The following is a 72,089-nucleotide window of genomic DNA, read 5'->3' as shown; positions in this document are numbered from 1 at the left end:
TAGCTTCAGAATACAAGTTTGTGACATATTCATTGCTGTGTATCAGGATTAAGAGTAGGAACTATGGGCTGTATACATGAAATTCCTTTTAAACATAATCATGAAATTGATTACATGGTTGGGGGGAAAAGTAGGAGGTATGTTATTTTGAATAAATTGGTAAATATTCCAATTGCTGGATTATATGATAAAAAGATTTAATTTTGTAAGATACTGCCAAACTGGGCTCTAATGAGGCTATATCATTGTATATCCCTACCAGCAGTGAAGAAGGGATCCTGTTATTTCATGTACTCTTCCTCATTTGATATTGTCTTTTTTGAATTTTAGCCATTTTAATAGGTCTATAGTGCATTCTGTCATGGCATTAACTTGTAATTCCACAATATACATGATGTTAAGCATCTTTTGTGTGTTTATTTTTAGGAATTAATATAATTTCTTCATTAATAAGAATTCACCAGTAAGCCCATTTGGAAGTATTGTTTTCTGGTTTGGAAGATTAATAATTATTGTTTTAACATCTTTCATAGGGGTAGATGTATTCAGATGCTGTACCTCTCCATGGTAAGCAACTGTGCATGCAATGATGTATGAAGTGAAAAGTATTCATATTTTAGACTGCAAATACTCAGTTTGATGTTCTGTAAAATTTTCTATTCATTCTTGGATTTACCTAATTTATTAAAGAATTGAAGAGAGATTAGACCTTAATAAATTATATATCATGGATACTTTAAACAACATAAATTTGTTTAGCACAGTTTTGGAGTCTAAGGAGCCTGAGATCAAGGCACCAGTACATGTGGCATATATTGAACATATCTAGTATCTGGTGAGGGTGCTATCTGGTTTGTAGATGGCTCCCTTTCCATGTTATCCTCATATGTCAGCAGAAAGAGAGGAAAAAAGCTCTTTGTTTTTTGTAGGGCATTAATTCCATTCATGTAAACTCTGCCCTCATGCTTAAATTCCCAAAGCCTCACTTGTTAATATCATCACATTGTATGTTAGGATTTCAACGTGAATCTGGGGGGACACAAACATTCAGTCTATAGAAATGGTCACTGGTTCATTTATTTTCTAAGCAGTAATTGAATACTGGATTTAAAAACAACCCAACATGACACTTGGAGATGTCAGGATTTCTATGATAGACCAACTGGAAGCTGATAGGGGATCATGGTAGCACAGAAGGATACTTTTAAGGATGAAGTGATAAGGTATGAACAATTAAGTGAGACAAGTATATGGAAATTCAGAAGCTTCAGTTCTTCAATGGTTCTGATGTTTAAGTTTAGCCCTGCAGTTGTTGAGGTAAAGTTGTGGGAGTGGTAAACTGCTGCCAGAGCCTCAAATTATGTGTCTCAGAGTTGAGAGACATAAAGCCTAGAATGCAACATGGCTCTTGCCAGTTATTAAATCCCATATAAACTAGAGCAAAACTTTCTACTGGGGGAGATAAGGCAGGCGATGCCAGTACTTGACTCAGTGAATTAGATCACTGTTTGATAATAATTGTTTTATATATTCAACTGCAAGCACACACTGTTTTCCATTAAAAAGGGAGGACAAGAAAGAGGATGAGATCAAAATCCAAAAGAATAGAGGCACCAGGCAAAATATCCTTTTCTAGTCTTTGAAATCTAATCAAGGAATTGACTACCTGTGGGGAGTAGTAATGAGAATGAAGGTGTCGGATTACCTTGTGGTGCATTTACACTGGGATTTCCCTGTATAAGAGTATAGGATTAACATTTCCCAGTGCTAAAGTATAGGTAACATTCCCCAGTTGCTGTGGCATGCCAGCCCTTGGTCTCTCTGGGAAAATGTCCAGAGATGTCAGTTTTAAATCTGAATCACAGACACTGTCTCCTAACAATAGAAGATTTTGAACATAGCAAGATAACCATAAAGTCTCACCTGTGCTGTGATCTTCAAGTCTACCTGCTTTCCAGAAACTTTCTCACAAATAACCTTTTGATGATAAAGCCTATATAATAAATGGGTGGAGCCAGCTCTGGGTCACTGTTCCTCCCTATGTGGGATCAGTACCCATCTGATCCCACCTTTCTCTCTAAGTGTTTCTGTGCCTATTCTTAATCCCCCATCACCCCTTGTCAGTTTCTGAATTAATGACCATGCAGCTCACGGCAACTACCTTTGGTCATTGGTTTTATAGAACTATTATTGTCTAGTTACTCAGTTATAACTCCAATTATACTTGTGTTTATATAGAATGTCCATAGCTATCATCCTATGCCTACCTCATCAAGGTACACTGAGTGTGTGGGACAGATGGCTTGCTTTAGTTTCACAGATCCACACATAAAGGCATAGGTTGTCCAATTTATATACTTAACACCTATATCTCAAGAGCCTCATCATTAAGTGAACTTGATTTAGATGATGAAATTTGAATTTTGAGCTGAAGTTGTGGTGGGATCAGAGTTTTGTGGATATTTGGAATGGGTAAATGTATCTTGTATAAGATAGGGGCATGAAACAATGGGCCCTGATGAATTTAATATTACATAAAAGATTTTAAAGATCTCCAAATATCTCTATATTTTGGTGATCATGATTTGTGACTCCTACCTTAAATGACATCAGGGCCACTGACTTGATTCTAAGGAGTATAAGGAATAGATATGACACAATGGGTAGGATGACATGGTGGTAATTACATTATATTATATGCCAAAGATAAGACAATATTCTCCTGATAATTCACTATGTAAGACACTTTTTTTTTGCTATCCCACTTGTCTTGAAGAAGAAAGCTGCCATGTTCTGAATGGCCTATGGAGAGGGAAATATGGCATGAAATTGCAGGCTGTGTTTAAGAACTGAGGTTGGTCTCTAAGCAACAGCCATAAAAATTAATAAAAGCTCTTAGTCCTATAGACAAAAAGAAATGAGTTTTGCCAATAAATTCAGTGATCTTAGAAGTAGATTATTTTCTTGGTCACTTCTAGTTTCTAGTCCAACATGTAAAAAGCTTGAATGTTGTTACCCTCATGCTTCTAAAAGAAAAGAGTTTAATAAACTGAAAATCAACACTTTTTTCATAGCTCAATCAGAGAAATGAGGAAACAGAGAAAACTGTTGATTCCAAAAATAAAAAAAAAACCCTGTCTAGTAGATACAATCACAGCTCACTAAAGCAGAAGCCCAGAAGCAGATGCCACTGCTGAATGAAGTATCAGCATAAGAAAAGTTAAACTGTGTTTTTGACAAATTGCTGAATCTTTAATACAGAATAGCTTGAGAGTTTACAAACTTCAATGGTGCCCAGTATAATAGCCCAACCCCCAACTCTTGTGAGTTTTACCTCCTGGGTCCCTAATAGGTTCTTATATTCAGACTGAAGATTGGATTAAAAATGCCATTGTACTCTAGTAGAAGCAGAGGAAAGGCTATCTTGATGTATGTCCAGAGCAATCAGATCTTCATAATAAACTCTGCCTAAAGACAACCTATTTATCACAGCTTAACTGGAAAAAAAATTTTATTAGAGCTTATACAAACTTAAAGGAAGTAAAATATTCAACTCCAGACTCCTATAGCTTCCTAAGTGGGGGATGTGTAATGACAAATCGCAGGCCCTCTTAACTTTCTGTTTCACCTAAGGGGTTAAAAACTTGGAGAATAACTTTTGAAGTAGCCAAGTGTCAAGGGTTCCTTTAACTGGAGGGGGGAGTGAGACTGGGAAAAGGACAAGTAGCTGATTATCCAAAAAAAAAAAAAAAGAAAAAGAAAAAGAAATGGGTAGATAGTACTCCCAATCACCTAGTTGCTAACAGCCTCTGGGGGAGCAGAAAGATCCCATTTTCCAACACAAGCAATTACCCCTTGAGGCTGTCTTCCTATGCTTTTGGTCATGTAGGCAGGATGGGAGGAGGGGGCATGAGAAGAAAGGAAATCTGAAATCTTTAAAAGAAAGAAGACACTACTACTTCCTTTGGCACCAGCTTTGGACTCCTTCCTTTCCACAGGAGTGTCTCTGTGTATCTCTCTCTCTCTCTCTTCTATTATTTAAATAAAACTTTTTTCTCTTGCCTCCGCATTTCTCAGGTGTTCAAACTCAACACCAGGGGAATAGGACAAGATCCTGATTTTTAAGAACCGGTATCATCTCTGCAGGGAGGCTCACTAATAGACTGAGACCTAGTAATAGGATTATAGAATGCTTCCCTTTACTCCATACCTTACCACTACATCAACAGAGTCCCCATATAACAGGATTACAACTAAAAGAATTGTACAATTAAGACCTTGTTTAAGAACAGAGGAAACAAAGCAAGCACAGAAGAAGATGTGGCCTCTAAGCCTATAGCTGTGGCAAACATTAAACACACCTAACTCATAGCTAGAAAAACATAAAGCTTCAAACTAAAGATCAACTTATATTAGGTCTGTTTATCTAAGCATTATATTTACCTTTCAAAAAAAATTACAAGGCATATTAAAAGACAAAAAATAGTTTGAACAGAGAGAGCAAGAATTAGAAAGAGTCATATATGGAATTATCAGATGATGAATTTAAAATAAATATTGTTATTATGCTAAATGCCTTAATGAAAAAACTGAACAATAGGCAAATTGGTAGGTAATGTAAGCAGAGAGATAAAAAAAAGAATAAAATTACTATAAAGATGTAAAATGTTAGATCCCTGCCCCAGCTCAGTCCAAGCCCAAATCCACCTGGCTGACCTGTGCGGGATCCAGGGATCAGGGTAGGCCTCAGTGCATCCTGCTATCTGCAGACACCCCCTCCCCCCACAGAGCTCAGGCCCCTCTGACAACCTGCATAAAAGTCCAGGCCCAAGGTAAGCCTGAGTCCACCCCCCCACCACCACCACCTGGGAGCCCAAGTCTAAAAATCTTCCTTCTTGAGACACTGCAGCCATCCCCCATAGCCTTCCCCACATAATAACCTCCACTTTGGGACAACAGACAGGGTCTAGAAGTAGCTGTATCTTGGGGCAGGAATCCCCAAACCAGTGTAAGGTATGGGGACAATTTCATAGAGTACTGCATACATGGAATATGTTAAGGGCATCTGAGTGGCAAACCACTCCCATATGCTAGGCATGTGAGTGGCAAACCGCTTACCCCGCAGGCACAGCCCTGGGTGTGAGGCCACGTGTTGCTTCCTCTACTGCCCACAACTCAATTGGTTATTGCAAGAACAGTTAGCAGAAATTGCATTGGTGGCGGCCTGTAATCTGCTTAGCTACTGCCTGAGTATATATATACATGGTAACTGCATGATAAAATAAAACTTACTTCCTGCTTGGTCTCTGGAGATCTTGATTAGCAACAGCCACACTCTCCTCTACGCTGTTCGGTGGACCTCCTCACTGGAAGAGAGAGAGAGAGAGAGAGAGAGAGAGAGAGAGAGAGAGAGAGAGAGAGAAGAAGAAGAAGAAGAAGAAGAAGGAGGAGGAGGAGGAGGAGGAGGAGGAGGAGAGAAGAGAAGAGAAGAGAAGAGAAGAGAAGAGAAGAGAAGAGAAGAGAAGAGAAGAGAAGAGAAGAGAAGAGAAGAGAAGAGAAAAGAGAAGAGAGCATGCCCACACAGCTGGTGCCTGAACAGGGACCTGAGATAAGTCTATAAGACAGGGTGTGGCCCCTCACAGAGTGGTGAGGAAGGGGAAATGGGGAACCTACCGAGTTCTACCACAGACTCTCAGCTACAAGTGCTGCACCCTCTCTTAGATACTGAATAAGAGAAAAGCCCAGAAGTTCTGGGATATAAACACTAACCCATGGATCCATGCTACTGATGTTTCTGATCCTAGGATATGGGACAAGATAATGGCAAATGCACAGCAAGCTAAAGTGAAACAGGAATATACTTTATCACTACATTTTTTTTTCTATTGTGATAACCATTCAGCAAAGTTTAGAAGGCCCTGCAACAGACCCTTGTCATATAATGATGGCCCTGAGGGAAGATGAAGCTGTGAAAGACAGACTGGGGAAAATGGCAGGGACAACAATCTACCTCAAAGCAAGCAAATGCAGCAGGCCCAAGAGGGAGACAGACAGGAAACAATACCTCTAGCCTTCACGGTGCAGGAACAGGTGACCACAAATGGTGCAGGTGCACCTTCTACTGACTGGAAAAGATTATATCCTTCCCTGAGTCAATGGCAACTGCCTCCTTATGAGGCAACGCCAAAGCCATAAAGGGACTATGATAGCTTAGAAATGACCAGGCCACCAGACAGGCCCAAGCCATGGTATCGCAGAAACCTATTCCAGGAGGCCAGAGTGCCTTTTGAAGATCTATGTAAGATAAGAGATGAAAAGTGGGGTGAGGGAATACGATCTTTCCCAGTCAACACGGCCCCCACACCACAGCACCATGCCACTTGGTATCCACATGAATTGGGTACCCTGAAGGAGTTAAAGAAGGAAGCAAAAGAGGATGGGCCCAGGGGGCCATTTGCAGAGCAAATGCTTAAATCATTCAGTCTTGAACTTAATTGCCCTCAAGACTGGAAAGACCTAGCCAGAGCATCACTTGAGCCTGCAACATTTTTTCAGTAGAAGACATTTTTCTATGATGAATGTGAAGAACAGGGGAATTGTGACCACACCACAAATGTTAACCTCACAGCTGAATGCTTGCAGGGAGAGGGAATCTACAGTTCCTTTGCAGTACAGGCTACAAGTCCACCAATTATTTCAACCAGGTGTGGCTCTGTGCTCTGAGAGCCTGGAGGAAGTTACCAGCTGAAGAAGGTATAGTTTCTATACAGGGCTTAAGGCAGAAAGCCACTGAGGACTTGCCACAGTTTATTGACAGACTGAACAAGGTGGTAGAAAGAAAGGTGTCACATGAAGGAGCTAGGGCAGCCTTAGCCAAGGAATTGATCTGGGACAGACTAAAAAGGAACATAAAGCAGCAGTGGTGCCAGTACAAAATGGCACACTGGATGACTAGATTTTGACCACCCAGGATAAAGGGACACAAACGGCTAAAGCTTCTCTGCTGGCCTCAGCCATGGCAGCTGCATAAAAGCAGGACTAAGGAGGCTTACAGACAGTTAGTCAGAGACTTCAAAAAATGTGTACATTTTCTACCCATTGGCCCTTTAAAACCTGCTGTAGTGAATCCCTGAGAGTTAAAATCTACTGCTTTATGGCAAATGATGTCACTAATTTTGCTCCTTTTGGAAATTTAACATCTATTCATGTAATTTTCGATGTCTATTCAGACTGTGTAATGGCCACAGCCTTCCTAGGAGAAATCACAAAAAATATCATCTCCCATCTACTTAAATGTTTCAGAATTATTTATGTTCCCATGTCTCTTAAAACTGAAATGGGCCACCCAATACTAGCAAGACATTTCAAGCAGTTTGCAATGATTGGCATACACAGCACTTAACTTGTATCCCCTACAACTCTTAGACTCAAGGCATTATAGAAAGAACACACAAGGAATTAAAGACCATGCCGCAAACAGAGAGGGAAAACAATACCAAGTCCCCTCATGATGCCTTTAGAAGAATATTATTTACTTTACATTTTCTTTCAATTTCAAATTTTCTACAGAAATAGCAGCCCATAAGCATTGCCCCCCCACAGGGTCCTCGCATCTACCTATGGTCTTATAAAAGGATTCCAGAACAAATGCATGGAATGGTCCAGGGCCTCTCCTAACCATGGGTGGAGGGTTTTCATATGTTAACAGGAGTCTCACCCCATCTGGGTGCCTCCCAGAAAGCCAAGCCCTGGACACCCAGAACCACAAACCAAGAAGATGAAGGAAAAAAACTCTGGAGGAGAAACCTCAAAATCAAAGGACTCAACAATGCAAATTGTAAAGTAATCTGGGGTAATATTAAAGATCTAGTTGACCAAGCCACCAGATTGGCTTCTTTGCCTGGTGGCAACCCTATCCCTGGGCCTATGATGATGGTCCTATTGTATGCAGTGCTCACTGCTAACAGTGAAGCCTCCAATCAGGTAAATTGAGTTTTGGTCACTAGGCCACCACCTTTAGCAGTTGCTAATTGGGAAGGGGCATTACCTAAGATCTTTTCCAATAATCCCAACCTTATTGATCCTGAGTTATCCATCCAGGAGGTGACTGTACCCTGGAATACCAGCATTTCCATACCTACTCTGCCCATTTGTTTCTCTAGAGTAGATAAAGAAACCTATAATCCAAGCAGTCCTCTCTGTTTTGCTCTTGGCAATGAAACTACTATAGATAACTATAATAAGTCATATGTTGTGCTGTCTCTCACTAACCTTAGAGTTATAATTAATGCTACCTATAGCTATACACTTACACTCCCCCATGGCAAATGCAAGAAACCCTTGCTGCCAACATGCTGAACAATGCTTTTAGGAAAGCCCACCTCAGATAATAATAGCATACCATGGAATCAATGAGTAACTGTCATACCTTACCTCCTTGGTAAGAGGAATTTCTCTGGGGAAGAACAACGTCTATGCACCTGGGTGGATGCAGCCCCCTGGAATGTAACTGATGTGCCCCCAAACCATATGGGCTACTACAGTAACTGCTACATGGGACAAACCATTACCAACCAGTATGCAAGAAATCAGTATGGCATAATGGATATCACACCAGTATTCTAGCTGCTAGACCCATCAAATGGGCAGCAGCCAGCTGGATGAATGGGTCCAGACCCTGACCATGGATTTGCCTTTGTGCCAAATTATACCCACATCCACTATGCACAAGCTTGTGTTCCGCCACCCTTTGCCTATACTGATGGCATAAATATCACTCATACAGAGATCCCTTATGCAGTCAATACATCCTGCAGGCTCACAAATTGTCTAACCCCCACTATGAAAACTAAATGTCTATTTATCCTCAGAGTATCCCCAGCAATATGTCTTCCAGTGAACCTGTCCAGAGAGTGGAGGAATCCATGGGACATGGAGATGAAGAATCTTCTGAATACGATCCTACACTGGATGAGGCATGCAATTAGCCACATCATTGCTGGAATTATTGACCTGGCAACTGTCATCACCACCATGGCCGCTGCCGCTCCTTCACTTACTCAGAGTATCCAGACTGCTCAGACTGTAAACAATTTGTGTACTGCCATGGCAGACGCCTTTGCAGTTCAAAATGACTTAAATAAACTGTCCTAAGCCACTATTTTAGTCATTCCACAGGAACTAGACCTTCACCAAGAACAATTAGATATTCTGTTTATATTACAAAGGCTCATTTGTGACCCTGAATTTCATAGTATTTGTTTCACCCAGTATGCTGTGTCTGAGAATGTAACCTTACATTTCTCCAATTTTTCTCAGTATATTAAGGGTGCTTGGGATGCTAACTATGTTATGACTATGCATAACCTTACCAAGGCAATTGTCAAAATCAATAGCCTAAGGTTCTATCTTGACAACCTCTTCCTTTTTCCAGGGGTTGACTGAACATTGGAAAAACCTGATAGTCAAATTAACTAATCTTTATAATGCTATTACCCTGACCTTACTGTTTATAATAGTAATAATTTTTTCTTGTGTTATAAGATGCTTATGTAACCATGTAAAGGCCACCAAATGAAAAACAGCAAGGCTGGCTGAAGTTCTTGCAGCATAGTTGGCGGGGGTAGATGTGGGGGAAAGTGCATGGAGTACTGCATATGTTAAGAGCATCTGAGTGGCAAACCACTCCCCCATGTTAGGTGTGTGAGTGGCAAACCACTTACCCCGTAGGCACAGCCCTGGGCATGAGGCCATATGTTGCAGTCCCTGTGCTTGCTCCAAAGCCCACACCTCGATTGGTCGCTTCAAGGACAGTTAGCAGAAATTGCATTGGTAGCTACCTGTAATCTGCTTAGCTACTGCCTGAGTATATGTACATGGTAACTGCACAATAAAATCAGACCTGCTTCCTGCTTGGTCTTGGTCTCTGGAGATCTTGATTATCAACTCTGCAGCCACACTCTCCTCTACCCTGTTTCATGGACCTCCTCACTGGATAAGAGACAGCCATGCATTAAGGTCCACCCTTTTAGCCCCATCTCTGAAAAATGTTGCACCCATCTTCGGGCATCTACAATGCTATCTCAAGTTACTTTCTGCTATTGCTGCTACCACCTTTAGTTGCAGTAGCATGAATCTTTGGACACCAGCAGAGTCTGCAAGTCCAACACCAAGGTGAGGTACAGACAATCTGCATAGACACTACAAGATTATAGAGTAGAAACTATAATACCTCAGATCCACATTTCAAGAAAGGAAATCACATAGACAACATGAAAAAAAAAAGGGAAGAAAGTGCTCCAAGCAAACCAGGATACTACAATAACAGATCCCATGGACAGTGCAGGTGATGAAATTTCAGAGAAGGAGTTTAGAATGTTTATAATTAAAATCTGTAAATTAAAGAATGACCTAAATGAGAAAATACAGGCAAAAACTTGATCACTCTAAGAGATAAGACAGCAAATATAGGCACTATTTATGCACCAATAAACAGATAAGGGAGCAAATACAGGCATCCATTGATCACACCAACAAAGAGATAAGGGAGCAAATACAGGTAGTAAAAGATTACTTTAAGACAGAGATAAAGATTCTGAAAAAAAATCAGAAATTCTTGAAATGAAGAAAACAATATTCCCCCCAAAAAAGCTCAATAGAAAGCATCACCAAGAGAACAGATCACTTTGAAGACAGAATGTCAGATAATGAAGAAAAAGTATACAATCCGGAAAATAAAGTTGACCACACAGTGAAGATGGTAAGAAACCATGAACAGAACATCCAAGAATTATGGGGCATCATAAAAAGACCAAATGTAAGAGTTACTGGGATAGAGGAAGGCACAGAGGTTCAAACCAAAGGAATGTAACACTCTTCAATGAGATAATATCCAAATATGTCCAAATATGAAGAATAAATTTAAAAAAACAAAATACGAGGCTTACAGGACACCAAATGTAAAAATTACTACAAATCTACACCAAGGCACATTATAATGATAATGCCTAGTATACAGAATAAGGATAAAATATGAAAGGCCACAAGAAAGAGGAACAGGATCACATATAGAGGAAGACCAATTCATATCACAACAGATTTTTCAAACCAGACCCTCAAAGCCAGGAGATCCTGGAAAAATATATACCAAGCTATGAAAGAAAATGGATGTCAACCAAGAATCATATTAAAATTAAGCTTTCAATTAGATGATGAAATAAAAACCTTCCATGATAAACAAAAGTTAAAATGATTTATAACTAAACTACAGAACATCCTTGGCAAAATATTCCATGAAGGAGAAATGAAAAACAACAATGAAAACCAGCAAGGGGAGGTATTACACTAAAGGAAAAGCTAAACAAAGGAGAAAAAAAGTCAAGTTAAATACCAAAAATAAACAAAAATGACTGGGAATACAAACCATGTCTCAATAATAACCCTGAATGTTAATGCCCTAAACTCACCAATCAAAAGACATAGATTGGCAGACTAGATTAAAAAAAAGACCCAAGAATATGGTGCCTCCAAAGACTCATCTCATAGAAAAAGAAATCCACAGACTGAAGATAAAATGATGGGAAAAATTATAAAATTCACATGGATTGCAGAAGCAAGCAGGGGTTTCCAGCCTCATATCAAATAAAGTAGACTTAAGCCAGTTAATCAAAAGGGATAAAGAAGGATAGTTCATACTGATTAAGGGAACCATTCAGCAAAAGACATAATAATAAATTTATATACCCCAAACAATGGAACATCTGCATTCATCAAATAAATTCCTGTCAGATTCAAGAGTCAAATAGGCCACAACACAATAATTCTGGGTGACTTTAAAACACCTCTTTCACCACTGGATAGATCTTCCAAACAAAAGCTGAACAAAAAAAAAAAAACTATAGAACTCAAGAATACAATCAATAACTTAGACTGGACTGACATATATAGAATATTTCACCTTCAATGAGCAAATACACTTTCTTCTCAATAAAACATGGATCCTTCTCTAAAATAGACCATATATTGTGACAAAAAGCAACTCTTAGCAAATACAAAAAAGTAGAGACACTACCCTACATTCAATCAGATAATGATGGATGGAAATTAGAAAGCAATCATAAAATAAAAAATAAAAGCTACACCAACACCTGGAGACTAACTAATATGCTACTGAATGAAAAAAGGTTGCAAAAAACATAAAGGAGGAGATTAAAAATTCTTAGAGGTAAATGAGAACACAGATACAACATAACAAAATCTCTGGGACACTATGAAGGCAGTGCTAAGAGAAAATTCATTGCATGGAGTTCATTACTTAAAAGAAGAAAAAGTCAACAAATAAATGACCTAAAATTACATCTCAAAGATCTAGAAAATAGAAGAACAAATCCACAACAAAAGCAGTAGACCCTCATCATTATACAAAATACATGTATGAAGATGTGAATTTGGTGTCAACATACCTTATATATAATCAGAGATATGATAAATTATGGTATAATGGTGTATTCAGAATTGTAATGCAAAAATAAATAAATAAATAGCAGAATACAGAAAATAATTAAAATCAGAGATGAAAGTGAAACAAAAGAAACAATTGAAAAAATTGACAAAACAAAAAGTTGGTTCTTTGAAAAAATAAATAAAATTGACAAACACTTAGCCATGTAACAAAGAGAAGGAGAGGAAAAAACTCAGATCTCTAACATAAATATGTGATGAAAAAGGAAATATCACAACAGACACTAAAGAAATACAGAAGATAATTAGAAATTATTTTTAAAACTTTTACTCCAATGAAATGAAAAATATTGAAACCATTGACAAATTTCTAGAGTCATATGATTTGCCCAAATTGAATCAGAATAATATACACAATTTAAACAGATGAATTTCAAGTGATGAAGTAGAAATTGCCATTTGAATCCTACTAACCAAGAAAAGCCCAGGACCAGATAGATATACAGCCAAGTTCTACAAGACTTTTGAAGAAGAACTAATACCAATACTCTTCAATTTATTTCAGGAAATAGAAAAAGAGGGAGCACTTCCACACTCATTCTATGAGGCCAATATCACCCCAATTCCAAAACCAGGCAAAGATACATGAAAGAAAGAAAACTTCACACCAATATCTCTAATGAACATAGATGTAAAAAATCTCAATAAAATTCTGGCATATTGAGTACAAAAATATATCATAAAGATAATGCACCATAATCAAGTGGAGTTGATTATATGGAAATTAATAAATATAATTCATCACATCAATAGACCTAAAGATAAGAATCATATGATCATCTCATTACATGCAGAAAAAGCATTTGACAAAATAGAGCACGGCTTCACATTCAAAACACTAGAAAAACAGGAAGATATCTCAGCATCGTAAAAGCTTGCCGCAGTCTAGCTGGGCACAAATAACCCAGCTGCCAAAAAGCCTTGTAGGTTTAAACAGCAACTCTTTATTCCCAAACTCTCACCGGCACTCTACACACACTTCCCAGGAACACACTCCCTCCACCAGGCTCCGAGTGCCAATTCTTCCCCTTTTCAATCATTCCCTCTAGCAAAATGCCAGGCGTCATTCCAACTAAACTGTGGCTCTCAACATCTCCCCCCTTCTGTTTAATTAAACAACAAGCATGTGGCTTAGGGACCATGCCTGTCTTAGGTTGTCCAATACTACATATGGTTCTAACCCGTCACTGGATGAGCTGACCTCAAGACGTCAGCCTCCTGTCTTAAGTTGGTATCATTGTAATTGGATCTTACCTGTCATTGGCTACTGGTCCAGCATACAGCCATACTTGTGGATAGGCCTTTGCACCAGTGGGGGGGTGAGGTTCTTTGCCTCACCTCTGTTGGCCCCCAAATTTGGCCTTGGTGCCAGTGGGGGAGTGAGGTTCTTTGCCTCACCTCTGTTGGCCCTCAAATTTTAGACCATCACAAGCAGAAAGGGAGGAGGGTGCAAAATGTCATGGCACCAAGCCAAATGACGGCTCTTTTGGGAAAAATTGTACCACCGATGAAACCATCAGCAATGATACCCCAGCAATACCACAATTCACTGCACCAACAGATAGTTCACAATACATGCAAGTGATACATAGTCCAGGGAAGTTCTGCAAGCAGTTCAAAGCAGAGGAATCCATTAATATGTCCATTTCCTCCCAAAGTAAATCGACTTTTTGATTGAGTATCACTTGTTATTATTCATTGATGCATCAGTTTATACAGTTTACTGTGATAGCTATCAAAGAAGCTGTAGTTTAGTTTTATCTTTGTCTTCACCGGCACTAGGATGAAGATAGGAATTCTGGCAATACCATAGTCTAGCTGGGCACAAAATAACCGAGCCGCCAAAAAGCCTTGTAGGTTCAAACAGCAACTCTTTATTCCCAAACTGAACTCTCACCGGCACTCTACACACACTTCCCGGGAATACACTCCCTCCACCGGGCTCTGTGCGCCAATTTTCTCCCTTTTCAACCATTCCCTCTAGCAAAATACCAGGCGTCATTCCGACTAAACTGTGGCTCTCAACAAAAGCTATCTATTCTAAGCCCCAGGCCAATGCCATTCTAAATGGAGAAACTGGAACAAGACAGGGATGCTCTCTTTCACCACTTCAATTAACATGGTTCTTGAAACATTGGCCAGAGCAATTAGACTGACAAAATAAATTAAAGGGATGTGGAGAGGAAAAAAAATAACTCACTATTTACCGATGATATGATTCTATACTTAGAAGACCCAAAAAATTCCACCAGAAAACTTCTAGAACTAGTAAATGAATTCAGCAAAGAGCAGGATACAAAATCAACACCCATAAAACAAAGGCATTTCTGTATATCAGTGACAAATCCTCTGAAATGGAAATAAAGAAAACTACCCCATTTACAATAGCCTTAAAAAAGAATAAAATATTTGGGAATGAACTTAGACCTCTGCAATGAAAACTATAGAATGCTAAAGAAAGAATTAAAGAATACTTTACAAGATGGAAAGATCTACCTTGCTCTTAGATAGGCAGAATTAATAATGTCAAAATGACCACACTACCAAGAGCACTAGGCAGATTTAATGCATTTCCAAACAAAATTCTAATGACATTCCTCATATAAATATAAAAATCAGCCATAAAATTCATTTGGAAAAATAAGAAACCCAGAATAGCTAAAGCAATCCTTATCAAGAAGAATGAAGTAGGTGGAATCACTATACCAGACATTAAACTACACTACAAAGCAATAGTGACAAAAACAGCATGCCATTGGCACCAAAACTGACTTGTAGACCAATGGCAGACAATAGAGAAAACAGAGACTAAGCCACAAAATTACACTTATCTTATATTAGACAAAGGTGCCAAAAACTTACATTGGAGAAAAGATACCATCTTCAACAAATGGTGCTGAAAAAACTGGAAATTCATATGCAACAAAATGAAGTTAAACCCCTATCTCTCACCATGCACAAAACTCAACTCAAAATGCATCAAGGACATAGTAATCAAACCAGAGACACTGAGTCTATTAGAAGAAAAATTCCATCATGTGAGACTATGACCCAACTTCCTTAATAAGACTCTATGGTGCAAGAATTAATATCAAGAATGAATAAATGGGGTGGATTCAAACTAAAATGCTTCTTTGCAACAAAAGAAATAATCAGTGAAGTGAATATAGCCTAAATTTGGGAAAAAAAATTTTTACTGCAAGACTCATATAGTGCAAGAATTAATATCAAGAATGAATAAAAAGAGTGGATTCAAACTAAAAAGCTTCTTTGCAGCAAAAGAAACAATCAGTGAAGTGAAATGAACCTATAATTTGGGAAAAATTTTTTACCACATGCACATCAGACAGGGCACTAATCTCTAGGATATATAAAGAACTCAAAAATCTTAACACCAAAAAGACAAATAACCCAATCAATAAATGGGCCAAGGAAGTGAACAGACACTTCTCAGAAGAAGATAAACAATCAATCAACAAATACATGAAAAATGTACAACATCTCTAGCAATTACAGAAATGCAAATCAAAACTAAGATTTCATCTCACCCCAGTTAGAATGGCAGCTATTAAGAATACAAACAACAATAAGTGTTGGTATGTATGTGGGGAAAAAGGCACACTCATACATTGCTAGTGGGACTGCAAATTGGTGCAATCAATATGGAAAACAGTATGGAGATTGCTTGGAAAACTGGGAATGGAACCACTATTTGACCCAGCTATCTTATTTCTTGGTCTATATCCAAAGGACTTAAAAATAGCCTACTACAGGGACCCACGGCCACATCAATGTTTATAGCAGCATAATTCACAATAGCTAAACTGGAACCAACCTAGATGTCCTTCAGTAGATGAATGGATAATGAAAATGTGGTGTACATATACACAATGGAATATTATCCAGCATTAAAAGAAAATAAAATCATGGTATTTTCAGGTAAATGGATGGAGTTGGAGAATATAATGCTAAGTAAAGTTAGCCAATCCCCCAACACTAAATGTTGTATGTTTTCACTGATTTAAGACTGATGATTCATAATGTGGTGGTGGGGGATGGCATGAGAGAATTAGATGAACTCTAGATAGGGCAAAGGGGAAGGAGGGGTAGTGAGGGGGCATGGGGGTAGGAATGACAGTGGAATAAGATGGACATCATTACCCTAAGTACATGTATGAAGACACATATGGTGTGACTCTACTTTTTGTACAACCAAAGATATGAAAAATTATTCTCTATATGTGTAATATGAATTGTAATGCATTCTGCTGTCATATATAACAAATTAAAATTTTAAAAATGTAGAATATTTTTTAAAAAACAACATATAATTATATCCATCAAAGTTATCTTTCAAAGCAAAGAAGAAAATGCTTTCTCAGATAAACAAACTCTGAGAGAATTTGTCAAAAGTAGATTTTGTCATGCAAGCAATGTTAAAAGAAGGTCTTCAGAGATTAGGAAAATGGTGTACGTCAGAAACTCAAATCTATATAAAGATATTAACAGTGTTACAGAATAAATGTAAAATAAAAACTTTTATTTTGTATACTTACTTGATCTAACAGATGACAGTTGGTTCAACATAATAATAGCAAAAATTCACTCAGTGATTACATGTATGAATAAGTAAAATGCATGCAAACAATGTCATAAGAAACAAAAGGAAGAACTGAGAATACTCTGCTATAAATATTATTTGAAATTGGACTTAGATTAATTTCAAACTCTAGGGCAACCACTAAAAGAAGTTAAAAAGAAGTAAAACTGATTTCATAAGGAAGAAGAAAAAATTAAATCATACAGAATTATCAATTAATATCAAAGAAATCTTAAAAGAATAAAAAAGTGGAATACAGAAACAATGACAACAAGTAGATAGCAATAAACAAATATGGTAGATATTATTTTAAATATTCCAACAATTGGTTTAAAAATCAGTGATCTAAATAAACCAGCTAAAATATGGAAACCATCAAAGAAGATTTAAAAAATAAAAACATGACCAAACTACATACTATCTATAAGAATTCCATTTTAATAAAATAAAACATAAATAGATTAAAAGTAAAGGTATGGGAAAAGATACTCCATTCTAACAAAAATGAAAAGAAAGCTTATATAGCCATATTTTTATGACAAAAAAATCAAACAGGGAACATTAATAATGAGTCCCTGGATATTGAAAAATAATTAAGGAATCTTATAAGCAGCTCTAGGGCCCCAAAGTGGTAACACAGATGAAATGTAAACCAATTCCTCGAAAGACACCTAGATGGCTTCATATATCATTGCATGCACAGCTGCTTACAATGGAAAGGTATAGCATCTGAATATATCTACACCTATAAGAGATGTTAAAACAATAATTAATAATCTTCCAAAACAGAAAACAACAGTTCTAAATGGGCTCACTAGTATTCTTATAAATTTTTATGAAGAAATGATATAAATTCCTACAAGTAAACACAAAAAAGATGCTTAACATAATGTATATTATGGAATTACAAATTAAAGCCATGACAGAGAGCACTGTAAACCTATTAAAATGGCTAAAATTCCAAAAAAGACAAGATCAAATGAGGGAGAATATATGAAACAGCAGGATTTCTTCTTCACTGCTGGTCGGGATATAAAATGATATAGCCTCTCCAGAGCCCAGTTTGACAGTATATTACAAAATCACACATATTTTTATCATACAATCCATCAACTGTATTCCTTGGTGTTTGCCCAAATGAGCTGAAAACTATATCCACACAAAAACCTGCCACAAATGTTCATATCAGCTTTATTGAAAACAATGAAGAAACCAAGATGCTCTTCAACAGACAAACATATAAACAAAGTGTTATATATCTATACAACAAATGTTAACTAATTAAAAAGAAATGTTATTAAACCATGAAAAATATGGAGGAACCCTAAATACATATTGTTAAGTGAAAGTTGTCTGCTTGAAAAAGGCTTTGTACTGTGTGACTACATGATGTTCTGGAAAAGGCAAAAATATGGAAACAATAAAAAAGGGGTTTAGTTGGATAGAGAGATATATGGATAAATGGAAAATAATGTATATTTATTGTAATGAAATTATTTTTATGATAATATAATGCTAGATAATGTCATGCTTTTTTAAAACCCTGTAGAATATACAACAGAAGAGTAAAGCTTAATGTGAACTATGGATTTCACTTAACACTAATGCATCATCATTGGTTCATTTATTGTACCAAATATACAACATAAATGCAAACTATTAATATTAAGAGAAGGTGTGTGGGGGAAGGGATTTGAGAGTTTATGGGAACTCTCTATTCTTTCCATCTAAATTTTCTGTAAGCCTGAAACTTCTCTAAAAATAAAGTCAATGAATTAAAAAAAGAAACCCTCTGAGTTACATATTTAGAGTAACTCCCGTTTTCCTGGATAATCCATAAGTATTTGCATTTAGCCAATTATTTTTATTGATTTTCTTATGTGAAACACTTTTCTTCCAAAAAACAACAAAAAAGCCATTCTATCAGTTGTAGTAAAATTTGTTCAATTGTCATCTATCATTAATAAATATAACAAAGCCAAACACCCCATGGATCCTGAAACTTCTTTTAAATAATTTTTTCTGGCATAAAAAGTAATTGTTACAGGCTCTAGGGTTTCTGTGCATAAATACACACACACACACACACACACACACACACACACACGAGCATTACACATAAAATTCTACTAGAAATAGTCCAAGTGGCATCACAGAAGAATTTATTTCATTAAACATATTTAAAGAAATAATATTCAAAGTATCCAAACAACTCATGAAAGAGAGAATAAATAGCATATTAAACATGAAGAAGAAAAAGTGTTAAGTGAAATCCATAAATGTAAAGATAAATGTAAAATTGATGAATTAGAAAATAGTAGAGCCAACCAGTGAAATCTAGTTCTTGGAAGAATTTATATAAATGAATTTTGTAAATATTATATAATTATATAAATGAATTTTGTAAATATTATCAATTAAAAGAAGAAGCAGAAATAAATGATATTAGATACACAAAATTGTATAAAACTTGGATGCAGAAGGGATTTAACACAAATTTTAAAAAAACACTATCAATACACCAGGAATAAATGGTGGGAGGAAAAGGTTCTACCTCAAAATTAAATAAACTTGAAGGAATTTTAGAATCAAGGAAATTACCATCCTGCAATCCCTAAAAGATTGATGGATAAAGAGGATGACTTCCAACATCACAACAAAGGGGAAAAAAGTCATTTTGTATCTACTAAAGGAAGTGCACCACTTAAGCTAAGGAGTGCAACTGTCAATAGATAAGTAACCTTTAATATACACAAGATGTTCCTACAAAAATTCCTATCATAAGTTGAGGATTTTTGATTACTAATGTCCGGTAATTGATTTTATTATTATATTCTCTATACCATTGTATATATCTGTTGTTTTTGTAATAAAATGATTTTAAAATAAATATCATGACTGTAAGTATGAAAACCAAAGAAAAATGGATAAATTTTTACTAAAATATAAATGACTAAACAAGTCCATAAAGAAATAGAAATCTTTGGGGCTGGGGATGTGGCTCAAGCTGTAGCGCACTCGCCTGCCATGCATGCGGCCTGGGTTCCATCCTCAGCACCACATACAAACAAAGATGTTGTGTCCACCGAAAACTAAAAAATAAATATTAAGATTCTCTATCTCTCTCTTTCTCTCTCTCTCTCTCTTTAAAAAAAAAAAAGAAATAGAAATCTTCAACTGTACAATAGAAACCCAAACTACAGTCCAAACCTAAGCCACCAACCATCAAACTGTTAAAGGACAGCTATGTTAGGAGGCCCACCCCAGTGTATCAAATGTGAAGAAAAACTAATCACCATTTCATGCAAAATCTTCCAAATCCTACCAAAAAAAAAAAAAGTGGAAATTCCTTGGCCATTTTAATGGGCTAGCTTTCCTTGTTACGGAGATGAGATGAGCGTGCCCAAATAATATTAGAGACAAGCTCACTCACATAGAGACAATCTCACTCACATAGAGACAAACTATCTTAAGGAAATTCATAGCATATCCAATGAGAAGTGAATTAATGAAAACGAGGCTGGGTCCAAGAAATACAGTGATTATATCACATTTTAAAATACCATTAATCGGAAATCACTATTACCAAAAAAGGTGAAAAGCCACGGGATCATGTACAGAGGAAAATAAAATTCTTTAAAAAAAATCTTTCAAAAGCAGTGCATGATAACTTTAAGCAAACTTTCATTAGGAGAAATTTTCCGTTTTGTAAAATCTACAATGAACACACTAAAGGTACAATGTTACAAGCATCCCCACTGAGTCAAAAAAATTCACAGATATATGGCATTAATTGTACTACAGACAACTGGATGAAACACATAGCCAGTACACAAATATGACAGGAATATCAAAGTAAATAAGAAATAAAAAAATTAAAAGAGATGAGAGTAGTAACAATATGATCTCCTAATTTTTTATAAAAGTAATTGAAGCAGAAAGTATTTAGGTGTATAAGGAATTTTTTAAAAAAAACTGGTATACAAAACATCACTACAGGAAAATCAGAGATTAATCAAATGAAATGAGTAACCAATTAGAAGACATAATGGAAAATATACCTTTAAAAACAGCAGCAACATGTGAAATATACCTAATATAGAAATAAAACAAAAAAAACATAAGATTTCCTTATAAATACAGCTATAAAGTTATTTATAAGGCTAAGGAAGAGGTTGGGGTTGTGGCTCAGTGGTAGAGCAATTGCCTAGCATGTGTGAGGCACTGGGTTCAATTCTCATCACCACATATAAATAAATAAATAAATAAACAAATAAATAAAGGTCTATCAACAACTAAAAAATATTTTTTTTAAAAAGACTAAGGTAAAGTAAGTCTCCAATAGAGGTGTGTACTATGTTCTTTCATCAGAGAAGAAAATATTTTAAAGATGTCAATTATCCTTAAATTCTTTACAGATCTATTGCCTTACACATAATTATGAATATGACAACAAAACTCAAGATGTTGTTTCCTCGGACTGAAATCACCATGGAAAATTAAAGGAAGAATAAAGAAACAATTCTAAGAATAACAGCAAGGGACACTAAGTCCTTGTAGAACTAGAACCTCTATATTAGACATGACCTAAAGTGGAGACAGGTCTACAACCTGCAACAGTTAGATGACATAATTGTCAAGAGAAAAAATTTATAGTTTGGCTATTGTTTTTTCAATATACTTTTGGACAATGCATATTTACTGCTTCATTTAAGGAATATGAGGTAACAATTGCACTGGTCACTGTGGGGGTTAGGGGGCGGTTTTAGGACAACACAAACATTTGAGTTAGTTGAAAAAGTATAACTTTAGAAATTGCTCTAAAACAACCTGAAACCTCTTTAATGAATGACAACTGGCAGTTAATTTATTGCAGTATTGTGCACTATAAGGAATGGATGACTTTGGAATAGCAGGTATCACAGTGAGGAATACATAGTAGGAATAGAAGTTCAACCTGAAATTTTTGAATATAGATACTGAAGTCAGCAACAGAGGCCTCAGATATTGCTGAGACACTAAGAAGCCCTATTATTTTCTTTTTGAGATTTTGTGGAACATGCTTGAAGGAATGGGGTGGCTTCACATCAGAAAAGGTTTGAATCCCAGGCGGCGCCAGAACTCAGTATGAGAAACTAAAGACAGAGATAGTACACACCTCAAAAGAAACAGGACCTTTCAATTTACTTCATAAACCCGACTCCATGCACCATAACTTAACAGCAGTAAACAAATTAAGGAGGCACTGGGCAGTATTGGCCATTATGTCACATCGGGAGTCTCAAAAACTTGAGTTCTTTGCTTTGAGGGGCTGGACTCAAGCCTTTGGAAGGACAGTAGCTAAACACCTAAGTAATCAAGATAAGACAGAGAACTGAGGGCACCATCCCCCCCAGGAAACAGACCACACAGATCAACCCACACTACCAGTCTTTGGAGGTCCCATGCTGGGCTCAGGCTCCACCTTACTCCCTACTGGGGACTCTCTGGGAAATGAGCTCCTTATTCCAAGCCCCTTTGCCTCACCTCAGTAGAGGGCGTCGCCCCAGCACCGGTGCAGAGTCAATGAGCTGAGTGTGTGAGCTCTCAAGGAACTCCTCTCCTCCAGAACAAAGGCCGGCTGTCCCAGCACCGCCCGGCAGTTATAGCCTGAGACCACGTGGGCCGGACCACAGGACCGGAAGTACCAAACCCGACTTCCTTTTCACGAGGCTGTGGTGAGTGAGGCCTTGGACTGAACGCATAGCCTCAGGCCTACTGAGATAGACTAGCAGGTGTTGACAGGTGTCTTGGTAGGTACCTAAGTTCAACCGCCACCCCCCCAAAAAATGTGAGTCCCCACAAACACGCCCGCCCTTCCCTTCCCCTGAAAAGGAGGCCCCACAGGGCCCGCCCGCTCCCAGAAGCCCTCAGACATGGCAGTTAGGCCCAAAGATCTGGCGTCTCCCCCCAGGACTTGAGGAACAAAGGCTGTCTGGGGCGGGCGGGCTTAGGTCAGCAGAGTGGGGCATCTCAGGCCCTGCGGGTTAAGGAGAGAAACTTGGTGAAGATTGAGGGGACTCCATGCCCCCGAGCCCAGAGCGCCCCCCAGGGGTGGGCTTACAGAACTCGGTCCCTGATGTCTACAGACCTACTAAAGGTGGGGGCGGGGGTCGCGGTGGCGGGTGGCGTGCAGTGTGTGTGTGTGTGTGTGTGTGTGTGTGCGTGCGCGCGCCCGTGTGTGTGTGTGCGTGTGTGTGCGTGTGTGTGTGTGTGTGTGTGTGTATGTGTGTGTGTGTGTTTTCTCAGTCTCTTTGTCCTCCGGAGATTCAGCGAGCTGGGAGCTTTGCTCCAAAGGGCTGGCAGCCTGTCAGAAGAGGGCGAGAGATTCCCCAGCCATAGGAAGGGTCCAGAGGAGGACTCTGATCACTGTGGAAACCACACTCATCTTAACGCTTGGGACTCAGGTGTCTCCTGGTGTCCTGGGTGCCTCTGAATGAAGTAGTGAGTGAGCCCACCACTGCTCTAGAGCACTCCCCTCCAGGAAAGCGGCAGAGGGGGCCAGGGTGCTCTCTCTCTGATGACCTTGCTCACTTGTCGCCATTCTCCCCAATCCAGGTCCCAGCCTTTCCATCCCTTGTGCCAACACTCCTTGCCTGCTGTCCCTGACAACAGTCATGCCTAGGGGTCAGAAGAGTAAGCTGCGTTCCCGAGCCAAGCGCCAGCAGGCCCGCGATGAGACCCAGGGCCTCAGGGGTGCTCAGGCCACTGCAGAGGAGGAAGTGGGGTCTCCCTGCTCCTCTCCTCTTGATGAGGGTGCACTTCCAAGCTCCCCTGCTGCTGGCATTAGCCAGGTGTCTCAGAGAGCCCCACCCTCTAGCTCTCTTGGTGCAGGTGATTCCTGCAAAAGCTCTGAAGCAGGTGCCCAGGAGAGAATGCCAGGCAGCTCCCAGGCAGCAGCCTCTCCTGAGAGCTCACGCAGAGATCCTCTCACCAGGAAGGCCAGTCTGTTGGTGCAGTACTTGCTGGAGAAGTATAAAACAAAAGAGCCCATTACACAGGCAGATATGCTGAAGGTGGTCAACAAGAAGTACAAGGAGTACTTCCCTGAGATCCTCAGGAGAACCTCCGAACGTGTGGAGCTGGTCTTTGGCCTAGAGTTGAAGGAAGTGGATCCCAACAGTCACTCCTACGTCCTTATCAGCAAGCTGGGGCTCTCCAGTGAAGGAAGTCTGAGTGGCAGTAGGGGCTTGCCCAAGACCGGTCTCCTGATGACCCTCCTGGGTGTGATCTTCATGAAGGGCAACCGTGCCACTGAGGCAGAGATCTGGGAATTCCTGAATGTGTTGGGGATCTATGCTGGGAGGAGGCACTTGATCTTTGGGGAGCCCCGGAAGCTCATCACCAAAGATTTAGTGCAGGAAAAGTACCTGGAGTACCGCCAGGTGCCTGGTAGTGACCCTCCCAGCTTTGAATTCCTCTGGGGTCCCAGAGCCCATGCAGAAACCAGCAAAATGAAGGTCCTGGAGGTTTTGGCCAAGATTAATGATACCAACCCTAATGCCTTCCCTAATCTGTATGAGGAGGCTTTGAAAGATGAGGAGGAGAAAGCAGGAGAGAAAGCTGTGGGTAGAGTGGGTGCACCTACCAGGCCTAGGGCTGTTTCCAAGGTCCTGCCCCACAGACCGTCTCACATCTAGTTGTGTCTGAGGTCGGGTGTTCACTGTATATTTGAAGAGGAGTTAGCTTTTTGTGGGATGGAGAGCAGTGGGCTGGAGGAAGCAAAATGTTGGTGTCTTCTTTTCCTATTATGCATAAGTAGAAATCTATCTTATTTGGGTTTTTATTTTGCAATGTTGTTCCTTTTAATTGAAGATTTATTGTGCTTCTGTTTATAACCTTGTCAGTGAACTGGCTCTCACATTCACTACAGTGTAATGGGTCTGGAAGGTAGTTCTAAAAAAAAAAAAAATTAACAGACCATGTTTTCTTCATGATCCAGAACTAGTCAACATGTTACCAGCATCAGGGTTTTCAAGGAAATGTAAAAGAACCCTACATTAAAAATTGTGAATGACATTATGGAGAAAAAAATGTAAAAAGATAAATGTAAAGGATGCTTAATTCTTGATTTGGTTTATTCCTTGTAATAGTTATTTTAGTATAAGTTAAAAAGACCTGGATTTATTTTTTTTTCAAAAAGGTTTTTTTCCTATTACACTGGAAAATTGTTGGCATCACAAAATTGTGTGACAAAACAAAAATGGTTAATTTATAGTTGCCTATAATCTTTTTTGTCTTTTGCTTGCAATATTAAGTGACATCTTGGATTTGCTTACTTTATTCTAATTTATGTGAAATTAAATGATAATAAAGTTGTAACTCACTCTTTTGATTGTTTTTAATTATTTTTCCCTAGCATTAGTTGAGCATCTTCTCTTTGGAAGTCCCCCTTAGCCCTGAATATGGTAAGATAAAGAAGATATAGCTAGGCACAGTGGCACACACCTAAAATCCCAGCAGCTCAGGAGGCTGAGGCAGGAGGATCATGAGTTCAAAGCTAATCTCAGCAAATTATCGAGGCCATAAGCAACTCAGTGAAACCCTGTCTGTAAATAAAATACAAAATAGGGCTGGGGATGTGGCTCAGTGATTAAGCAGCCCTGGGTTCAATTCCCAGAACCAAAAAAACGAAGATACAACCACTTCCCAGAAGTTTCTAGAGTATAGCAACAGCTGTTTTATAAGCAATATGGTTAGTTACTAAGTGATAAAGAACAAGTAGAAATAAGTGATCAGGAAGATGAGATTTCAGATGAAAACCAATTATAAATTTTTTCATCAATATAATTTTGAACATTAGGGAATTGCAAGTGTCTTCATGCAAGTTAATTTAAGTGAGGCTTCATTGTGGGCTGGGAGAAGATGTGCTATTAGTGAGCAAGGGTCAGACCATTAGATGTGGCATCTCAGAGTTGAGAAACTAAGTCTAGAATGGGAAACAAATCTTAATAGTTACTTTGGAATTGTAAGTTAACCAGAAGATATCCAGCCAGTACAGGAACGGAAGGAATCTGTGCTTTCCCTAGTGCAGGTATATATAAAGCACTCACATATGATACTCAGGGAGTTTCTAAGAAATATGGGTGATACCCCCTTGAAAAGCCAAGAAGACACTGAACTATGCTCTTATCATGGGCTGATAGAACCAGATTCTGCTCCAGTTAAGAGAATTTTTGTTATGTTACTTAGACTGTAATTTGTCAAACTCTGAGGGCTCAATTTTTGGAATGAAAGGGATGAAAAAAGGTTATTTGGATGGAAAACACCTCTTAAGAAAGTTGTTGGTCCTTAACACAAATTAGGAACTTTAAATTGCCTACAGCAGAATATGACAACAAAATTAAGTAACAGATGATCTAATGGGAAAACACTGGTTTTAGTTGCCCAACAGCCTTTCAGCTGATGTGCATGTCTATGTCATTTGAACTTGCATATTCTCAAACATATTCTAATATATATATGTACACACACACACACACACACACACACACACACACATATTTCATATTCCTGAACCCTACATGTTAGAGTTTATCAGGTTAACTTTGCAGAGAAAGAACTTGGAATTTTCTCAGGTTCACATGATTGGTAGTGACAGAGCTGGACTCAGACTCTGTATTCCTCTAGGGTCCACACTGATGTACTCCTCCAAGCCTGAGGCAGACCTTGTACTGGTTATTCATTTTCTGCTCATCACTTCAAAATCTATTTCAGGTGATAAAAAAAACAAGACTTCAAACTCAAAATACTGCTTTGGAACACATAGCCCAAGCAATAAGCACTGAAAATACCAATATAAATGCAAGGTATGAATAAAGAAAGAGATTGGTTAACAATATAATTATACACAAAGTCAATGTCAATAAACCTCAAAATATTTTGGTTGACAATATAATTATACACAAGGTCAATGTCAATAGACCACAAAATTTTCTGGCTCAGGCCTTCCCTGAGAATGTGTGTATATTTGAAAGAAGTTACGTAAGAAACTAAGTCTAGCTGATGATAAAGTATAGATCAGCATGTTTTGTGTCTGACAGCAAAACACCTGCCCTTGGCTCTCTGCTTTGTGCTTCTCCATCTCACATCACTCCTGGGAAACAACCTATTCTCTGCAAGGTTTGCAGAGGGGAAATAATCAGGAGTTTATACTGATGTGGCATTTTTCTGGTAGCCTCCCATAAAGTTAATAGAATTGATATGAAAACTCTAAGGAATAAAAACTGATGATACAAATACCCCATAAAAATGAGTCACAGAAAAACTAGTCTACCTATTCTCAGTATCCTATCAATGTTTAGGGTTCTCAGGGATATGAGAGCCTTGTTTGACTTGGATGACCTGAATCAAAAGAGTCTATGCCTGGCTTCTTTCACTTATGTATCACATGATCTCACTCCTAGGTTTAATCTAAAAGAGCTGATCTCACAAAGCTGAAAGTAGAATGGTATTTACTAGAAGCTGGAAAGAGGGGTTTGGGGTGGGAGAAGGTTGATCCATGTGTACTAAGTTACAGTTAAGAGAGGAGCAAGATGTTCTGATGTGCTATTGCCCAGGAAGGTAACTATAGATAACAATTATGCACTATACATTTCAAAAAGAAGAAAGGATTTTTAATGTTTTCACCATAAATAAATGGTAAGTGAGGGGGCTACGACTGTGACTCAGTGGTAGAGCACTTGCCAGCATGTGTGAGGTACTGGGTTCAATACTCAGCACCATATATAAATAAGTAAATAAAATAAAGGTATCCATCTACAACTAAAAAAAATCTTTTTTAAAGTTTAAAAAAAGAAATGGTGAGGAGACATGTATGTTTAACTTAATCTAAACATTATACAAAGTATGCATGTATCAAAATATCATATTGAAGATTATTAATGTATGTATATATATATGTATATTATTTTCTGTATCAGTTAAAATCAATTAATAAAAAAGAAAGGGGAAACTGAGGTCCTTCAAAATGTCAAAGTTATAACCCTGCCCCAAACAGAGCCACAAGAATCCTAAATTTTTATATCATCCCTGGAAGGACACAAACAGGGCCCTATGTGGCATTCCTCAACTTCTCTCACTGAGGCCTTAGGGAATAAGAATCTTGGTCTGAGGGTTTGCAACCTAGGACAGTGGAGAGGAGTGTCCTGTGCCCTTCTAGGAATCAAGTGCAGAAGCATGATAGTGATGGTATCACAGATTCTAAAAGTCAGAGATGGCACAGAGCCTGCCCCTGCCATTACTCCCAGAAGCTTTGGGTAGGGCTATCAGGTTGGCTTCTAAGAGAAGAGATTCAGGTCCTTGGTCAGAGGGAGGGCCCTTATATAAGCAAAAGAAGGAGTCCCAGTCCCTGCCAAGAGTTAAGATGAGGATTCTCAGTGAGGACACAGGCAATCCTTCATTCTCAGGACCAAAAGGACTGCACAGTGCCCCACTCTTGCTGGCATCCCTGGCATACCTGATCATTGTTGATATAATGTGATATACTTACTTCTATGGTGTCACAAGAGGGTCAGGGATCACAAGTAAGATCAGCATTGGGAGGATTTCCAAGTTGTCCAAAGGCCACGGAGAATGCCCTGAGAATTAAAGGAACCAATTATCCCATAATAGCTGAAGCACCAGAAAATCCATTCCTTACTCTTAGCCTCGAGAGACCAAGGACAGGTAAGGTAAGCTGAGAAGACCCACATATCCATCTGTTTTGGGGAGTTTTGTCCTTACAATGAGGGGACATGCCTCAGGATAAAAAAGGAGATGTTCTACATCATGCCAAGCATCAAAACAAGAGGATAACACATTATTAAATAAAAATGGCAGTGAAGAATCTGGCCCTGCCCTGCTTTCAGTCCTTTAAGACCCAGGACAGGGTTGTCAAGATGAAGTTCCCATAATTTATTTAAGACGGGCCTTCAAGAGGTGAGACCCATAGTCTGAAGGTGTAGCCACTTCAAACAAAGGTGGGGGGTCTCAAGTCATGTGTGCTAATTTGAGGAGACTGGGTGAAGACTAAGGACTACAAAGAGGTGAGAACATAAAATTCCCCATTGATCTGTCAATACTGAGGTCACCTGAACAGGAATAATAAGTTGAATGGTCCTTTAACTTCCCTTCTTGTGGATGCCAGGTAGATTTGCAATGTTAATTTCAGAGCAGCAGAGGGAATGGCTCCCATTGCCCACTACCAGTTGACATGATGGTTGTGAATGTGGAATAAGAGGACTCTTCAACTTACAGGCTAAGGCTCACTCTATCTTCCTCTTCCTCTACAGGTTTCCAATAGTAGAGAGTGGTCAGGAGAGATGGAGTTCAGTGAGTTCCTAGAGCAATTTCCTCACAGAAAACTTTAAATGTAAACAAAATGTGGTAATATACACAATGGAATATTACTCAGCCATAGAGAAGAATGGAATCATAGCATTTGCTGGTAAATGGATGGAACTGGAGAATATCATGTTAAGTAAATAAGCCAATCCCCAAAAATCAAAGGCCAAATGTTCTCTCTGATTTGGGGATGTTAAACCCAAATAATGGAGGTTTGGGAGGGAAATAACAGAAATCCATTGGATTAATATAGAACAGAGGATGAAGGGAATAGGAAGGACAGAATTACTTGGTCATAACTTTCCTAGCCTTATATTTGAATACTTGACCAGGATAACTCCATATCATGTACAACCACAAGAGTGGGATCCTAAATAGAATAATTTATACTCCATGCATGTATAATCTGCCAAAATACTACTGACAAGTATAACTAAAAAGAACAAATAGAAACCTATAAATTAAAAAAAAAAAAAGCAAAACTGCAAATTCAGTCTTCCTTCTAGCCATAATGGAATTTCCATCCTGAAGGTGCACACAGCTTCTTCATCTCCCTCCCCAGGGTTTCCTCATAAGCTGTTCTCTTACACACACTCCTGCCTACTGTCTCTGAGCACAGCCAACATCCTTGGGGTCAGAAGAGTATATTCCCCAACCACGAGAAATGCTGACAGGCCTGAGATGACTCCCATGGTCACAGAGGAGCATAAGTCAACACAACAGTGGAGGAAGAGCCTCTCCCTTTTCTTCTCCTGTTCTTGAGGATATTCCCCAGAGCTCATCTGCTTCTGAGTCAAGTAGCATTCCCCAGAGGCTTTGTAGCATTTTAGATGTTACCACTATTTCTGCAGATGTTTTTAGGCACAAGATATGATGAGGGTGATAACAGCCAAGATGAGGAATATTCAAGTTCCTCAGAGATCTCAACTTCCAGTGAGACTCATCATGCCTGATTCTCTAGCTATGAAGGTGAATTTGTTAATTGTAAAATGAAAGTATATAAAGTATAAAATAAAACAGCCCGTTACCAATGAAGACATGTTGAACATTGTTGACCAGAAGTACCAAGACCAGTTTGCTGAGATCCTCAAGAGAGTCTCCAATCATATTGAGGTTGTTTTTGTAGTTGATGTAGAAGTTGAGTCAAACAGTAACTTATATGACCTTGTCAGCAAATTGAAACTCCCCAACAATAGGAGAATTCATGCTGGCATGGGGTAACCCACAACTGGTCTCCTAATGACTTTCCTGGAAAATCCTGAAGATGTTGTGAGTATACATTGGGGAGGAAGGACTTCATCTATGAAGAGCCTAGGAAACTCATCACCAAAGATTTGTTAAGGCTAAATTCCTGGTGTACCAGCAGGTAATCAACAATAATTCTCCCCACTATGAATTCCTGTGAGGTCCAAGAGCCTACACTGAAGCCAGCAAGATGAAAGTTCTAGAATTTTTGGAAAGGTCAACAGTATTGTTCCTCCCACTTTCTCAACATTATATGAAAAAGCTTTGAAAGATGAAGAGAGATCACAAGAGAGAATTTCAGCCAGTCTTGACACTACTGCCAAAGCCAGGTATGTTCTATGGTGTTTTGATTAAATATGAGGTGTTCCCCCTGCAAAAAAAGTTCATGTGTGAGACAATGCAATAAGTTTTAGAGGGGGAATGATTGGGTTATAATAATCTTAACCCATTCAGTGAATTAATCCCCTGAATAGGCATTAGGTGAGTGATAATTGAAGTCAGATAGGGTGTAGCTGGAAGAGGTGGGTCATTGGGATATGTCTTTGGGGTATATATTTTATATCCTGTGAGTAGAGTCAGTGTTTCTCTCTCTCTCTCTCTCTCTCTCTCTCTCTCTCTCTCTCTCTCTCTCTCTCTCTCTCCCCCTTCCTGGTTCCATGTCCTGAGCTGTTTCCCTCCACCACATTCATTGTCCATGATGTTCTATTTCACCTCAAGCCCCAAGGAAGCTGGGCTTCTATGGACTGAGACCTCTGAAACCTCTTCTAATTTTCCTTGTCAGGTTTCTTGGTCACAGGAGTGAAAAAGCTGACTAAAACACATGACTATATCCAACAGCCTCTCTTATACCTATTTTAGTCTGAGACCTTTTATCCTTATAAGAAAACATGACACCGCAATAAAAGTTTTCTTGGAAATATGAAAAAAACAATAATAAAGCAGTTGAGAAAATAGAATAGTAAAAAAAAATATGATCAGTCTTGAATTCCCTCATTTCTTTTAGTCTTTATTATGTAATTGAATGGTTTATACCTTGATATGGTTAGCTTATTAATAATAGGGTATAAGTCAGACTTCTTGCTCACTCTTCTTATTCCCAAAACATCAGTTGATTATCTCTTCCTTGAGAGGTTCTGTGATCATACAAGAATTGCTCAGATATAGATTCTACCCATAATTTTAGAAACTGGGAGCTACACTCATATGAGGAAAATGTTGAGATACCCTATATGACTCATAGGAAAGTAGAAAGAATGAATGAAAAGGAGAATAAATTGCCTGTGGCAAGGTAATTTGAATGTCAGGAAACTTCAAGTCAATGTAATTGCAACTTTAAAATTAAGCTTCATGGTGATCTCTATGTGGCTGTGGGGTTGGTGAACAGAGGCCATACCCTTAGAAACTCTGTCACAAAGTTTAAAAAGAAGGCCCTTGAATGGAAAACTATAGTGTAAGGCCTATAATATAAGATCCAATATTATGTATTGCCTTGAAATTTCATGAAACCAGCAGGGCCTCAAATGACCTAACTGCAAGTTCCTCAATATGTACTATAGATAAGATACCCTTGCCAAACAAGTATCTTTATTAAGAAGATTAGATACAGAAGCTTTTGGACTTATTCAAACAAAAAAAATCACCTCTTCTTCTTAATCTACAAATCCTGTCTTCTACTTATTTACTCTGTTTCTGAGTGCAACTCCCATGTGGTCTTGTGCAGGATATAGTGTCTTCCTCCCTCAGGAAGGAGTCATCTGTGCAGTGTCCAGGGTTGTGTGTTTGCATACAACATTAATACACTGGAGGAATTCCTCCATCACAAATGGAATAATTATTAGGCCATTAAAGCACACTTTCAAGAGTAACATTGGGATCACAGATAATATACATTCCAAAGAAGTATCTACTTAAAGGCAGTGTTTTAGAGTTTTAGGGCTACCATTAAAAAAATGACCATAAGCTAATAGCTTAAAAAGCAGAATTTTTCTTTCATAGTCCAAAAGGCTACAAGTTCAAGATCAAGGTTCCAGAGGATTGGCTTCCTCTGAGGCCTCTCTACTTGGTTTGTAGAAGTTCATCTTCCTTCTGCCTCTGCACAGGGTGGAACTTTGGTGTATGTCCATGTCTGGTGTCTTCTTGTGTGTTATAATAATTTCTTATAAGGGCATCCTAACTGTATTATGGGGTACCCTAACTGCTTCATTTTAACTCAGTTACCCTTACAAAGATCTTATCTTCAAATATAGTCACACTGTGAGGGACTAGAGTTTAGGAGTTCAACATATGAACTTTGGAGGAGAGGGTATACAATTCAATCCATATGGATAAAACTTTTGCCCTTATCTATATGTAGTAGAATACAATGCATAAACTAGGTGTTCTATGCATATTGACTCCTGGAGATTCTGAAAAATAAAGGTGACACTTCTTTGAGGTGAGATGTACAGAAGTCATTGTATTGTCAATTTGCCATCAGCTAAAATAAATAGATGTCACTTCTTTGAAAGAGCATTGTACTTAGGTTACATTGAGGATTACTTTGCAAATTCTGAGAGCGAGCTAGATTTTTGTGAGGAAGAAATGAATAAAGAATAGAGGAAGTTTGGATGGAAGTGTAGTTGGGAAGCACTGAATGAGTTGGTCCTTGACAAAATTCTAGGAACTTTGAGATACATGCAGGTGGGAAGAACCCCCCACATTCAAATTAAATAGCAGATGCCCTCATAGGGAAAATCTAATTGTACTTCCTAAAATAGATTTTTAGCTGATTTGGTTCTTTGATAGCATTTCATTTTATCTGACATATCCTGGATTTTAAAAAATTCCTAAAGGAGAGTGGTATTATCTGGATAAAAATCATTCTAACTGCCAATCACTGAACACTGGATATTTGTCAGTCATTATGACAAGGGCTTTCTGCCCAATATGTATATTCCCATGATCCTACAAAACTGGTTTTACTTAGGAGGTTTATATAACAAAATACCAGAAAATGGTTGGTTTGAATAACAAACATTCATTTCCTGATATCCTGGAGACTAGAAAGCCCAAGATCAAGGTTCAAGAATATCTGGTTCTCTTGCAGACATCTGCCTTCTTGGTGTATCCCTGCATGATGGAAAGAAAGGGAGTACAAGCTTTCTGGGTTTTCTTATAAGGCTATTAATCCCATCATGGAGACCCCACCCTCATTACTTCATTTAAAACTAATTATTTCTCAAAGGAATCACTTCCTGTCACATTGAGTTTAGAGTTTCAACATATAAATTTTGGAAGGACAAAAAAAAGTCAATCCATAAGGCTTAGGAAACTGAACTGGCTGATAAAGAACTAGCAATATTCTCATAATCTCAAGGTAGTAAGTGATAGAACCAGGATAGATCACTGATCTGAATTCATCTAGAGCCCAGGCTATTCCACTACTCTCATGCTAAGGCTGACCATGTGTACATTTAATATTTTTTCTCCTCACTACTACAAAATATATCTTAGATGATTGAGAATTTTTTTGCCCAAAGTTCTGAATTATAATCCATAGCCAGAGCAATAAGAATATCAAAATAAATGAGATGTTAGAATAAACACAAAGAATTGGTAACAATATGATCATCGACATGTGCAGTGTCTAATTAACTTCAGGATTAGGATCTCACCAAATTATCGAGCTCTAGCTTCTTTCATGTAGTAATTAAATCTCTCAGAAGTACCATGAAAGATTGAGTCTGTGTGATGAAGAGAATGAATAAATCAACATTTACTGTGGCAGTAACCTCCTATTCCAACCTGTCCACCTTGTTCTTCAGCTTCCCCATCTCACATCACTCCAGAGACACAGACCTATGATCTTCAATATTTGAAGTAGGTAGACTATTCAAGAATTTTCAGCAATGTTGCATTTGGCAGAAAGCTTTTCATTAAAGAGACGGCACCAAGATGAATTTGCAGATAAATACTGACTGAGAACACATAAACTGAAGTACGTATTGCTTTCATTCTCATTCAAGCTCCTCAACTATCACCAGAGACTGGGACTTTTCTCTCACTTTCTTTGAGCTGGCATCCTCAGAAATAGGAGTTCATTGTCTTCCCTTCGCTTGCTCTTAGATCTAGGGAGCCAAGGCCTTGTACTCAAGCTGACTTCGGCAAGACGGAACTTATGAATGGGAGGGCATTGCAGTAAGGGGGAAGGGCAGAGGGAGGGGCCCAGAAGTCACAGTAAAATCTAGAATTCTCTTTGAGGCTGAGGTAGTCCTACACCCCAGAGCACAGGGGGCGCTAGAGACGCAGCCCTGGCTGTCGGCCTCTCTTAGCCCTATCATTGGTGATCGCTCTCACTTCCTCCCAGGGTGCCTGAGGAAAATAAAGGGCTTTATCTGAGGCAGCTAGATCAGCGAAAGGGAAAACGAAGTCCCAGTCTCTGGTCGGCTTCCAGGTGAGGAGTTTGACAATGAGAGAATCATTACCTCAGAAAAAGTGTCCCCTCCCCCTCCTCCAAAACCCCTCACTCTTATTCTAAGTCTTGAGAAGGCCTGAGGAGAGCGGGCTAACTGAGATTTTTGTTTATTTCCACCTCTAAGGTCCCAGGAAGGCAAGAGAAAATAAAAGCGGGAAGTCCTAGTTTAGTAGAGTAGGGGAAGGGGACCCTAAAATCAGTAAAGGCGAAGAAACTTAGTTGGAGACCGAGACTGCGTCTTCCAGAAGACGCAAACATGGAGTCAGGTAGATGGGAGGCATTCTTTCTTATTTGGTATAGGGCGGGGGTGTTAAGGGAGCCAGAGGTGGCTCCGGTAAGCAAAAGGGGTATCATGCTTAACAGGGAATCAAGGGCAGAACCTTCAGTGAGTTTTAAGGAAATCACCAATCTCTGAAGAGTGACATGGCCCAGAGCCTGACCCTACCATAAGTCTGGGAAGCCCAAATGAGGGGCATCAGGCAAATTTCGGCGAGGACGTGGGAGTCTCTTGACGATATGAAGACCTGGGTCGTGGATCCTTGAGTCAACATAGGGAAGCTTCCCAGTTATAGCCAGGTTTCAAGGCAAGAAATTGAGGCACCCCAGGTCCTGCTGGCAGCCTGTGATGTTTGTGCACTACCAATGTAACTGGTACTTATTATATCCCATGGTATTGGGTAGGGGACAATAGTGCTGAGAGATGTTTTTTAATAAAGGCATGATGTAAGGTCCGCTGTAGGAGGATTTCTAGATATTCCCAGGAGTTAAGGTGAGAACCCTAATGTCTGAGGGAAAGATCAAGAAGAAGATACCACATAATCCATCTCTTATTTTCCACCTTGGGAGGCAATGCACAGATGAGGTTGCCCTCAATATCCTCCTAGGGAGTCTTAGGAGATGCCAGCAGGAAGAGAAAAGTTTGGCATAAAGGGAAGATTCAGAGGTCAAAGGAAGTGTTGAAGAGACCATTCGCCATTGTATAGATAACAAAGAATCAGATCCCCACCAATGTATTTAGCACTAGAGGGCTCAGAACAGGGCTCTCAGGTTGAGGCTGTCACTACTATGTATCAAATTTAAGAGAGGTAAGGTATTTGGTATAAGAGTTAGCTACCAGTCAGAAGAAAGGAGATGTACCAGGCACTACCTGGACATCAGGCAAATTCTCCAAATGAGAATTGTATACCCAAGCATGCCATGATAGAGAGGGCTCCTTGTAACTCTCAGTTGTGGAACTTCTGACAGGAATGTAGGATGAGAATGTCCTTTACTTCTTCCTTTGGGGTCTCAGGGGCATGTTGGCTTTTGGGGTTGAAGTATCAACTTGAGAGCAGCAAAAGAGAGAGGCCCAGGACTTGCCAACAGTTGATGTTGAATGGGATGACTTCCCACACCTCAAAACAGAGCCTCCACTACCACTCCAATACACCTTGGTAGGGACAGTCTATAGCCTAAGACTCACTGTGCCTTCCAGGAGACAGGTTGATTAGACTATGAGCATTGTGGGTTCCTAAAGCAATGCTCTCCCAGAAACCTGCAGAAGTGGCCTTAGTTACAGCCAGGGAGGTAAATCCCTGCTGAAAGTGCTCTTACAATTTCATTTTCCCTCCTCCAGGTGCTTGCACCGCCACTCATCCTGCCCATACTCCTTCCATTGTCCCTAATCTGATTCATCATGCCTCGAGGTCTGAAGAATAAGTTCCTTGCCCGTGAGAAACGCCAGCAGGCTCAAAGTGATCCTCAGGATTTTGAGGATTTTGAAGAAGCAGCAGCAGCAGCAGCAGCAGCAGCAACAACAGCAGAAGGGTTCTCTTCTCTCCACAATCCACCTGGTACTGAGTCACGGAGCAGTCCCCAGGATCCTGAGAAAGCACAATCTACCACCACTACTTCTGCAGGTGTTTCTTGCACTACATCTGATAAAGTTTCTAATAGCCAAAAGGAGGAAGGGAAAAGCACTTCTGAGGCCACACTCTCCACTGATGATTCCTGTGAAGATCCTCTAACTGGAAAGGTTGGGTTGTTGGAGCAGTTCCTCCTCTACAAGTATGAAATGAAGCAGCGTATTACTAAGGAAGATATGCTGAAAGTTGTCAACCAGAAGTACAAAAATGAGTTTGCTGAAATCTTCAAGAGAGCCTGTGAGCATCTTGCAGATGTCTTTGCAGTTGATGTGAGGGAAGTTGACTCAACCAATCACTCATACAACCTTGTCAGCAAGCTGAAACTCCCCAACAATGGGAGGATTCGTGCTGGGAGGGGATTACCCAAGGCCGGTCTCCTGATGAATGTCCTGGGTATGATCTTCATGAAGGGTGACTGCGCCTCTGAGGAAGACATCTGGAGATTCCTGAAGATGATGCATGTATATCCTGGGAAGAAGCATTTCATCTATGGAGAGCCCAAGAAGCTCATCACCAAAGATTTGGTGAGGCTAAAATACCTGGTATACCGGCAGGTGGTCAACAGTGATCCTCCACGCCATGAATTCCTGTGGGGTCCCCGAGCTCATGCTGAAACCAGCAAGATGCAAGTCTTGGAGTTTTTGGCTAAGATTAATGAGACCGCTCCTAGTTTCTTCCCAACTCTTTATGAAGAGGCTTTGAAAGATGAGAAAGAAAGATCCCAAACCACGGATGCAACCAAGCCTGAAACTACTGCCAAAGCTAGTGAAGTTCCCAAGGCCTCATGTCCAGCAGCTTCTCTCACACCTGTTGAAGTTTGAGTCATTTTCATCATCCAGATAATAAAATATGACATCACAATAGGGGTTTTCTTGAAAATATAAGTGGGCTAACAGACTTCAGGAAAAAAAAAAATTAAAACCTCATCAATCTTGGTGTTGTCTAATTGTTTTTGTCTTTTGTTTTATGGAGTTAAATGTTCTAAACTTTCCTTGGCTTATTCAAAAATGTAGAAGAAATTAAATCTTTAAAAAATAGGCTGTGTTTCTTGACTCATTCACCAAAATTAATTGAACATATGCTGTTTGGAAGTCTCTGTGGTAGAATGGGATACTGAAATGAAGCAGACTCAGCCTCTACTTGTAGAATTTTTTTTGAGCCTACAAGCTGTAATCATACAAGAAAGTTGCTGAACTGCCCTATATAACTTAGAGGTAAAGTAAAAAGAATGAGTGTGGATGAAAGTATTCCTTATGAGAGCAATTAAGTGGAAATTTCATGAGCAAGGCAGTTTGGGGCTTTAGGAAACTGTGAGTCCTCAGTGGGATATAAATTTTATTTAAGATGGGTGTTAGGTTAGTTGAAGCTGTGAAAGTGGTGAGTAAATTCCATGCTCTCAGATGGTATACCTCAAAGTTAAGAGGCAAAGTCCTGTAACTGCTTGGGCTGCCATAACAAAATACTATAGACTTGAAACTTAAACAAAACACACATACTTCCCTCAATTCTTGAGCCTGGGAGCTCTAAATTCAAGGTGCCAGCCTATTTGGATCCTGGTAATGGTACACTTCCTGGCTTGAAAGCAGCCACTATCTCGCTGTGGCCTCACATAGAAGAGAGAGAGAAACCTAGTCTCTTTCCCTCTTGTTATAAGGACAATAATCCCAACATAGGTGCCCACCCTCATAATATCATCTAAACTTAATTATTTTACCAAAGCACTACCTTCAAATATTATTGCATTGGAAATTGATGTTTTAGTATAAGAATTTGGACAGGCATTGGCACAAAAACATTCAGTCTATAATATAAAATTGCCCAATAATTTGCTTTGGGATTGTGGGTAAACAAGAGTCAAATATTCACCTAAGCAAGCAAGAAACTCCCTGAACTGTTTTCAGTGCTGATGAACACAGTTTGTGAACTGGGTATGCACATTTTCTCTTTAAGAATTTCTGAGAAATAAGGGTAATAATTCCTTGAGGTAAGATGTACAGGAGCCACTATGTTGGCACCTTTTGCCTTGTACTGGAAGAGCTAGATCCTATTGTATTAAAAGGCCATTTTAATTAGGTTATTTTGAGTGTAGTTTAACAAATTTTAAGTGAGGGATAAATTTTGCTAAGAGTATAATAAATGTAAATAGAAATGGTTTATATTGGCACTTGGGAGGGAAGTACTTGTTCCTTGATACTAATTCTAGGAGCCTAAGTTACAAACAGTTGGAGGAGACAACCTTACACTAAAATAAGTGCTCTCACAGGACAAATTTACAATTTTACTTACTAGGGAGATTTTTTGGCTTATTCAGTCTCCTTTCTATAGGAGTATCCCATATTCTCTGACATCTGGATTTTTTAAAAATGTTCATAATGTGGTGGGTGGTTTCATCTGGGATACAAAGAGATGCTATCCTTTAAATATTGGGCAATACTTTCAAGTAATCTTGCCATGTATTCTATGTGTAGTTCAAACACTTCTACAAAATAGGGCTTACCAATTTAAATTGGCAGATGATGAACTTGCATTTTCTCAAGTTCACAAAACTGGCAGGTAGTAAAGCTGGGCTATGCTCCTAATCTGAATTTGTCTAGACCTCATACTATTCCTCCAACCAAAGGCAGACCTTTTTGTCTTTTAATTCACTTTTTCTCACTATTCCAAAATGGATCTCAGGCAATAAAAAGGCACTTGCAGCCAAACTACTAAAAGCAGGCCTATTATGGGAAGGTAAATATGAAAATAAATTAAAATTTGAGTAATTTCCCTGGGTTTAATTTTCCTAGGAGCCTCCTACTTTTATGTCCATAGCCCCTGAAAGCTCACACTGCCCAGGAATTAGTATTCTGTACAGCTTTAGCTCTTTCCATCATTACAGCCTCCTTCCTCTGAGACTTTTCCAGTGTACACTCCTTCCAACTATGGAACATTACCTGCTGACCAGCTCTTAACTGCAGCTTCCTATGAAGGCTATACTTTTTTTTCCCCAGTGGAACAAACATTCCTATCACTTCATATCATAGTTATTTAGAACATTCCAATGCCCTAGTGGTTGGCCATGACCTTCAGTATGTGTGTATATCATCTTGGTATTTTTGTTTATGTGATAATAAATTACACCATCTTACTTCCTCTCTCCCTTCTTCATTTTCCCTTTCTTTTCCTTATTTTTCAAATATTACTTTTAATAGGTGGTTTGAATAGTTTATGAGTTTGCAAATTACTTTGTTTACTCATTTATTGTGTCTGTATATCAGCTTAAAAGTAAAAGTTTTTACATTAGTGAAGTAAATTGGGATGCTTTCCCTCTTATTTTTCAATTAGATGGAATCAGAATAGATGTTTGGAAATATAAGAAGAGTCAGCAGTAAAACTGTTGGAATCAAGAAATAAAGTATGGGCCCACTTCAATCTAATGTATAAAATTTGATGTGTCAAGAGCTTTGTAATGTTGTGAACAACCAATAAAAAAAATCCCTAAACTTAAAAAAATAATAATAAAAAATAAAGTATGGGCTGGGATTGTGGCTCAGTGGTAGAGTGCTCCCTTAGCACTGGCAGGACCCAGGTTCGATTCTTAGCACCACATAAAAATAAAGGCATTGTGTTTGTCCATCTACAAAAATATTTCATTCTCTCTTTCCCCACCCTCTTCCCCCCTCCTTAAAAAACAGAGGTAAAAGATTAACAATTCCTGTATTCAATATGATTTGTTTGTTTGCTTGTTTTTTTTTATTTATTGTAGTAATGGGGTTTGAACACAGGGGTGCTCAACCACTGAGCAACATCTCCAGCCCTTTTTGTTATTTTGAGACAGGATCTCACTAAGTTGCCCAGGCTGGCCTTGAACTTGTGAATATCTTCCCTAAATCTTCTTAGTTCCTGGGAGGTTTACCTTACCAGGTTTTCCCAATTGTTTTCAGTATTCTCTTCTGCAAAGTTAAATGGCATGTACCTAGATTTGTTTAGCTTACTTAAGAAATTAGGAAAAATTAACTCTTATTAAATTAGATATTATGCTTATTGGGTCATTCAGTCTCTTAACATTAATCAGGTATCTTCTCTTTGAAATATACTGTGTTATTGTTGAGCATGCTATGATTTATTAAGAGCAGTTATCTCACAGGAAAGATGGTAAGATAATGGTAGACCAGAGGGTCAACATAAGATAAAAAATAAAAGACTTGGGGTCCAGATTAGTACAGTGAAGTGTCAGTTAAGTGTAAATTTTCTAAGGCTTTTACATGTATTTGGGAAACTGCAAGTTCATCAGTGGGACTGAAGTTTAAGTTTAGCATGGCTTAGGTAGATAAAGTTGTGGAAATGAGGAATTAAGGTTAACCTTTCAAATGAACAAGCTGTTAAGAGTTATCACCATTTTCACTAATTCTATTATATTCTGCTATTTTTAAGAAGAAACAATCTTAACTTCTGAGACTGTGAAGTATTTCACAATATTATGTTCCTCCACATGTTTGAAGTGGGAATGGTAAAAGGCTTGTATGTTGCTGGCATTAAAAAAAAAACATGCTAAATGTCACTCTGTACATAATGTCATTTTAAACAATAGTAAAAGGAATATATGACTAATTTTTAGTTCTTCATTACTCTATCTGGTCTCATTAACCCTTTGAAAGTAAAAAATATTTAAGAAGCTCATTCTTCTACAATAATGCTAAATCATACAGAACTTGTAAAGTATATTTTTACATAAGATCATAAATTTTTCCTGTGAGTTATTTTCCCTCATTGTTAATATTACCACATTACATAGCCAGTAGAAGTATTAAAATCATTAGTATCCTTGGAAGTCTATGATACACTTACAATATGTCTAGGGATAGGTTACATAAATATTCTATTCACAATCCCACTTGTATGTAATTATTAGAAAAACATTTTAAAATACCAATTTAACAATAGCACTATATAATTTATGATGGTAGGATCGGCTTTTTTAACTATGCTGGATATAAATTAGAAATACCTATTCTTACAAAAAAAATGTATATTGTTATTACTGATGTGAGTCCCATCAGAATTAGCATGTACAAAACTTTCACTACATGAAGAACAGTTTGTTAAAATTGAAATTTAAACCACAATGTTAAAATACTGCATGAATCTAAGCCACCTGCTCTCCATTGATAGCAGGTGGCTTGGATTATACTGTTATTCAAGCAATATGTGAAAATTTAAGAGTTTGCTATACATATATCATAGGCATAGTTCTCATTTTAGTAAGATTTTTAAAAAATCAAATATGACTAGGTCATGATATGGTCCAGTTGTGTATAAAATTTCTTTTCGAGAAACAAAGAATTTCTTTGGACCAATGCATAAAACACAAGCTAAAATTTCTTCCTTTGACTCACATTTAGGTATGCATACTTATTCCAATTTTCAAAACACTCATTTACTTGAGCTACTGCAAATGGGAAATTATGCATTTTGAAAAGAAGAAATTACTTTTTAGATTGCATTTTATATAGCATAACTTCTTTAATGTAGCTGGGGCAGTTTTGAATTAATTGAAGAAAACTTATATTAAGTAAATTTCTTAATTCAACAAAATATTCTAAATGATATGGCACACTATTCTTGGTGCCAATACCATTCTGTTTTTGTAACTAGTGTTCTATAGTATAGTTTAAGTTCTGGTATAGTGATGCCACCTGCTTCACTCTTCTTGCTAAGGATTGCTTTAGGTATTCTGGTTCTCTTATTTTTCCAGATGAATTTCATGACTATTTTTTCTATTTCTATGATGAATGTCATTGGTATTTTGAATAGAATTCAATTAAATCTGTATAATGCTTTTGGTAGTGTTGTCATTTTGACAATATTAATTCTGCCTATCCAAAAACAAGGTTGATCTTTCCATCTTGCAAGATATTCTTTAATTTCTTTCTTTAGCATTATGTAGTTTTCATTTTAGAGGTCTTTTACCTCTTTTGTTAGGTTGATTCCCAAGTATTTTATTTTTTGAGGCTATTGAAAATGGGGTGGTTTTCCTTGTTTCCCTTTCTGTGGATTTGTCATTGATATACAGAAATGCCTTTGATTTATGGGTGTTGACTTTGTATCCTGCTACTTTGCTAAATTCATTTACCAGTTCTAGAAGTTTTCTGGTGGAACTTTTTGGGTCTTCTAAGTATAGAATCATATTGTCAGCAAATAGTGCTATTTTGAGTTCTTCTTTTCCTATCCATATCCCTTTAATTTCTTTCATCTGTCTAATTGCTCTGACAAGAGTTTCAAGAACTATGTTAAAAAGAAGTGGTGAAAGAGGGCATCCCTGTCTTGTTCCAGTTTTTAGAGGGAATGCTTTCAATGTTTCTCCATTTAGAATGATGTTGACCTGGGGCTTAGCATAGATAGCTTTTATGAAGTTGAGATATGTTCCTGTTATTCCTAGTTTTTCTAGTGTTTTGAACATGAATGGGTGCTGTATTTTGTCAAATACATGCTTTTCCTGCATGTACTGAGATGATCATATGATTCTTATCTTTAGGTCTATTGATGTAAATTACATTTCTTGATTTCCATACATTGAACCAAACTTGCATTCCTGGGATAAACCTCATTTGATCGTGGTGCACTATCTTTTTAATATGTTTTTGTACTCAATTTGCCAGAATTTTTTTGAGAATTTTTGCATCTATGTTCATTAGAGATATTGGTGTGAAATTTTCTTTCTTTGATGTGTCATTGCCTGGTTTTGGAATCAGGGTGATATTGGCCTCATAGAATGAGTTTGGAAGTGTTCCCTTTTTCTATTTCCTGAAATAAATTGAAGAGTATTGGTATTAGTTCTTCTCTAAAGATGTTGTTGTAGAATTAGGCTGTGTATCCATCTGGTCCTGGGCTTTTCTTGGTTTGTAGGATTCAAATGGCAATTTCTATTTCATCATTTGAAATTGACTGGTTTAAATTGTGTATGACATTCTGATTCAATTTGGGCAAATCATATGACTCTAGAAATTTATCAATGCTTCTGATATTTTCTGTTTTATTGGAGTAAAAGTTTTAAAAATAATTTCTAATTATCTTCTGTATTTCTGTAGATTCTGCTGTGATATTTCCTTTTTCATCAAGTATGTTAGAGATCTGAGTTTTCTCTCTCCTTCTCTTTGTTACATGGCTAAGTGTTTGTCAAATTTATTTATTTTTTCAAAGAACCAACTTTTTGTTTTGTCAATTTTTTCAATTGTTTCTTTTGTTTCAATTTCATTGATTTTTAGCTCTGGTTTTAATTTTTTTCCTGTCTTCTACTAATTTTGGTATTGATTTGTTCTTTTTCTAGGATTTTGAGGTGTGCCTTGAGGTGTGCCTTGAGGTCATTTATTTGTTTTTGTTTTTGTTTTTTCTCTTCTTCTTTTAAGGAATGAACTCCATGCAATGAACTTTCTTCTTAGCACTGCCTTCATACTGCCCCTCAGATTTTGTTATGTTGTATCTGTGTTCTCATTTACCTCTAAGAATTGTTTAATCTCCTTGATGTGTTTTGTAACTCATTGTTCATTTAGTAGCATATTATTTAGACTACATGTGTTGGAGTCATTTTTATTTTTTATTTTATGATTTATTTCTAATTTCATTCCATCAAGATCCAATAGAATGCAGGGTAGTATCTCTACTTTTTTATATTGGCTAAGAGTTGCTTTGTGGCATAATATATGGTCTATTTTAGAGAAGTATTCATGTGCTGTTGAGAAGAAAGTGTATTTGCTTGTTGAAGGATGAAATATTCTATATATGTCAGTTAAGTCTAAGTTATTGATTGTGTCATTGAGTTCTAGTTTCTTTGTTCATCTTTTGCTTGGAAGATCTATCCAGTGGTGAAAGAAGTATGTTAAAGTCACCCAGAATTATTGTATTATGGTTTATTTGACTCTTGAACTTGAGAAGAATTTGTTTGATGTATGCAGATGTTCCATTGTTTGGGGCATATAAATTTATTATTGTTATGTCTTTTGATGAATGGTTCCCTTAGTCAGTATGAACTATCCTTCTTTATCCTTTTGATTAAGTATGGCTTGAAGTTTACTTTTTTTGATATGAGGATGGAAACCCCTGCTTGCTTTCACAGTCTATGTGAGTGGTAAGAATTTTCCCAACCTTTCACCTTCAGTCTGTGGATATCTTTTCCTATGAGATGAGTCTCTTGGAAGCAGGATAATGTTGGGTCTTTGTTTTTTTAAATCCAATCTGCCAGTCTATGTCTTTTTATTGGTGAGTTTAGGCCATTGACGTTCAGGGTTATTATTAAGACATACTTGTATTCCCAGACATTTTTGTTTATTTTTGGTATTTAACTTGTTTTCTCCTTTGATTAATTTTCCTTTAGTGTAATACCTCCCTCTGCTGATTTTAATTGTTGTTTTTCAATTCCTCTTCATGGGATATTTTGCTGAGGATATTCTGTAGTGTAGGCTTTCATGTTGTAAAATCTTTTGTTTATCGTGTAACGTTTTTTATTTCATCATCAAATCTAAAGCTTAATTTTGATGGATATAAGATTCTTGGTTGACATCCTCTTTCTTTCAGAGGTTTATATATATATTCTTCTGGATCTTCTAGCTTTCAGGTTCTCAGTTGAAAAATCTCTACATAATCTAATTAATTTCCCCCTATATGTAATCTGATTCCTTTCTCTCGTGGCTTTTAATATTGTCTTGTTATTCTGTATGTTAGGCATTTTCTTTGTAATGTGTCTTGGTGTAGATCTGTTGTGATTTGTACATTTGGCATCCTGTACGCTTCTTGAATTTGGTTTTCCACTTCATTCTTCAAGTTTGGAAAATTTTCTGATATTATGTCATTGAATAGATTGATTGTTCCTTTGGTTTGGAACTCTATGCCTTCCTCTATCCTGATAATTCTTTACATTTAGTCTTTTTATGCTATTCCATATTTCTTGAATATTCTGCTCATGTTTCCTACCATTTTCACTGTGTGGTCTACATTGTTTCATGATTATATATTTTCTCTTCATTGTCTGAGGTCCTGTCTTTCAAGTGGTCTAATCTGTTGCTGATGCTTTCAATTGAACTTTTAAGTTGGTTCATTATTTCTTTCATTTCAAGAATTTTTTAGAACCTCTATCTCCCTACTGAAGTAATCTTTTGCTTCCTATATTTGGTTATGTGGCCCTTTAACAAAATGATCTTTTGCTGCCTATCTATGCTATTTTATATCATCCTTTAATTTGCAGAACATTTTAATTATGTACATTCTGAACTCCTTCTCTGTATTCTGCTGTGCTGGCCAAGGATTCTAATATTGTGGTATCTGGTTTGTTTGGGTCTTTTCATATTGTTTGTGTGTCTTACCTTCTAGCACTGTGGATCCTAGGTGTTACTGGTTTGGTTTTACCCTACAGGATCATAGTGCCCCTGCAAGGATCCAATACCTCTCCTTTGATGTGAAGGGCAATGTTTTCAGATCTCAATATAAATGACCGAAAAAACAAACGTTTGCTAATAAGACTTTTAAAGTTTGGCCATAATGTACAGAAATGGTGAATTAAATTATTATCTACAATATACTCAGTAGGTTTGTAAAAGGTTTTACAGTTTCTGATGGTGGACAAAGAACTGGGTGTGAGGAGTAGGATGATATGCTGGGGAGGTAGGAGGTGAGGTTATAGAGTTGATATATCTTAGGAAGTGTGAAAGAGAAATCTAAAGAGGAAGATTAGTAGCAGGAGAAGGGAGAGGAAGTAATTTTGGGTAGACAAGTAAGTGGGAAGACAGTAGAGTACATAAAACAAATACACATACATATTAAGAAAAATAAAATAATGTTAAAATAGTAGAAGTTGGCAGGAAAAAGTTAAAAATAAAAAGAATATACAACATAACTGTGATATTCAGATATCCCAGTCCTCAAAATCCTAATTCATGCAAAGTACTTGGTTTCACTATGTTGGGGATATGAGGAAGAGAGAGTGGAGTGAGAGAGGAAAACAAAGAAACAAAAAAAATCTTGAAGGAAAACACAGGGATTGTTTTGGTTGGAAAATTGTTATATAAAATACATGTATGAAATTGTGAGAAAAAAAATATAGCGTTACCCTAGATTAAAATAGAGAGAAGTGGAGGGACGGGAGGGGAGGGGTTGGGGAGATAGGAAGGATAGTAGAATGAAACAGACAGTATTATTACTGTGCGTATATATGTGACTGCATGACCAATGAGATTCTGCAAACTGTATACTCAGAAAAATGAGAAATTATATCCCATCTGATTCAAATGTATGATATGTCAAGATCACTGCACTGTCATGTGTAACTAAGTAAAACAAACAAAAAATCAGTATTGGGCTGGAGATGTGACTCAAGCGGTAGTGTGCTCGCCTGGCATGCTTGCGGCCCGGGTTTGGTCCTCAGCACCACATACAAACAAAGATGTTGTGTCTGCCGAAAACTAAAAAATAAATATTAAAAAATTCTCTCTCTCTCTCTCTCTCTCTCTCTCTCTCTCTCTCTCTCTCTCTCTCTCTCTCTCTTAAAAAAAATCAGTATCTTTCCTGCTTTCCTTCTCATCTAGTAGGTGGGGTCATCTGTTAGCTCCTATCTCCACCCTCAGGATGGTGAAAGTAACCAGGGGGTGTCACTGTGCTGGGGTAGCAGCTGCTGGGAAGAGAGGGGCGTTAGAAACTGGGCACTTGACCAGCAGGAGTTCCATACTGGGAGTTGCACTGAAGATAGCGAGGGCAGTGACCCAAGATGGAGGCAAGTGCTTTCATCCATGAGGTGTCCAGTCTGATGGGGAGAGCCAAGCGATGGTGTTGAGCCTTGTAGTGTGTGGCTATCAGCTGACTTTGGAGCCTGTATGAAGTTCCCTGATGCAGGCAGGCTACTGTGCATAGGGGACTATCTCATGCTGCTGCAGAGACCAAAGATGGCTTCGACCAGGGCAGCCCCATGCTGAGAATGGAGGTCCATAATGGAATGGCGACCGGAATTCCTGTGTCTGGGAAGCTGCTGGGTATCCTGTGTGGGAATGGTGTCAGTGATTTCTGCTCGGGTGGGTGGCTGAAAGTTCTGCATGGTGGATGTTGATGGTTCCACTCAGGTACCCTGTAGTCCTGCCTGGGCAAGTATTTGGGAGACCTACTCTGATGCTGTGTCCTGGAGCCCTGCATGGGCACATTGGCCATGATTCCTGCGTGGGAGTAGAAATATTGCTCACAGGGATGTAGTATTCTCACTACTTGAGACCCAGGTCACAGAGCAACACAGAATGCTGCTTCCCTCTGGCCTGCCATCTTGGATGTCCTAAAACACTATTGTTTACAAAACAAAAACCATTGCATTGAATATGATATGGATATATAATTCATTTCATTTTAGATAAAATGTGGACTGCATATTTTGGATTATTTATATAGATTAAAATGATTACTTACCCATAATTGAGTTAAACCTTTTATCTGATTACTTAGCCTAAAAATTAAAAAAAGTAAATGGTTAAATTAATAAAGCAAAAGATTAATTATGCTCATCTACTTTTGTAGACTTTGTTAGGAGATTGTAAAAGTAGTTGAAATACCACAAATCAGAATTACATTACATATTTTTCACAATATATGCAATTGTCCCACTAGACCTTAATTTGTTGATACTTAATTGGAACAATCAAAAGATATAAAACAACATAAATTCCCTATTAAAGATATTTTAATTCTCATAATTCAGAACAGCATCAGGCATATTATCAATATTCAATAAATATTTGAAAAGGCAAATCAATTAATATAATTACATATTCAATTATACATGTTTTTGTGTTAAATAATATTTTATCAGAAGCAGGTATTATATATATATGTGTGTGTGTGTGTGTGTGTGTGTATATATATATATATATATATATATAAATATATATATATTAGTTTTAGTTGGACACAATAACTTTATTTTATTTATTTTTACATGGTGCTGAGGCTCAAACCCAGAACTTTGCACTGCTAGGTGAATGCCTATGCTGAGCAACAACCCCAGCCCAGAAACTGGTATTCCTTATATAAGATTTATGTTAATTTTTAACAGAATATCAATATAATCAGCACCTCATATTCTTTACAAGCCAGATAATAGAAAGAATTATATGCAAAACAAATAAATACCTTTAAAATTTCAGAAAAATAAAGATCCATAGAATGTGAGAAGTAAATAGGGACCATAAAAGTACTAAAACATGGAAGAACTTCAAGTTCCCTTTTTGTCTTACTGTATTCAATAAAATATGGATATGTAGGCAATGTCAAAATACCATTCAAAAAATTAGGAAAATTATTTATAAATTATAGTTTGGGCACATGAGGTCAGTATCAGGTATAAAAAATGATATTAATCTGTTCAATTTGGGGCAAAAATAATGACCTTTTATATCAATTCTACTTTTTTATTTGTGATATCTACTTCTGAAATGCCAAGGATTTTCTCTTGATGGATGCTTCTTTATTTTACTCTTTTTAAAGGTATTTTGTTAAAATTCAAATTTCCTTACATAACTCATTTTGTTTTATAGCTTTGCAAGTTTTTATTACTGTCATAGGAAATAGTGTTTAATTACTAATTATTCTTCAAATTGCTCAGGCAATTAAATAGACATCTGTGACAGCTGAAATACTAAATGCTAAATTGACATTAAAAATTTTTTAAATGCAAGAAATAAGCATATAAATTGTTTTGTCCATTGGAAAGAATGCAACTATGATGAAGATTATCACAATGCTAGTATTTTTTGACTAACAAAATTAAAAGAACAGGTGAGAGTAAATAAAATGTATGAATCTTTATATTATTGTTATATCTAGGGTAATTATGCTCATTTTTACATTTTCTATAATTCTAATATATATGTTGAAATTCTATTTTATGGTTATAATCATTTTCTTTAAGAATAATTGCTTTTGGATTAATAACTAATAATCTCAAAGGAGGGTTTAATGCAGTGTTTCTAAACTATGTTTGTGTGAGTGTGTGTGAGTGTGTGTGAGTGTGTGTATAGAGGAGGGATGTGAGAGAGAGAGAGAGAGAGAGAGAGAGAGAGAGAGAGAGAGAGAGAGAGAGAGAGAGAAGTAGATTTGCAATATACACATCTGTGTATTTGTGTATGTGTTTATTAAGAAATGAACTCTGTATTACAATTTGCTGTCTATTTCGCTATTTGGCTTCAGGTGAATTAAACTTTTCCGAGTCTCAGGTTCTTCTTTGGTCGATCACAATCACTATCATGATGACTATGGCAGAGATCATGCTCTGAATTAATCAAATCCATATTAATTATCTTGTCCCTGACTACACAGGAGAGCTACATTTATCAGCCATCCAAAACTCTGTGTTACAGACAAAGGAATGAAAGCACAAGTACAGAAATGATATATGCCATTTCCAAGTCAGATCATATACCTCTATGCAAAGATCTATACCTCTATGCAAATCATATACCTCCATGCAAATGTTCCTCTCCCATGGTAACAATGAATGACATGTGTCTCCTTTGCTGTTGTTGCAAGATAGAAGACCCTCCATCAGCTGGATTTCTTGAGACACTGTTTGCAGCTGTGTTGGCCATAAAATGTCTGCAATAAATACATATTTTAATGTTGATGTACTGAGTTCTTGGGATTATATTTATATGGCAGGATAGCTTACCATATCCTGACTAATAACACATATCCTGACTAATATCAGATATTATTTCCCTTTGTTTACTCTTTACCAGAATGAGAAGAAACAAACCTCACATTTTCATTGGGTTGTAATTATTTCTTTATCACAGGCTCCCTTTAAGATACTTTATTATTAAGTAACTAAAATAGGAAAAAATACATAAATAATAAGAATGAGTTATATAAACATAAAATAACATTTATTTCTGGCATTAATGTCATGGATTAAGATAGCATTCCCATTCTCCAGGAAACCAACCAACAGGATAAAGGAAAAATAGAAAACAGAAATTGTTTTCTACAAAACTAGGAAGCAAACTTTGAGGTGATTTTTATTACTCATTTTCCACAAGGCATACCCAAGGCCACCTGGTAGTCACCTGCAGGGCAAGCCAGTGTTTGCACTGATCTCCAGTAGCTGCTGAGGCAGTGTGATGGCCCTCAAATGGCTCCTGCCTGAGCTCTCTGCAGCCAGTTGAGATACAGTGTGCATTGCAAGCTCCAGTGTATACTACAGTCTCTGGATAAGCCAAATTCTGACAGCTTTTATGATCTTGGGTTTTTCTGTACAAAATCCATGTTTGCCTGTGTTCTACCTCCACCTGTGGTAAATCAGTGCCACAATTGTTGCCACTTTTGGTGCCTGTGTGCCAGCTGGGTAGGCCCCAGCAGTTTTCTCTTTCTTTGTTTATTGTAACCAAATTTATGACTCCCTAAGCCACTTTGAATGCCTGATATTGAATTTTAGTGCAATTTCCCTTTCACTCACCTTGATGAGAAGCTGTGCACCAGCTACTTTGGTCCTGAGGCACAGCACAATGTGAAATGTAGCTTTCCTGTTTGCTGCCATCTTCTTTCCTCCCTTGAGATGTTTTTGTGGAATACCAAAACTGGAAATCATAAGAGAGGATAATGAGGGAAGCCAAAGATAGATCTCAGTATTAAGAACCCAGTTGCAACAAACCTATTCATTATTAAGTGTATTTCCTAAATGCATGTCATATCTACATGTCAAATATACTATCATTTATTGAGTTTTAAATTTTATCTGTTTATGCAAAATAATAAAAGTGGTGCTGGACATGGTAGCACATGCCTATAATTCCAGCAACTCGGGAGTCTGGGAGAATGGCGAGTTCAAAACCAGCTCCAGCAATTTAAGCCAGCCCCAGCAATTTAGCGAGGAACGTGCAACTCAGTGAGATCCTGTCTCTACATAAAATATAAAAAAGGGCTGAGGATATGGCTCAGTGGTTAAGCACCCTTGAGTTCAATTCCCAGTACCATCCCAGTACCTACCTACCTACCTACATAAATAAATAAATAAATAAATAAAAGTTTATGTCCCTTCCATTAATTAAAAAGTTCAAAGTGATAAATGACGAATATAAATAAATTAATAAAATTGTGGTAAAATTCAACTATTTTCCTTTTTCATGGCTTGTATTATTTGTATAATTTTAAATGTACTCATTTATATAAATCCAAAAAGTTACTTTGACCTTAATAAAATAGTAATTATTCAATTTTGTTACAAATATATGTTTACTACTGTCTTTTAAAAATATACATTCAATAAACAAACTGATGCACAGTGCTTATAATGTACCAGTGGTGTTCTAGGCATTTTGCTAATTTAATCATTATAGCAACTCTATGGGGATAGACATTGTATATTGTATAAAATACAATATTTTGTGATAGACTTTCATGAGACTATCATACAGTTGCTTTTCAGTTGATTGCACTATGACAAAAATAATGGGAATAATTAATTTTCATGAAAATTTAACTTTTTCTGTAATGATTATACTGAATAATGGGATTGGCAGGAATTCATTTGCTTCAAAACATCATTATTACCCTCGATTGCTTACTTTCTTCTTCATTCCCTTATGTTGAAGCAATGAATAGTTCCTTGAACATCTATAGTGAGAACATTTGAACTGCTACTTCAGCTGATAATTAGACAATCCTTTGGTATCTCTTATACCCTTTTCTCTGGGAGTATAGAAAGTTCTGATGACAATTATGAATATTTTCCCATGGATTTTTCTTATTCAGACTAGAATTCTGCTTGAAAGGAAAAGTAATTAAAAGTCAAATGAAATGGGATTCTACTCTTTCCCTCCCCTTTGCTACAGCATTCAGAAAAGATTAATGATTTGTTTCCTGATTATTTACATTTGAAATGGGAGCAAATTATTTCACCTCTTTTATGACTATTCTATAAATATATATTTAGATATATAAATTACAGAATTACAAACCTGGAAGCAAGTTAAGGTCTTATCTTAGGAAGGAAATTTTTCCACAAAAAAAGTTATCTGTTCTTGTTTCTGTCGTAATTTTCCTTAGTTTCTTCAAATAACATATACTAATTTAAATTATTTTAATGTTAAAAGTCAAGAAATTATTTTTGTTCTTGGATGTATTATATATATATATATACACACATACATATAATTAAATATATTATTTATAATTAAAAGTTCAATGTGCTAAATGATTAATATAAATAAATTTATATACATATATATATATATATATATATATATTTGTTACTGGGGATCGAACTCTGGGGCACTCGACCACTGAGCCACATCCCTAACCCAATTTTGTATTTTATTTAGAGACAGGGTTTTACCGAGTTGCTTAGAAACTTGTTTTCTATGAGTGGCTTTGAACTCATGATCCTCCTATTTCAGCCTCCCAAGCTGCTGGGATTACAGGCATGTGCCACCATACCCGGCTTGGATATCTGCTAAAGGCAAACATTGGTACATTGTTGTTGTTGTTGCTTGGTTTTGTGTTTCATTCCCTTTTTTTGATTATTTAATGTTTTAGTATTGCTTTTCTTTATCTCCATTGTAAAAAGTAACCTTCATTTCAATGTTTAGCATTTTTGTCACATACGACTGAAGCCTGTATCCAAAAATATAACTAAAATCTATCAAATAATGTTCAAGGGTGAGGTAAAACGATACTTTTTATCTTGAATGTTTTCAAATATTCAACAAAAATAATCTTGATCTCTTTCATGAAGTGTTTTACAAAAGTGACTTCTTAATTGTGATTCATGTTTTCATTAATCTTCCTATGAAAAGAACCAAGCAACCAAGCACCAATTTTAGCGTATGTACTTCCATATTCTCTCTCTCATGTGTGTTCTCGCTCTCCCTCCCTCTGTTTTACAACATGAAATATATTCAACTATACACATTATATATATATATATATATATATATATATATATATATATATATATATATATGTATGTATGTATACAACATATACTAAGCATTTTGGATTTACTCCTAATTGTCCTCTTCCCAATCCAAGTATCAGCCAGTTGTGGTCTCAGTAAACTAGACTTCATTTGAAACAATTCTACTTCTAGTTTATGTTACTTCCTAAAAATGAAGTAACCAGCAGAGTAAAACAACACCTTCTGTTCTTTTCTATTCCCCCTAAAACAAATATTAAAAATATTATATTTAAAAATAAAAGGGCAGGCTGGAGTTGTGGCTCAGTGGTAGAGCGCTTGCCTCACACATGTGAGGTACTGGGTTCAATCCTCAGCACCACATAAAAATAAGTAAACAAAAATAAAGATATTATGTCCATGTATAAAATAAAAATAAATAAATAAATAAATAAAAGGGCAAAATCTGTTCTTTACCAATAAATACATAAAGCTGTCAGATGGCTTTATCAGTGTCTTAAATCTTCTGGGTTGGATGGGTTAGGTTTAAAGCATAAACATCAATTATATCTTCTGTTAAGAAACTACTAGGCATAGCCTGCTCTTATCAGCATTGATTCATGTATGTTAGAATCTTAAAAGCCTCTGCTTTCATGATTGGCACCTGCTTTGTGTTCTATAAAGAATCCAAATTATGTAATAGTTTCCAAATGAAAACAGGAATTATATATATGTTTAATGGAATGTGTTAAAATTCATTTTTTGTGATAAAGCTGATATCAGTTTTAATGTTCTTATTGTATTCCTGGTGTCTCAATAAGTTAGATCATGCTTATTGATTTAAAAAAATAGAAAACAATTTTCTTATATCACAAATATTATAATAATTCCTAAAGTTCACCATTGCTTATAAGCAATAATTTACATTTTATACTATATGTCACTATAGTTAGACATTGTCCATAATTAATTAAAAATTATCCTATATATTTCATCTACTGAATTGTAATTTAAAATGTGCATATAGTTTGTCTACCTTTAGGATTAAAACCATTCAATTGTCAATTGGTAGTAAAAGGGAACAGAATTAAACAAACCTATTGTTGAAAATGGAATGGTGAGAGAAAATAAAATAGACCAGAGAAATAAAATCACAATTGCATAAACTAAATTTACAAGGAGATATTAATAACTGCATCTGCATAGCTGGGAATAAATTCATAAACGTAGAAGTCAGAAGAAAGTACAAAATGAAAACAAGGAGAACATCTAAAACATGAAAACTCATTCTACAAATTCTTAGAGTCCTTAAAGGACAAAAAAAAAAATAACAGAAGCACTGTAGCAGAGGGAAATATATATAGCAGGAAAAAATCCTCCCTAAGAAGACAAAAAAATTGATTCTGCAGATTAAATACACAAAATAGATTTCATTTTAGAGACAATAGGATACAACCAATTAAATGTCTGTGAGTAAAACAGAAGGCAAATTCTCTATGCATCAATGAAAAAAGTAAAGGTGAATAAAATGTACACTTTTTAAAAGAGTAATTAAAGTTTGGCAGAATGCACACATTGAATCAAGAACAAGATGAAAATACTCTTATACCTAACCAATTTAATAATGGTAATTACTCAATTAAGTAGGACTTTCTAACATTTTGTAATGATACTAAGTTAGTATGAACTTAGCAACATGGAAGCTAAATTTGTGAAAGTCAGAAAGCCATTAGGTGATATAATCAGGAATCAAACTAAAGATTTTGTCCACTCTGCTCTTGACAATGCTATCTTAATATATCATATAGTCTTTGAGACGTATACATGTCTGAACATATATATAAATATGTCCATATATATGCATATATGGATATAAAAGTAATATATAATTCATATAATTTGTGATAGTTATATGTTTATACATAAATATGTATTATTTAAGTCTATATATGCTAGTCATAGAAATGAAAATGTGTGTGAAAATATTACATCTGTACATATTTGTTTATTCATATGTGTTTATGAAGGCTGACTGAAAAACAATATTGAGTTCAAAACATAATTCCAAAGAATATATGAGCATATTTCAATATATTGTACACTCATTCATACAAATATAATAAATTTTATGCTATTTTTCTCTAAATACTAATTTTATAGAATAACTTAAAAATAGTTTAAATATTTCTGTTACTAAAAATTAATATGAGCTACTTATCAAATTTTTCAAAATCACTTAATACAAAGAAAGAAAATATACACCATTAAACAATCATTTAAGCTGAATAATTTAATTAGCAAGTAAAACCTTAACTATCTTTTATGAAACCATTAAGTAAAAACACTTTCTATGGGCCTCCATACCTATGGAATGAATAAAAATGAACTACTGATTAAATCCCATCTTACTCATTTCTGGCTGTGGAAAATTACTTCCCCTACAAAAGGAATATTATAAAATTGCCCCAGCATCACAGAGAGCACTGTAACTTTTAATAGTACAGCTTTCTTAGGTCAAAGGCCAAAATTTCTCTTAATATCAGAAGTCTTAGATTTCTCTCTTGGTTTGATACTCAAATTGGATAAATTATTTTATAAAAAGTTCTTATTTGAGGAATATCCACTGAGAATCTATTTATCACTCCAGGCATGCATCAGGCATTGGTTTCTTTATATACAGAATAAAGTTTATCCTTCACATAGCCAATGTGTGAAACACCTTCTAGGCATTAATATTATACAAACTAGAAATAAGTCATCTGAAACTATGAACTGGCATAGCATTACTTTCTAATGTCTATCTGCACCAAGAAAATATTGGCTTCTACTTAAAAAAAATTTACAAAGAAACATTTTTAAAGTATAATAATATTATGCAAAGACTGATGTGTGAAGGAGAAATGATTTCACATTTGCCTGGTTAAGGCTCTCATAACTCAAATATTTCACCTCTAAACTTCCTTGCATTGTCTTAAACATTAACTTTTGAGGGACAACTCATATCTAAATCTTAACAGTTGTTTTCCCTTTTTCTTAGTTATTATTAGATTATAAAAATAAATAGTGAATATGAATCTCTTGTCTGATATATGAACTTCAAATATCTTCCCCTTATCTGTCACTTGCCTTTTAACATTCTGACTTTCACTCATTTGTGTATAAAAACAGATGGATTGCTGAGTCACATGGTAGCTCTATTTTTAATATTTTAGGAACTTCATTCTTTATTCTATAATGGCTGCATCAATTTATATTCTGACCAAGACTGCACCAATTTACATTCCACACCCTTGCCAACATTTATTATCTCTTGTCATTTTTTATAGTGGTCATAATAACAGAAATGAGGTGATATTTTATGGCATTTTACCACCAAGTTGAGTGAGTTGCCAACATATTTTGGATATTACACACTTACCAGATATATGATTTGTGAATATTTGCAAATAATATATTCTTATTTCTAAAATGGATGATAGTACAACAGAAATACTCTTAGTCCCTGAAAATCTAATCTCTCAGCAAAATTATTATACAAAGGCACCAAACTTGCTGCATTCCTCTTCTGAGAGTGTGCCCTTGTTAGTACTAAGGTTGATTCAAGAAACATAAAAGAGTTATACATATTCATTAAATAGATGTGCATGTATTATTAAAGTTAAATCTTTTGGTACAGTGATGTAAACCTCTGGTAAAAATAGCAGGAGTAAACAAATCATAGTTGTTTTACTTAAAGGAATATAGTATGTAAAGTGTCACTGGCATATGTGCAACTAATTAGAAAAGACAGGGGCCTGGGAAATTCAATCCAAGATACTTTAATCCAATTGTGCTCTATTTCATTCTTTCATTCCCATTTAATTTTCCTTGTCTGAATACATGCTGAGTGCATAGTGGAGCTATTGTCTCCTGCCAGTTAAAAAATAATCTACAATTCTATAGTTAAAGAGATGAACTTGATGCCAACATACTTGAGCATTATCTGAAGATTTTTAGAAGGGATGTCCAGAACTGAAGGAAGAAGCACAGAGCTTGTGTTACTGAGGGAGAAAGTATATATCTGTACTCAAGACCTACAGGTTGTTAAAAGGGTTCATTTGGTGGGAAAATTATATTACTGATATGTGTCTGCTCTATCCCTATTCATGCATGATCAGGCCTTGTTTTATTGGGATTGAACCCAGGGACACATAACCACCAAACCATATCCTCAGCCCTTTTATTATATATTTTATTTAGAGACAGAGTCTTGCTAAGTTGCTAAGTACCTCACTAAATTTCTAAGGCTGGCTTTGGACTAATGATCCTCCTGCCTCAGCTTCCTGAGTCACTGGGATTACAGGCATGTGCCACCACATCTAGCATTATGGACATTTATAGATGAATGAGCTCAAATTGACTATACCCCGAAGAATAGCTTCTGGACTTCTTTATTGTTGTTGACATAGTTATTGTATATGGAACAACTTTTGCATGTATAGAATCAATGGGATGGTTGGTTAGAATACAGAAGCCTAAGATTTCACAATTTAACACATTCCCAAATGTTGCTAATGCTATTGTACTGAAATAATGGTTTAGAAAACACTAACATAGGACCCCCACAAAGGGATTTGAAACCTCCATGGTTCACACTGAAGCTCAGAAATAACTAATTGCTAAATCTTCTCATTATACCAGGTTGGATAATGCTAGCCTTATAGTTATTAACTTTCTAGTATATAAGTATTGATATTTCAGGTATGGACAAGAAAAGCCTAGAGCTGAGAGATGGCTTCACTCTCACTGACTCTGTTTCCCATGAAAAGATGAGTAAGAAGGAAAACCCCCTGAAAGAAAAAAAATGCAAGTGTAATTATTACAATAACTGTGACCAATTGCATTTTAATATGTAGATCATGTTTTCTCTTTTCCTACCATCCAATTTGTAAAAGAACTTTTATTCTGGAGATCTGAAATGATGTCAATTCATTAGTTTTAAGAACAAAAAAAAATGGCACTTAAAAGACTGGATTTCAGACTTCTTCTTGAATCAGGTACCTTAAAAGTAGAAAATTAAAATATTATTTTAGGCAATAAACACTAGGAAAGTACAGTTTAAATCTTTTTTTTGAAATATCTTTTTGAAAGATAGATGGAAATATATATTTATAATGTTATAACATCCTGCGGGGCTATATTTATTCATTTAGCCAGATAATATACAGTTACCAAGATCAAAATTTTAAAATGAGTTCAAATGTATCAAGGAAAATGTCAATTACTTGTTCTTTATTTCAGACATAGTTTTGTATAAAGATGGCCTAGAGAGTTAGAGCCAACAGATGTAAGGAGAAGGAATACAGTTGGCTGAAAATTTTGTGATTTCTTTATCTTTCCCTTGTAGTAACTTAGTCTCAATTTTAGGCTTTGTAATTGTCTTTTGTATTTCCTCTTTTTTCCATTGTGCATTTAATTGTACTTGCTTTCTTGTGTTATCATTCTTGCCATAGGCCTATTTTAATAAGAATTGCAAAGAATCTTCTCTCAGTTTAATTTTTATTTTCTTTTTTTCATTTTTATCAATTTCTGTTTACTTGATCTATCAGTTTCTGATGTGGCTATGTTAAATATCAAAACACAATTATTGAATGAATTATATATCCAGGCAATTTCATCAAAAGTTGCTAAATGATATTTTAGGCCATATTGAGTATTGCTTTTATGTTTATGAAAGTTTTATTTTATGGTTTTATTGTTCCTTTTATGTTACACACTGTCCTTGATGATAAATGTTTTCATAAATACCATTTTGCTGTATGTTGCTGCTCCAGTTCCTTTTTGTTCACATTTGCACAGGATATCCTTAAAAATTCTCTTCTTGCCAGCAATCTATCTATTTTTGTTTTAGTTTTAATGGGTATCATTTAAGAAAATGTATTTTTTGATTTTTCTAATCATAGACATTCTGTTTTTAAAATGGAAAATTTAAATTATTTATATTAATTTTAATGCATGCTGTGTTAGGGACCATTTAATCCACCATGTCCCATGCTTGCTTTTTATTTCTTTTCCTTCTCATTCTACTTTCCAATGCAGGCTGAACTTTCTTCTTTTGTCAGGTTATATTTTCTCCTTTTGTTCTTTTGGTAGTTATTTTTAACCTAAGCTGTATAAACATGTACACATACCACTATGGAATTCCTAAAGTTATTATTATCTATATTTCCCCCTAAGAAGTAATTGTGTTTGGTCTCTTCATATCCCTGTTCCTTCATATTGATATTGCCTTGAATTTAGGTCTGGATTGCTATAAATATATTCATTGTTTTAATTTTTGTTCTAGCTGTTTTTGTTAAGATAAAATAAAGTTTATTAAAGTATTTCAATGTGAGTTTCTACTACTCTAGATAATATATTAAAGATAATTGCTTTAACAGAGATTATGGGAGGAAAAAAAGGTAGTGAAAGAACACTGAAATGATGCAGAGATAATAATTACAATGAGCAATTTATAATAGAGATGGGGAAAGAAAAAATAGAAATAAAAAACCTGCAAAGCTTGCTTTGAAAACAAGGGATTAGGCATAAAGCCAAATGTATATCTAGAGTTCAATAATAAATGCATATAATAAAATTAAAATATTCATAATAGCATAAAAATAAAATATCCAATTAATATAAGGTTTACACGAATTTTTTAAAGGAAATAAATGATGAGGGAGGAATACTAAGTTATTGGATTGCTATTTTCAATATTGCAAAAATGTCATTTCTCTTCAACTGATCTATATGTTCAATGAAATCTCAACGAAAATCCTAGGAAGATGTTGTTAAAATTGATAAGTTGTCTCTGAAAACTAGAGAGAAATTCAAAGGACCAAGGACAGCCACGGAAATATTGAATAAGAAGAATAAATGGGAAGAGTGAATAATCCAATAACAAGATAAATTTTAAATCTATAGAAATTAAGACTTTTTTGTGCAAGAGCAGACAAATAGACAGATTGACTAGAAATAAACCCAGAAAAAGTCCAAAATATATATAAATCACCTGATTTATTGTAATGGTGATTTTATCATGGAAATGTTCCCTTTGCTGATAAACCAAGTTAGATGCATTTGATAGCATATGGACAAGTAAAAAATAATTCTATTAATCTCAATAAGCCAAAAAAAGAAAGAAACAAAAAACAAAAAAGCACACACAAACTAATTACAAATGGATTTTAAAGAAATTTAACCTTTTAAAGAAAGGTAAATAATTTTTTGAAGAAAACATAGAAGAAAATCTTTGTTTGCTTCGAGCATTTAATTATTTTATAAACATGACATAAATCACTCTAACCCATAAAATAAATGTTTGATAACTACTTGATTCTGCAATCTGTATTTGGGGTAAAAATGGGAGTTCATAACCCACTTGAATCGAATGTATAAAAATGATATGTCAAGAGTTTTTTAATGTTTTGAATAACCAATAAAAAAAGAACTTCTGTTTATAATACAACAAAGCAGAACAAACAAAAACCACCATTCAGAATGTTAAAAGGCAAGTAACAGATAAGGAAAAGGTATTTGAAGTTCATATATCAGACAAGAGATTCATATTCACTATTTATTTTTGTAATCTTATAATAACTAAGTAAAACGAGAACAACTGCTATGATTTAGATATGAGTTGTCCCCCAAAAGCTCATGTGTAAGACAATGCAAAGAAGTTTAGAGGTGAAATATTTGGGTCATGAGAGCCCATACTACATAAAAAATAAACAAAAAAATAAAGGTATTGTGTCCATCTACAACTAAAAAAATATTTAAAAAATAATCCCATAAACAGAGCAATGTATAATCATACAAACAATGGAAATAAGTGAGATGTCAATGAAATTGCTATGTCTTTATATTCAGTTCATCCCCAAGAATACCACATATATGGTTACAATAAAATTTTCATTAGTTTTTTTTAAGAGCCAAATAATTTCAAAAGAAAAGTCAAGCCAGATGCAGTGGCATATTCCTGTAATCCTAGCAACTGAGGCAGGAGAATTGCAAGTTTTAGGCCAGCTTCAGCAACTTAGTGAAGCCCTAAGCAACTTAGTGAGACCCTTTCTCAAAATAGACAATTTAAAAAGGGTTGGGTATGTGGCTCAGTGGTAAAGTGCCCCAAGTTTGATCACTGGTATCAACAAAACAAAACAAATAAAAAGACAAAAAAATCAAAATTATGAGATAAATATTTGTATTTTTAACTGATAAAGTTTTAGTGTTACTAGTATATGAAAATCTTTAAAAAATTGTGAAGAATTTTAATAGCCCAATACAGATATGAAAAGATAAAACAAATATTATCCTCAAAGCAAAATTTCTTTAATTTCTTAAAAAGGTACTCTGATTGTACTATGCAGCTATAAAAAAGAATGAGGATCTTTCTATACTTATGCATAGTGGTAATGGGGTATATTTGTTAACTGATGAAAGTAAGATTCAATATTATGCAGAACAGCACAAGAAGGAGTAGAAATTCTTCATTGTCCTCATTCATTCTCTTCAATTTCTTCCTGTTCCTCTTTTTTTCTCCCTTTCCCTTTCCTTCTCCCTCTATGCAATAGGGTATGGGGATAAAAATGGTAGTGATATTTCTGTAAATGCAAACTTGAATATGATTTTGACTATAGAATTATATATTTTTCATAGTTATGGATGTTACATCACAATAGAAATATGAAACAAATGTACAAACAGATATGACTATTGGGATAGATATAGGGAGAAAAAATAATTGATTTGAAAAGAAGTATTTTTGATATACATTATGAGTGGAAAACATTCAAATGACAAAAACTCATAAATTTTAAACTTCATTTATACTCTTGCTGTTGGCAAAAGATATTGTTATTGCTTTTTTGAAACTATTACAGATATATTGTAGAAGAAACTGATATATAATTATGGTAATATTACCAGGAACCAAAGTTTTCAGCATAAGAGTAAAGATATACAAATACAAAAGAACTTATATAAAATGAGTATAACCTTAAATCTGAATCATAAGTTCAGCATGAACTCAGGATTTTTTTTTGTAAAAACTCAATATTCCTAAAATTTCTTACTGACAAAGGAGAAAAAACAACCAGTAGCAATTGGTGTTACTGGAGCCCAGAGTGCAAACCTCAGGAACCATTTCCCATCAAATGGAATCAGGGATCCACAGAGAAATTCTTAATTATGAGTAAGGTTAAGACATATTCAAGATGATTCTGGGACATGTTGTCATATCAGAAAACAAGAAAGACTTTAAAGACTAAGGTGATTATGTAAAAAAGATATGTGATTCAACTTGAAGAGACTTCCACAGGAATAAGGAAGAGCATATTGATCATCAAACAGAATAACTGCTAATATTTAGATTATATTAAAGTCCATGATTTCATACTTCTCAAAATATCACTATTCTCCATTAGCATTTCTGGAGTTGATTTCTCTAAAAATTACAAATAGTGAAATGACAGAGTCAAGCATTTTTTTCCTGAATTTCCTGTATAAACTGTAATTTAAGATCACCAAAGAATTTTTCTTTATATAATAAATCCAACTAATCAAACAATGAAATATGGGATTAGGATGTTACAATTTTTTAATCTTTAATGATATGATGGATCCATGCAATTATACACCAAAAAGATTAAAGGTAAAATACAACTTGAAAAAGCAATCTGCAGGGGCTGGGATTGTGACTCAGTGGTAGAGCCCTCACCTAGCACGTGCGAGGTCCTGGGTTTGATCCTCAGCACCACATAAAAATAAATAAATAAAATAAAAGTATTGTATCCAACTACAACTAAAAAATAAATATTAAAAAAATGCAACCTGCCAGATTCAGGATGTAGGGTGTTCCACAAGACAAATTATATGGTTCCTCTAATCAATACTTGATGTGAAAAGGAGAGGAACCTCTTTCTATGATAATTAGATAAGAAACAAAACAGCCAATGCAACATATTAACATCTTTGTATATGGATTTTATAACTAAATATCAAAAAAGACAACTTTGTGACCTTTGGCGAACTTTGAGAACATTGGTGAGATATATAGTATATATTACATAATACTAAGTAAATATTTTCAATATTAATAAGTGGGCTAGTAGTATTTTGGCTATGTTAAAATGTTCTTATCTTCAGTGATGCATGATTAGGGACTTATAGTGGTTGCCCTCACCAGTCCTCAGTTTCCTCATGTGACTCATGGGGAAGCTGTACAATTCCTCTGTCTTGGTCACCCTGAGGAAGAATTGCTCTGCATAACATCTATTTCTATATTTCCCAGGACTGACAGTGGAGAAATTATGTGCTACCACGTTGTTATGTTTCTTGGTCCACTCCTTCTTTAGGGTCCTACTCTGACTCCTGGTACATCCTGGAAATATTTCCTGGGCTGAATCGGCCAGCCACAGACTAAGCACTTCACTATCCTGAGTCCCCAGAGGTTAAAGTCAGAGTGAACTACATCTGGCCATGGCTTTGGGGGGATTCTGAGAGCTAACTACAGGGGTAAGACTCCATAGTATTCTACTGCTCTGGCGCTGATGATTGTTTTAGTCCTTTTTCAGGATCTGAGACACCCCCTCTAGTGACCAGAGTCTGCCAAGGCTGGAAGTGGTTGGATGACATATCTAGTTATCCTCATCTGTAACTTCACCAGGACATTCCTCCAGTGACCTAGTTCCTCCAGCTCTTTCCAACCCGTCCACAGTTACCACCTAGTAATCTATTTAAATTATTAATTCACCAAATGGATTAATCCACTAATGAAGTCGATTAGCTTTCATAAGTCAATCATCAATCATTTTACCTCTGAACATTCCTGCCTTGGGGATCATGCTTTCAAACCATGAGCTTTTAGAGGAACATTTTCAGATCCAAACCATAATGGCAATGGCTTACTACCTTAATGAAACTCCATAGTTCAGGATCATTCCTATTTTCATCCTCCTTCTTTGAAGTCTGGATAACCATAGGAATAATACATTCTAAGAACTGTCTTTGCATGTTTGTCATTTATAGAATATTTAAATTTCACAAATAGATAGTAAAATGGCAAGAAAATAATGCAAGGATAGAAAGCAAAAGGAAAACTGAAGATTCTTTATCATGTATGTTTTAGCCCCATTATAATTGCACAAATATTTATATTTAGCATCTCAGAGTTTGCACATTTGTAAAATAGAGATAGTAATAGTACATAATTTTTACAGTAGTTGTGAATATGGAATGAGTTAATAATATTTGCCATGCTTTTTATCTACATGCCTGGCCTATGATAAACACTCTAAAATTGTTAATCATTATCCTGTCAGGTTTCAAAGTGGCATAGTTAGGATTTCATCTTAATATTATATGAGTGTTGGTGGCTCATTAATCTTCATGGATGTACACATGCCATTTTCTTTCTTCTTCCAAGACATGGTTGCTCCTCCTGCTTTTCATAGGTTTTAAGTTGTTTCTCATTATTTGCTAGCATATCAGAAGTCTGTTTGGAAGATATAAGACAATTGCCTAAATTGTGGAAATAAAATATGGATTTTCCCAAAAATAAATCTGAAAAACACTGGTGCTTGGTGGTGAAATAAAATATAAATTATTCATGTTATATCTAGAGTTGATGAGCTAGATGAGTATGATCAAAGTGAGTACAACAGCCTCAACATCCAGAGTATAAGAGGGTTTAATGAATTCTCAATGAGGACAGTTTGAAATGTTGGTAATTCAGAAGTAAAGCGTATTTATAATATCTAATACTTATTTAGTGCTTACTATTTATCAGGTCCTGAGCTAAGTAGTTTATATACATTTTCTTATTTAACCCACACAATAATCCTACATAATGGCTAACATTTTCAATTCTTATTTTGCAGATGAACCCATTGTAAGTCAAAGAGATTCGATAACTAGAATAATGCTTTGTGCCACACCAGAAATTAAACACAAGGACTTACATTTTATGACTAAGATGCCTAATGATTACAGCTTTTTACAGCTTCTGAATCAAATATGCATCTATGTTGTTTTCAGAGATAAGAAAATTTACTCTGAAGCTACCCTTAGAGGGTATTACATAGTATATACTTTGTATTTTATGAATTTCTTTGGAGATATTGATTTCCAGAAATGAAAATTCCATTAATAGCCAGAATAGATAATACGTGATGGTGTTGATATAGTGTTATTCAAAATTATAAAATTCTTTAAAATAAGATAAAAATTAAACCATAGGGGCACATGAGCCATTAACATAACATAGTTAGCAGAACAATTAAAGTGCTAGACACTAGCTGGTTTTTTACAAAATTTATTTCTGGTCTTCTACCAACATCTAGATTACATGTGTTGTGTCCTTTGCAATAAAGTGCCTATGTGAATGATTTCTAGCTAAAGACATGTAAGCAGAAATTAAATATGCCACTTATAGAACTAGCCCATAAAAGTGCCCCATTTATTATCCTCAATGCTCTTTTGCTTACAGCCAGCTGGTAGCAGAAGAGCAAAGTGACCCAGAAAGCAGCATATTGGACACAGGAGCCATAAGAGAGGAGCCTGAATCCCTGAATCACCACTTGAACAAGAGCCATCTGCAAATTGCTTACATTCATTTTGGATATATGTGGAAGATAAACTTCTACTGTATTGAGAAAATTACATTTTGGGATTCATCAATTACAGTAGGTAATGTTATCTGAAGTAATACAGAAATTGCCACTTTGAAGTAGGGTATAATTTTAACAAAATTTTACAATATATGGAGTGGTTTAGTTGTTGGACAGTGATTGGGCAGTTAAATCGATAATGCAGTGAGAACCATCTGGTGCAGTGAGAAAACATTTGGTGAAAATTTCACCTGCAGTAACTTGAATGGCAGTGATAATGATGGGTTGACATTTATGGTCTACTTTTTGTAAGGTATTATTAGGAGATAAGATAGGGAAATAATTGGCTGATGTGTAAGCAGAAATATTTAGCAAGTGGAGAAAATTCAGAAATTTAAGAACTTAAAGGGATAGAAAATCAGAGTCATTCTAAGCACCAAACAGTAGTGGTTAAAAATGTAAAAATCATTGAATGAAAGGCTTAGTGTGACTTCCCAGTTGAAAAACATAACTCAGTTTTGCAGCCAAGATTATGTTATGCTGCATTCCCACTGATTTCTTCAGAGGGAGTATAGTTAGCCACATTAAGTTGAGAAATAAAGACACAGACACTGCTGTGCTATTAAATTTTTAACACATGGCTTTCAAAAAGGACATAAATAAAAAGCCATGATTTATAGTATTTGCCCATGTCTATTGTATAACTACTCCCACCACAGACAATTTCAAGCTATCAACATAATGTCAACTGGCTCCCAAAACTCCTGAAAATTTAACAATCAGAAGTTGAAACCCAGTAGTGGCTAGTTATAGCATACCACAGGTATAGAACCAAGGATATATCATATCTAGCTAACTTGAAAACAACTTCAATGTGTTTAAAGACACTGGAACTACCTAAAATTAAATAGAAAATAAGCCTACTCAAATTTGGAGGAGTAATTACAAAACCAAAATATTATGGCTCCTGAATTATATGACCAAGAAGCAGTATCTAAAAACAATGAAGTACCTAAGGAAATCACAATCCCCAAAGCCTATTTCAGGTAGAGAATAATGACAGAAGAAAAACCTTGAAGAAGGCATAGCTAGGAGACTTATCTACTAAAAATCAGGGGATTTGCTTCTCCCCAATCAAAATCAACTGTAATCAAGGAACACCTCTAATTACTTGGGGAGGGGCATGGTGGGACTCACATACCTTTCCAAAAGGCTATATCCTTGCTGTATGCAAGGATATTCCTACTTGTTCTCTTCCACTTTCCCTTTTTTACATGGGAATGTTTTTCTAGTTTTCCTGTTCCACCACTACCATGGCATACTAGATGTTTATGGAAAGAGAGACTTGCATTAATTTATTTTGCTGCTATAAAAATTACAACAGATTTTGTGGCTTAAGACAACATAAACTTATTATCTTACCATTTTGGAGGGCAAAAGTGCAATACAAGTATCATCAAGTCAAAATCAAATTGTCAGCAGGACTGCATTTCTTTATGGTAATGCTAGCCAATAATTTCTTTTCTTTACCTTTCTAGCATCTAGAGGCTTCCAACTCACATTACTTGGATCATGGCCCCTTTGTCCATTTTCAAATATAGCAATTGTTGGTTGAGTCTTCACATTGCATCACCCTGACCTCATTTCATCATTACATCTCTTTCTCTCAGAGAACACTTCTGGCTCCTCTTCCACTCTCAATGACCATCACGATTACATTGGGTTCCCTTAGATAATCTATAATAGTTATCTAAAAGTCAGCTAATCAGAAACATAATTTAATTTCTGCAAACTTAATTTTCCATTACCATGTAGCCTAATATATAAATTGTTTCTGGAGCTTAGTATAGGATGTCCCCGAAGAAGAAGGAGTAGAGACAGGGTGGAGTATTATTCTGTCTACTAAAATGATAAACTTGTCTTCCCAATTAATAGATTTTACAGATGAAGAGGAGCCATATGCAGACTTGACAATAGCTACTGCTCATCTCCTGAAAATACTAGATTTTAATTAGATGCAATGACTGGATGAGATTTGGGGTATTCTCTTTTGGGAGTATTCTCAGCATAGGATATTTAATAACTAGAAGAGTGTTTCACAGTTTGAGTAGCTTCCCTCGAAAATCAACTTTTATTTTTGGGCATACAGTTAGAATATATTTCACATATATGACCAAGAAGCAGGTGTGACTATATGACTAAGTTCTTAAAAATAGAATGTGAGTGGAATTAAAATGTCCCTTTCGATCTTGGCCTTTAAGAAACACCATTCATCATCCAGTGTATCCTTTGTTCCCCCACTGATTGAAAAAAAAAGAACATAATAATAACTTCTAAGACATCTCTAAAAATGGTGGTGCCATAAAATAGAAAAAGCATGCATTCCAAAGTATTATTTAGGGTAGAATTGCTCACAGGTATGGAACAACCATTTTGAATTTTATGTGAATAATTAACAATCTTTTAATATTGTTTACAACTTTTTAAGTTTTTGAGGCTTAAGTGTTATTGCTACTAGTAATACCTTAACTTAGTTACAAAGTAACATTGTGAATAGTTAAAATCAATATTATGCTGTAAAAGACCATGGAAGCAGTTGTTTTAAAATACTTTTAGAATCACTGACCTCTTCTTAACTTAATGATCTCATAGATGTAACAACTAAGAAAGAAATGTAAAGCATTTAGCCTAAGTATTATCTTCTCAAGGAAACTTTTATAAAGGTTTACTACTGCATATAATTGTGTTCACTAGAAATATTCATTTCCTAAGAAAAAACAATAAACAAAAACTTGAGTAGAGCATGTAGTAAATGGTAATTTCCTTCCCCACATACCATTATTATTCAGTTTCTCCTTCTCACTGGAAAATTCCCTGACCAAAACTGAATTAGGATTAAGAATTGTTTTCCTACTGTAAACATTTCCAATATTTCAATTTTCAACTTGAATCCCCTCATGATAGACTTCTCTCCTCTTTGGTCTACTGCCCTGACTGATTCAGGGATTCAGTGCTGTTAACTCCATTGGTTACTCTCTTGACTCCTGCTCCGCATTCAGTACCACTGCTACTGCCTGGTGCAGGCCTCCACCTGGTCTCTTCTGACCTAAGTCTCTTGTTGACCTGAGCCTTCATGGTGCTTTCAAAGCAAACATTTACAACTCAGTCTTTCAGAGGCTCCCAAATACAGTCCAAATACATTCAAATTGCTTACAGCACATAATAGTTCTGTTATCTATTTTATCCTTACCCCTAATGTTTAATAAACAGACTATATTTTTAGAAGTTTCAGATTTACAACAATCTTAAAAAGATAGCACAAAGAGTCCCTGGGTGTCCCACACCTAGTTTATTCCTATGAATCACCTGAAGATGTATCCAGACTCCCTTAGGGTCCCAGAATAAGCAAATGTGACTCTTCTCTGGAGAGCCCTGCTACACAGAAGATCATTCAAGAATCCCACAAGAGAGTAAATTCTACTGAAACGAGCTTGAACTTAAAGAAAATTTCAAGATACAAGACAAATAAGTAATCATGCAGAAGTCAGCAATTTCAGCAAATGGAGTGGCTAGCAGCCCAGACATTTGAGTTAATTGAGCAAGCTAAAAGAAACAACAAAATAACAGACTATAAAATTTGAAAAAGGACCAGACAGAATTTCTGGAAATGAACAAGTGCAATCACTAAATCTTGAGCATCATGAAAGTGCTTGAGTAACCCCAGTATTGATCCCCTACTCCATGGAGTGGGAACCACCTTGATGTGATGGCTGACACCCTAGGAATAGTACAGTAACATGGCTTTACAATTGGCTGTTTATTGAATCTCATTCTTCCTTCTGCCTTTGCTATTTCTTGGTATGCTGACTCTAACTTGGCATTTCACATTGACACAATTTTTAACTCTCAAATCTCAATTAATAGAAATAGAAATTTACCCATGTTTTAATCAAAATAGGAAAAATAGCACAATATCTCTAAAAACTAAAAAAAAAGGAATTGTTTTTAGCATACTGAATTGACAGATGAATTATACTACTATTTACCACATCTCAGATTAGTGTCTCAACATATAAAGCAACCAGCCAATTATTCTATCCAATAGGTATTCATTAAGCATCAGCCAAGCTGTTATTTTAGCTAGAAATTTTCAAAAAGCAATTTCTTCCTCATTATCTTTAATATTAGTGTTATGGCAATTATTTCCAATGTTTTTCCCCCTAAATGTAGCTATTTATAATGAGTATATAGGAAACTATGTAAAATATACTTACCTTTGAATTTTATTGCAACTTCTTGAGTTCTAGCAATAACATTTTAATTTAAATATCAACATTGTCATTTTCTCATTTCAACTTTTTCCAAGCATACTTAAAGCATGCCTCACTCAAATTATATAAGGGTTACAAGTACTTTATATTCATAAATTATGAATACAAACAATTTTATGCATGTATGGTTGAAAAGCATTAGAAAATTTACTTAGTTAATGTAGCCCTCTTAGAACTATAAGAGTTTTGAGTTTACATTAAGCTAGAATAATTTGAAGAGAAATAAAAATGTCAGTCAGCAGGTTTGTTTGAGCTACATGATGCCAAAAAATGATTGATCTGATTTTATTCTTTGAATTGACAGTGCGGAGTTTTTACTATTGACTGAAACTAGCAGATGTTTTGGCATAATGTAGAGACAATTAAAGCATCCTGAACAGATGAAACCCCTATCTTATTTTCAAAGACATGTGAAAAGGATTTGACAACTTCATTTGGAAATCAATTATAATATTTAATGACTGCCACTCTTTGAAAAGTCTTCTTAGATCTATTCTAAGTCCTGCACTCTATGTGAAAACCTGATTTGTTCTTAGAGTTTCTAATAAAATTTGAGAATATATAATCTAGTCCTTATGTAAAATTCTTTGCATTACATTTCTCATATTCCATTATTTCCTTTAGGCACCCAACATGGATGCTGGGCTTATATATTAATTTCTTTGTTCATTTTATGTATATTTATCATCTAACTAGTCACAAGATGTTTCATGAAATGCTTAAATCCATAAATGTCTTCAACATATTTTAATAAAATACAAAAGGTAACCCATGCTCATTTATATCTATAATTAATGTACAAAACTCCTTCATTAATCTTTATCATATTTGTTATTACTTATTCAGTATCTATGTTTCCTGCTGGGCTATGGTCTCAATGAATGCAACAACTGTGCATAGCATGTTGATAGCCTGAAATATGTATTTTCCATTGAATAAATGGTTTAATAAGTAAAATTGGTATAAATCATGCTGATTCCATATTGTATTTAACATTCTGAATTGTCTTGAGTTATGTTTTACATTTTGGATAAATGTTATTTTTTTATTTTTTTATTTTTTTTAAAGAGAGAGTGAGAGAGGAGAGAGAGAGAGAGAGAGAGAGAGAGAGAGAGAGAGAGAGAGAGAGTTTTTAATATTTATTTTTTAGTTCTCGG

The 72,089-nt window shown here is 36.0% G+C and overlaps 2 protein-coding genes and 1 pseudogene across 2 annotated transcripts; all 3 read left to right on the top strand.

The window, feature by feature from the left end:
* The first annotated feature begins 22,811 nt into the window (after positions 1-22,811).
* LOC101961545 (melanoma-associated antigen B4) lies at positions 22,812-25,102 on the top strand. The gene is made up of 2 exons (XM_005329176.3): positions 22,812-22,911; positions 23,717-25,102. The coding sequence occupies exon 2, from the start codon at positions 23,776-23,778 to the stop codon at positions 24,796-24,798; it is 1,023 nt and encodes a 340-aa protein (XP_005329233.1). The 5' UTR covers positions 22,812-22,911; positions 23,717-23,775; the 3' UTR covers positions 24,799-25,102.
* Positions 25,103-30,333: 5,231 nt separating this feature from the next.
* On the top strand, positions 30,334-31,081 carry LOC110598546 (melanoma-associated antigen B5-like; annotated as a pseudogene).
* A 3,994-nt stretch (positions 31,082-35,075) lies between these two features.
* On the top strand, positions 35,076-38,075 carry LOC101961832 (melanoma-associated antigen B5-like). The gene is made up of 2 exons (XM_021729011.3): positions 35,076-35,159; positions 36,796-38,075. The coding sequence occupies exon 2, from the start codon at positions 36,856-36,858 to the stop codon at positions 37,903-37,905; it is 1,050 nt and encodes a 349-aa protein (XP_021584686.2). The 5' UTR covers positions 35,076-35,159; positions 36,796-36,855; the 3' UTR covers positions 37,906-38,075.
* Positions 38,076-72,089: the final 34,014 nt, after the last annotated feature.

The sequence above is a fragment of the Ictidomys tridecemlineatus genome, chromosome X, assembly GCF_052094955.1.
Source record: "Ictidomys tridecemlineatus isolate mIctTri1 chromosome X, mIctTri1.hap1, whole genome shotgun sequence".
In the NCBI taxonomy this organism is placed as follows: Eukaryota; Metazoa; Chordata; class Mammalia; order Rodentia; family Sciuridae; genus Ictidomys; species Ictidomys tridecemlineatus.
This window is presented reverse-complemented; position numbering and strand designations above follow the sequence as displayed.

What these genes read in the sequence shown, in the direction of transcription:
- LOC101961545 (XM_005329176.3), top strand. Translation starts at nt 23,776, where the DNA reads ATGCCTAGGGGTCAGAAGAGTAAGCTGCGTTCCCGAGCCAAGCGCCAG.
- LOC101961832 (XM_021729011.3), top strand. Translation starts at nt 36,856, where the DNA reads ATGCCTCGAGGTCTGAAGAATAAGTTCCTTGCCCGTGAGAAACGCCAG.